Genomic DNA, 72,089 nt, shown 5'->3' on the forward strand with positions numbered 1-72,089 from the left:
CCCACCAGAGGTTCTCAATCGGATTTAAGTCTGGTGACTGCGATGGCCACTGCAAAATGTTCCAGCCTTTCCTCTGCAACCATGCTCTAGTGGACTTGGAGGTATGCTTGGGATCATTGTCCTGTTGAAAGGTCCAACGTCTCCCAAGCCTCAGGTGTGTGACGGACTGCATCACATTTTCATCCAATATCTCCTGGTACTGAAGAGAATTCATGGTACCTTGTACACGCTGAAGCTTCCCTGTACCTGCAGAAGCAAAACAGCCCCAAAGCATAATTGACCCTCCGCCATGCTTCACAGTAGGCAAGGTGTTCTTTTCGTCATATGCCTTGTTCTTCCTCCTCCAAACATAGCGTTGATCCATGGGCCCAAACAGTTCTAATTTTGTTTCATCAGTCCACAGAACACTATCCCACAACTTTTGTGGTTTGCCCACATGACTTTTGGCATACTGCAGTCGACTCTTCTTATTCTTGGGAGACAGCAAGGGGGTGCGCCTGGGGGTTCTGGCATGGAGACCTTCATTACGCAGTGTGCGCCTTATTGTCTGAGCTGAAACTTCTATACCCACATCTGACAAATCTTTTTTCAGTTCCTCAGCAGTCACACGGGGACTTTTATCCACTCTACGCTTCAGGTAGCGCACAGCAGTCGAAGTCAGGATCTTCTTTCTTCCACGACCAGGTAGCATTTCAATAGTGCCCTTTGCCTTGAATTTGCGAATGATGCTTCCTATGGTGTCTCTTGGTATGTTTAACTTCTTTGCAATCTTCTTATAGCCATTGCCCTTCCTGTGAAGACAAATCACCTCTTCTCTTGTCTTCCTGGACCATTCTCTTGACTTCACCATGTTTGTAACCACACCAGTAAATGTCTAGAAGGAGCTGAGTATCACAGTCATTTTAAAGCTGCCTAATTGGTGCTTATTATGCTTGATTGGTGCTCGGTGACATCCACAGGTGTTTTCAATACCTGATTGAAAACACCAGAATTAACCTCTCTTCTTCAGAGTGGTAGTCTTTAAGGGGTTGAATAATTGTGGCAATGAAGAAACCACAAAATACACATTTACTACTGTGTTATATAAACAATTGATGTCAGTTTAGTTGCATTTGGTTCTTTAAAACGTCCTTGTAGGATTTCATTCTGAATACAATTCCAAATGTACACTATAGTCCCTAAACCCCTTTACAGCATTGGGGGTTGAATAATTTTAAACACAACTGTATGTATGTATATGTGTGACCATGAATGTATGGGGACCCAGCAACAAGTTCTAGAAGCGCCCCAGCACATATGTCTACTACCTCTTATACCACCTTATGGGTACAACAGTCTATTTTCTTCAAATGCCGGTTTTATAAACACTATTCCAGTAAAAAGAACTTCAGTATCAAGCTTTCCCCATCTTTACTCAGTTCCAAACGGAAAAGATAAGCGGAGAGAGGATGCGGGGAGGGGAAAGGAGGGGAGGCAAAAGAGAAGGTTGCGCGTTTATGTGATTTCAGCTACTATTATGAGAGAAAGAGTGACTGCATAGATAAATAAACAAATCAGAGGCTCCCTGCCATCATATATGATACTTTATGGGGGGTCCTTCTATTCAGTACATTAGTAATTTACAGTGTGAGTGTTGTTTTCCCCTATTCACTAAACTCTATACATTGTGTACCGGGTGACAGCACAGTGAACAAGACCAGATATTTTGTGAGCTCTCAGGCTGAGTGCTTATAGAATTCAGCCACTATTTAAGGGGCTGGCGGACTCCCCTCCGTGAGATATTTTAGGGGGTCTTTTCCATTCGGTACCACCGAGAATTACAGTGTAAATGTTGTTTTCCTCTATTTCCTAAACTTTTTAAATTCAATAAGTGTTTAAAAACGTAAAGACCAGAAGTGTTATTATTCCCTTTCCCTCCCCCCCCCCCCCCCCCTTAGGTGCAAAAGTGAAATAAGTCTATATATATATATATATATATATATATATATACTGTGTATATATATATATACTTTATTTAGTGACAAACATATTTATCTGATCTAAATCCTCTCTCTCCTTCTAGGCTCTAAAAAGAAGAAGAAGAAGAAAAAAATGCTACTTCTCATTTCATTACATGGTATACTCACCAAACTTCAAACATTCCTATAATCTCCCTGACACTCACCACTCAGCATTGCCTCTTCCATTATTCACTCCCCTCTTCTAAACACTCATGAGCTCTTTACTTACTTCTCTACTTGTACTTTCACATCCCATCACCAATACAAAAAAACACAACCATCCACCTATATCTATCTCTCCTTTCTAATCTTATTAGCTGTGACATATCACCATACCCAGGCCCCAACCACCTGTCCCACTCAGATTTAATTGCTTCTAAGCCTAAAAATTCAGCTAACCTCATAAATATCACATGCCTCCCACCACACACCAAACAACTTAAATGTGCCCAATTGAATGCACGCTCTGTTTGCAATAAATTAACATCCATCCATGATGTCTTCATCTCTCACAACTTCAACCTGCTGGCCATTACAGAAACCTGGCTCACACAATTAGACACGGCCTCGCCTGCAGCACTGTCAAATTGTGGTTTCCACTCACACCTCCAGGCCTGGTAACTGTAAAGGAGGTGGGGTTGGTCAATTACGGTTACAAGCTTTCACATACTCAGTTCTACCACCAGTTCCTTCACTCACATTTACATCATTTGAAGTACACTTCATTAGGGTTTTTTTTTTCTTTCTCTCTGCATGTGGCTGCTATCTATCACCCACATGGGCTTCCGAAATCTCAATTTTTGGAAGATTTCTCTGCCTAGGCTCCACCATTTCTTATCCTCTGACATCTCCACTATCATCCTGGGTGACTTCAATATTGCTATTGATAGTCCACCATCTTAACATGCTTCCAAACTCCTCTATCTAACCTCCTCTCTCGGGCCTCTCCCAGTGGTCTGACACCTCTACTCATGAGGAAGGCCACTGCCTTGACCTTGTTTTCATCAGGCTGTGCTCAGTCTCTGATTCTACCAACACTCCCTTCCCTCTCTCTGATCACAATCTCAGGTACTTATGTAGTATCTGGGCTGCCGATTTCTAAATCGGGTACATCGCATCGCATCGCATCGCATGCGACCATCGGATGCGATGCGATGCAATGCGATGACCCGATTTTTCCATAGGAATCAATGTTAAAATGGACTGAGTCCATTTTAACATGGAATTCAATGGGAAAAAGGGGTCCTTTTCATACCCCTACTATCCAAGTGGCCATGGAGTTGGATATAAACCTGTGGCGAGCGTAGCGAGCCACCGAGCCCGAAGCGTGGCGAGCGGACACAGAATACCGTCGCTTCGCTCGCCACGCTTCGGGCTCGGTGGCTCGCTACGCTCGCCACAGGTTTATATCCAACTCCATGCCCACTTGGATAGTAGGGGTATGAAAAGGACCCCTTTTTCCCATTGAATTCCATGTTAAAATGGACTCAGTCCATTTTAACATTGATTCCTATGGAAAAATTGGGTCATCGCATCCGATGGTCGCATGCGATGCGATGCGATATCGCATCGCATCGCATCTGATTGTATGCCTTAACTTAAGGCATACAATCAAAAAATCGGCAGCCCAGATACTACATAAGTACCCAATCTCATTACCCTCTCGCTCTCCTCCATTATCCCAAGCTCACTGACACAGAAATCATGCAAGCCTACAAACTCGCAGAAATACTAATGCTATTAATTTTCCACAACTTTCCACCACCCTGCAACAACAGCTCTCACTAATTTCTACATTTACCTCTCCTGACTCTGCTGTTTCCCACCTCTACCAGACTCTTGAAACAGCCCTTGATGAAGTGGCTCCAGCTACCCATTATACCCCACGTAGGCTTAGATGTCAACCGTGGCACTCCAAAACAACTACGAAACCAGTCACACAAAGTAGAACGCCAATGGCGTAAATCTCGTAATATGACTGATTTCCTCACATAGAAGACTACCACTCCTACTGCAATGCTTTGGACACTGCCAAACAAACATACTACCAATCTCTCATCTCTTCTCATGCCACCAACCCTAAGTGACTTTTTAACACATTTAAGTCTTTTCTGTACCCTCCCCCTCCACCGGCTACCATCAGTGCACAAGAACTTGCCTCCTACTTTAAAGGACAAGATTGATAACATCCGAGATGAAACTACCTTTCCTCTTGATCCTATACCTGCACAAGTCATTAAAACTCTATCTCCTGTGCTTATTCCAACCTTAACTAAAATATGCAATCTCTCTCTTGCTACTGGTACTTTTACATCACTGCTCAAACATGCAGTGGATTACTCCCATTCTGAAAAAAACACAATTCTGACCAAGCTACTGGAGAGACTTTTCTACTCTCGCCTCACAAACTTTCTTAACTCTCACACTCTATTAGACCCGCTTCAGTCAGGCTTTCGCTCTCAACACTCCACTGAGACAGCACTGACAAAAGTGGTGAATGATCTGGTAACTGCTAAGTCTAAAGGTCATTACTCACTACTTATTCTTCTAGATCTTTCTGCTGCATTTGACACTGTGGATCACAGTCTTCTTTTACAAACACTACACTCCCTAGGTCTTGATACAGCCCTTTCCTGGTTCACATCTTACCTATCTGATCGCTCTTTCAGTGTTCGCTTCTCTGACTCTACCTCCTCTTCACTACCTCGGTCAGTCGGAGTTCCGCAAGCCTTAGTCTTAGGTCCTCTGCTTTTCTCCATCTATACTTCCTCGCTTGGCAAACTAATCAGCTCTTTCGGATTTCAGTATCACTTATATGCGGATGATACTCAAATCTATCTATTAATCCCAGAGTTGTCACCAGTGGTTTTGGGCTGAGTCTCTGAATGTCTCTCTGCCATCTCATCTTGGATGTCTTCTCGCCAACTCAAACTCAATATTTCCAAAAAAGAAATACTTACATTGCCGCCAACTAAGAACAGTTACCATCCTGATATCTCCATCACTGTTGACAACTCGACAATCTACCCTACCCCACAAGCCCGTTGCTTAGGGGTCATCCTCGACTCTGACCTGTTCTTTCTTCCCCACATTCAATCTGTCTCCAAATCATGTTACATGCATCTAAAAAACATATCCAAAATATGACCGTATCTCACACAAGACACTACTAAATCTCTTATCCATTATATCCCACATTGATTATTGCAATACTCTCCTAACTGGTCTTCCCAAGAACAGACTCTCACCACTACAATCCTTTTTAAATGCTGCTGCTAGGCAGATCTTCCTTGCAAGACGCGCATCGTCTGCTGATCCGCTCTGCCAGTCCCTCCATTGGTTTCCTGTAGCTTACCGTATTCAATCTAAAACACTTCTACTACCATATAAATCTAATAACCATACTGCACCAGCATATATAGCTCTACTTATCACAAAATATCTCCCATCTCGACCACTCCGCTCTGCACAAGATCTGCATCTCTCTTCTGCACGGATCACTAGCTCCCATTCACTATTACAGGACTTTCATAGGGCTGCTCCCATCCTATGGAATGCCCTTCCACACACAATAAGACTCTCCATTAGCCTCCAAACTTTCAAGCGTTCCCTGAAAACTCGCCTCTTCAGGCAAGCCTATCATATTTAAGTTCCATACGCATAACCCTCTGAGGCACTTATGTATTTTATAGCTTCCCTTCTGGACTTGTAACTTGGTGGGACTGCTATGCTATTACTGATGTATGTCCTTGTGTTTCCCTCCTATATCCCTATAGATTGTAAGCTTGCAGCAGGGCTCTCCTACCTCCAAGTCTGTCTGTTGTTACCCAGTTTGTTTTATCACTACCATTGTAAAGCGCAACAGAATCTACTGCGCTATATAAGAAACTGTAAATAAATTCACCCGCTGCCGATATTGTTCAATAGTCTTATAGCTAGATTTTTTTTCTGGTAGATGGGGTGGGGGATAAGGGGCCCTGTCTGTCATCTGTCCCAGACCCTAACATTTCCGATGTCAGCCCTGATCTGTTGCATTCCAGTCATACCTCCTTCTCACTGAGATAGTACAATGCCAGGCCTCAACAAAGAGTTAAAGTCTTTAAAATAGAGAATTGTTAAGTGCAGCCAATAGTCCCCCCTCCACCTCCACCCCCACAGCCGTGTACTGTTGCAGTGTTCAGGCAGCGACCATTATCGATAGCATGTCGATAGCTGGGGGGCAATGTATGAATTGTCTGACACCTGCAGAGCACGTTCCTCCTCCTCTTTCATACATGAGGGATAACCGTTCCGATACCGCTTCTCCAATATATCAACCAGTCATACTATACATTTACCCATGTTTGGGACCCACTGGCTTAATCTGAACTCAAGTGTGCCAATTGACATGATGTATTTTTTAGTTGAGATGTGGAATAGAAGATATTCAAGATTTTGGGACTCAGATCTCCAAATATGTAAGAATTAGAATGTCAATTTACATTTCTCAGCACTGATATGATTTAATGTATTAAGTTATTATAATCCAAAAATATACATGATGATGATAAAACTTAATCTGTTTGAATGTCAAATGTACTAGTGCTAATGTCTAATCAGTTTCTATCCATAAATGAGTGATCAGTGGTAATAAAATAAATATACAGTATAAAAATTGTTTGCATTGTGTTGGACCACAGAGATTTCGGGGGGTATTCAAAATGCCGCCGCTATTTCCGACGGGGAAATAGCGGCAGCTCCCTATTCAATGCTGTCTTTAGCAACAGCATTGAAGTGGGATCACGGCAGAATGGGCCAGACTTTAGAAACTGTCAGGCTCGTTCTGCCGATAACGGCCATGGATTGTCGCGATCCCGGCCACAGATCAACAATCCACGGCTGTTTTCACGGCCATGCCCCCTTTGCGTCGATTGGCAGGCAGGTCATTGAATCCCGCCTGTCATTCAGCTGTGGGGCTGACCGCAAACAGGCCAGGATCAAGGCTGTCGGCAGGATCGACAGCTGTGATCCAAGATTGAATAGCCCCCTTAGTCTTTTGGTTTCTTATTAAGGTCTTAGTATTGTTATCAAAGAATATACTTTTTGTTTCAGGTAAGACCCTCCAAATTACAGTTCTAATTTTTGTACAGCTCCCTCATGAAAAGGAGTACCAGCTATATTGAATCAATCTGTAGCCTAATCTTTCTTAAGCTGGGAACACACCGATCAGCATTCTTTACAATATTGCCCAGTCGGACAAGTCAGAATGACAAAAATCAGAAAGTCATCCATTGTGTAAGCATTATGTTGCTGACCAGACCCTCTCCAGCGTTTCATCAGCGACACACTCCATTGCCTATACATGCAGTACAAAGGATGATAATGCTAACAAGAGCCATAAAGACCAATACCCCACTGCCACTCGTCGAGGCCGGAATCGGGTACTGTGTATGTACTTGCCGATGTTGTGTGGTTCACACATCATCCAATGTGTATCCAGCTTAAAATGAAGAAATGTGTGTGCATGGGTATACAATACAGGGCAGGTAATACTGTAAAACGTATTTAGTACCTGCTATCTATAACTGAGATAGCAGTTGTTCAAAGTAAAACCATGGTTATTTTCTTTGGGATCTAGGTTTTCCCTTAAGTACTATCTACAAATGAAGTAATCTTTCCTATTATGTAATCAAAGTTTCTTAAATATGCAGGGAAAAAATAGCGCTATGACATACAATTTCATCCACCTGATAAACGCTTTGCAAAAGGTTATAATTTGCCTTGTTAGGAGGTACAAATAAAAGATACATTCTCAAGGTGGTTACACCTTCAAACAACAACAATACACAACATGAAGGAATGAGTTGGCTACACAGTGTAGAGAATCAGGTTCACCTACTATCATTTGTATAATAGGATTGTCTGCATTATGAGATTATTCAGATGATTAGCACCAACATATCATCATGTATACCAGTGGTTCTCAACCTCAGTCCTCAAGGACCCCCAATAGTTCACGTTTTGCAGGTCTCCACACAGAATCACAGGTGAAATAATTATCTTCACGTGTGAGCTTTTAAAATGTCAGTAAATAATGAGTGCACCTGCCAGGTGACCTGGAAAATGTGCACCGTTGGAGGTACTTGAGGTACCGAGGTTGAGAACCACCGATGTATACCACCCTAAGTATCAGACTCTAAAATTCTGGCATGGTATAAAACCAATTCAGAATTATAAAACATTAAAATACATAGGTTACGTTCTTATACTGTCAAATTCCCTAGAAATCCGCTTCGTAACAAATATTCATGTACTACTATAATCACTAGGCTAACACTACTTGCTACCGATCTTTAACGCAATAAACGGATGAAACAAATATCAGTACTGAAAATGGAAGTTAAACAAAAATAGTCTTATCTTGCTTTCCTATAAGCAAAGCAAACAAAGTTACTTTTTCTTCTCACACACTATATTAGCTTTTGCACTTGATCATATCTTCCACTTAATAGGTATTGAAGATACCAGTAACGGTTTTCTGAGGTTTGGTTTATGCCTTTCATTATACAAGAGCAGCTCTTGCTTCGCTCAGCTGCGTTTATACAGTAGTTGCCTAGACAACATTGCTAGTGAGCCTCTTTATTATTACTGTACATATCTATTTATCTTGCCTTTATTTTAATGTACCAGTTTCCGACACAGATGTTTCACAGACTAAGTGTAAATTTGACTATTTTGATGCTAGTAAATATTAAGATAGTAAACATTAACATTATTTGCTATTTTCCAGTGGCCAACTGCATTAATTATTGTAAAAAAAATTAATTGGATGCAAATGTGTTGCAAGCTGATCATTGTATTTCCATTCTATTTAAATCTACTATAATCATTTTCAAAGTGGCGGGGAGTGATTTCTACAGAACATTGGTCCTGATTCAAAGGTGGACCCTTTGTTGAGGTTTGTGTGGTCAAGTACATTTTTCCTTTTATTGTACATGCATCTGAGTTGCACTGCGCATGCATTGTGATTGGTTATTAACAGCGATCACATTGAGAATTTGGACACAGTTTGATTGTCATTGTGGTAGGAAAAGGTGTGGCAATTCAGAATTGGTACCCCCACATATTTGAAACAGGGCCAGTGCACACCACAGGAGTGTGTGGGGGGGGGGGGGGGGAGTATATAAAAGGGGCTTTGCTACACAGCAGTCGTGTCCATTAGCCATGTTAAACCACCCAGTAGTGTCCATTAGCCATTACACAGCACCAAAGTATCCAAAACTGACATTTACATACTTTTCAACATTACCATTGCCTTCTCCGACTTAATTTGCTGTATAGGTTGTAGAATGTATGCATTATAATGGAGATGCACTCAGTTGCCCATATTCAATAGCATAGTGTATAAGGAACTTTTAGAATTTTGTTTGTTAACAATGTTATCTTACAAGAAATTATTTTCAACATGTACTGGTGCCTATAAATATTTAAGACTATACATTAATGCATTGTTAGACCAATATTTTTTATTTTACTGTAAAAGAAAATCTCAATATAAAATGATTAGTGTGAATTACAGCAATTATTAATTGAGGTGCTCAAAGAATAAAAATAGATATCTCAAACAGACCTGGAACATATGACGTTAAAGGAACTCAGTAGACAATCTAACTTGTAATGCTACAAATTAAAAGAGGGGACAAAGAACATAAGAGCATATGCCTGTATGGGGCAAAGAAATCAGGTGAAGAGTGGCAAGTGGCCAAATCGGACCTGTGCACATCAGATCAGAGTCGGATCTGCTGCAGGTCTGACCTCCAACTCAGTCCCCCTCCCAGCATCAGGGAATGACAGCATGCAATCATATTGCCCAAGAAAGTCCCAGGCGGCTCAAGGGGGAATCAGCTGGCCATACACTGCTGCAACTACTCGCAGTACTGTATGACCATCTGTACTAGTGATTCCCAACCATTTATGTATCCCTTGGTTAGGCTTTTCATTTAGTACCCCCTCCTTTCAATTTGAAAAATCCACAGTACTTATGAGTAGAGGGAGTTGTACGCATGTCCTTATATTAAGGAGTAGCAGAGCAGTATTGTGCAGTCAGGAATCAGTTCCCTCTGTATCTGGCTGTGTACTAACTCCGGGGTGCTCACTAACATCTGTAGTATTAATGCCAGTGCTTACTCCATCTGTGTCAGTCCGGGGCAGATGATCACTGATTTCTGAGGGCAGAGTGATTTGCAGGGCAAAAGCATGAGGAGACTCTGATGATGCTGCAGACAGAACCATAAGTAACGCGACATAATCAGTATCCGTGGCAATGGGAGATTTCTTACACCATCAGGAAACTTTTACCACCATTACCAATATTTTTAAGTACCACAAGTAACCCAAACTATTTTGTGTGATGCCTTGGGGTGGTTAACTTTTGCTGGCCTTAGGGAGTCCCATGCTCTGATCTTGAACGTTTTTGTTAGTGACCCACCAGATTTTTCTGTAATTATATTTATTAGCAGAGTTTATTATTATAATGTGCACATGCATTTGCTCATGCATTTTGTGAAATTACAAGTCTTATCCAAGGAGATTAATAATTTCCCAATCATCGGTGGGTAACCGAAACGAACCCACAGTTGGCTAATCCTGTAATACAATGAACAAGTATCGTTCAGATCTGTAGATGAAAACCATTCTAAAGGAGTATCTTTATGGGCATGAACTAGCAGGACAACAGCTGAAAAATAGTTGGATCATTTGATTTTATTAGCAAATGTTTCCAATTGTCCTGATGATCGTTTATCTGATTTTATGCTGCAAAGTGTAGCGCTCACCCATACATCTTGCAGTCAATGGAGATGTGACTTGTCACACCATCATTCTGCCCCACATCTGTTCAATCCGATCTGCTAAACAGGATATATGAAGGTTCCTTGCTGATCAAGCTACGTATGCCTAGTTGGATAAACAAGTACATCAGAAAGGTCTACTGTTGTGTCTTGTGTCAAAACCAAATGTATTTTCCTTATTGTAAACCACCAGCAAGCAAGATTACATAAAAGATAAGAAATTAAAAGGAAAACCGACAAAATAAAATAAAATTCTGAAATGATTTTATTATAATCATACTCTATACAATTCATTGGCCAGCTTATTTCCCCTACTGGCATTATTTTTACAATAGAGAAACAGTGTTCATGCACTAAATCAATGATCTGAAATCCAGTAATAGTTCTAAACTTTTTCAACAAGTTTACAATCATATAAAGAACATTGACAGCAACTATCACAGTCATCTGATAATTGTAGATCTGCACAGTAAGGATATCCACATATGTAAATTTGCCATAACTATTGAAAAGTGTTAAAGCTACATTTAAAATGCACATTCTTCATAAAGAAAATAAGTCATGTTTAACTATACAGGTTTCAAAGAGAACATAATGCAGCTATTTTTGCATCACGTAACACAATTATAAATTATTCCTGAAACTATCTTAGGGAAAACAAAGCAGCCAGAAAGTGTTACCTATTTTGACTACCAATCAATATTAAAGCAGAAAAGGTTATCGTCTAAGTTTCCCCTTATAGAACAACCTCCAGAGTTCTAACAAGCCTGTGCAAGTAGACAGATTAAATAAGTTATTACTAACCTATAATACATTAAAAAGAAAATAAAAAAGGAGCTAATAAGAATTTCATGTTAATGTGTGTTTAACTAAACTACAACTGGTAAAATCCATGTATTTTCCTTGAAATGCCTAACAAATGGCACAAATTATTTCCAATTTGAATGTGTGTTTAAAGAAATTATTTTGTATAGAGAACTCTACCATATATTGAGTAAAAGCTTTCAAAGTTAGAAGGGGGTAAATTATTTTATTTAAGTAGTTTTCAGTTGGTCATATGGCTCTTTAGTCAAAGAATCACTGTAGGAGCACACAGAAAGAAATCTTACCAATTATTTGCAGTGAGTAAGGGAAAAATAAAACCTATTCTAAAACAAGCATTACATTAGATCACAAAAAAAAACACCTTTAAACATTGACAAAAAGTAGAATAAAATTTAAATTGCGTACTAAACAGATCAGTTTGCACAGTACCTTTCCATTTGCAAAATTTGCAGCCTACGTATGCACCCCTTTCACACCGCACAAATAACCCAGGTCGACATGCGGTGTGAAAGGGCCATGTCGAATATCCTGGTTCCAGCAACCCGGCAATCCAAACCGAGATAAAAGTGTTATTTACGGGTTGGAGCCAGGTTGCTGGTCAGTGTGAACCGGTAACACAGATACAGCAACCAGGGTCATGTTCACTTATATGGAGGAGGCAGCAGCGTCACCTCTGTGCTGTTCCTCCCCCACCCACCCACCCAATGTGCCACCACCCTGCCCCACCACCCTGGATGACGTCAGTGAACCAGCAATAAAACCGGTCTCTGTGAGCAGCAAACAGTGCAAATGAGAGGTCGCTCTCAGGATGGACTAATGTCCAATACCAAACTGGCATTTGCGATGTGAAAAGGGTAATATATAGGCATTTAGAATTATGTGTCAATTTTGCAGCCAAACAAAATTTTCACACAGCATCATAGTAACACTATATTTTAGATCTAGGCAAGGCTTAGTGGAGGCAATAAATGATAAATTTACCCTAAGCAACAATTGTTATTCTTATTACTACTCCCAAGTACAATTTGCAACCAGTTTCTCCCAACTCCAGAGTCCTCGAGGAGCGCATTTTTTTAAATAGATCACCTCAACATTACAAAGAGAAGTAACTATTGCCATCCATAAATCTTAAAATGTATCAGCCAGTAAGGAATATACCAGTACACCAACACGGAAATCTGGCAAATTTATAGCTACTGGAAGACTGGAGCAGTGAAATATAGATCTAGATATTCTAAAGCTGGGTACACATAAGGCAATAAATGTTAAAGATATGCACAAAAACAATAATTTAGGGCATATTGGGTAATGTGTATGCATTATATTGTTAATGATGCATGCTCCAGCAGATCTTGAATGACCCCCGCCGTTGCCTGAACATGCAGTGAAATCCTGACTAGATAATCAACGACAGTAAGTTCCTGGATGTGGCCACTGAACAACATAATTAACAATATGTTTAAAGTTTGTTGGTGAAGGCTTCCCAGTGTCATCATAGGCTGAGACCATAAGAGCCCGCAATATTCACATTCACTTTACCTTGTATCATTAACGATATTGTTTAATGGGCCTGATTCTGACCAGTTCACTGATCTGCAATGTTGCAGACGATTGCGAGTAGGCAACGCTGCCCAGGACAGAGAGGAAACCCGCCCTGTAAATCTGCTAATGAATTGCAAAATTATCGCAGATCGCTATCCACTTGCAAATCCATATGCAATTTATAAACCATGAAATGATGTTTCTAGTCTGTGCAAACATGACTGTCTGACCCTACCGGTCATCTGCGACACAAAGATTGATCGAGGCCGGCGCTGACATCAAAGACCCTCCCTTAAAACACCTGGGCACGTCTGTGTTTTTTCAGATACTCCCTTAAAACAGCAGGTGTCCACTCACTTAAGTCGGCTTCCATAAGCAAGTTCTGTCGCTATTCACCCCCATGTATGTTTGCAATGAACCGTATCAACCAATGTGTTTGGTTAGGGAGTTCCAGCCAGTTCAAGGGAAACTTTTAACAATGTCGCTCATGAACGATATTGTCTAATGCAGGTATGTCCAAACTGTGGCCCTCCAGCTTTTGTGAAACTACACATCCCACCATGCCTTGCCATAGTTCTAACATTCTATAATAGGAAAACTGTGGCAAGGAATGGAGGGCCATAGTTTGGACATGTATGGTCTAATGCAGCGGTTCTCAAACTGTGGGTCCTGACCACAAAGTTGGTCCCGACCTACTCAGCATGGGGTCGCGACTCCATGTTGCTGGCCATCAGGCTGATGACTTTTCTAATCTCAGCAGCGATTCAAGGAGTCTAAAATAACAGACAATTAAACAGATTTTTCAGACTCCTCCATCATTTTGTGCCTCCACAATGCTGCCATGTATGTGCTGTCTGCTGACTACACGTGATGTGATGACCTTCTGCAATAACTTGCTGGGGTCCTATAATTATTTTTATTATCTGATGGGGTCCCGGAGCAAAATAGTTTGAGAACTCCTGGTCTAATGTGTACCCAGCTTAAAGGCCTATTGTATTCAAAAATGCCGAAACTAAACACTCACAGAAATGAAAGTTTAATTAACATATTTCAATATATATTTTATATTGATATCTGAAGAATTATGTAAATTACATTACAATGAACACATCTGCCAATGTACTAATTACATTAATAAACTTTTTAAACATGTTTTTTTTTTTTTTTTTTAAACTGCTGCAATCTCAAAGTTGGTATGTTTTTTGTTTTTCTTTTAATTTAGAGAAAGTGTAAAACAGGTTTCACAAATCTGAAGAATCTACATGTAGGAGCAAGGCTTTCCTTAAAACCTATAGAGCTTTAAATTCAACTGGAAGACATATATGTTTGAACATTTTCAGTGCTTGATCCTTAGAAAAAATGGTAACCAAACCCAAATCCTATCCATTCTGTCCACATACATAATGGAACAGTTGTGAATGTTTTTTTTATAACTTTTCTACCAAAGTCCCAGATCTGAAACACTATGTGTTATTCACACTGCACATGGTTGCTGTGTCGGTGCTTGAAGACCTTCTTGCACCGGAATGTAGCTCTCCCTTTACTGTACACAGGACCTGGGATGAATGACTTGGGTTAGCTGCTTACACTCCTTTCCATATAAAACCCTGCTAGGGACCTGTGAATATCCTGGGATATTGTGTGTGTTCTTGTGCAAAAAGTATGAAAGGGGTATATACTCTGTCTGTGGGGAATATACTTGTCGTAGTAATATCCAACTTTGTAAAATGTCAATCATTAATAAACATTTCAAAACGAAAAAGGGTGAAGAAAAATATTTGTCTTTACAGTTACTATATCATTATTTTATTTTTTTTAAACAAACATACTTGGGATTGCAGCTGTGAGAAAAAAAAAGCAAATGAACTTTTAGAAGCTCTTGCATGTATTACATTAAAAAAGTCAAATTCTAGCAATGCTATGTAAAAATACATATTTGCTTCCAAAACAGGTTGAGTCTTTCATATTGAAAATGCTTGGGTACAGAAGTATTTTGCATTTGTCTGTATTTTGTAATATTTGCATATCATAATGATATATCTTGGGGATGGGAAAAGGTCTAAGGACAAAACATTATTTTGAATAATTTTGTGTATGAGACAACGTTGGTTTACACTTAACCATCAGACTACAAAGCTTTCACTATCTCAGTCACAAACAAAAAATTAGGTTCTCTTTAATTTTGGATATAAGTTTTTCAGAAATGGGAACCTCATTATGTGCTAAATTGTAAAGCCAATTTAAAACATAACAGTGTACATTAGAAATGCAGTCAATAAATAAGGTAAGTTTTGTGAAACACATAGTTCACAGCTAAAATAAAAACAAGCAAGCATCTCATTAAGAGAACATATTAGTTTCCACATACTACAAGCATGAAAAATTTACATTATTTAAAAATTCAAGTACTGTTCAGGGTCCTCTTGTCAAGCAATATAACCAGGATTCCATTACATTAAGGGGCAGAAAAAAGCTCTTTATCCTCCAGGAATATCTGGTATATGAAGTCAATTATTTTTGACTTTCTATTCACAGTCAGTCATTTCAGGCAATTGTTTGGGCCAACATTTATAAAGATCATTGTTTATAAAGTGATTGGTGGCTATGAGATAAGTTGCTTACATGAAATTAGGTCTATGCTTAAAAAAGTCAACGTTAACATTTACAAACAAACAGACATGTTAAATCTACAGGTGAGGAGGAAACAAAAAAGGAAAAAGAGGTAACAGCGCTACAATAAGGTTGCTAAAACTAAATTTAAAAACATTCAGCTGGGTATTTGCTGTTTAAATATAACAATTTGAAAAAAGCATTTCCTAACAATGACATTTTTTTAAAAAAATCTACCACACTTATTAGTAGGTATAGGGTTTTCTCAAGACACCTGTGTTTTTGACCTGGTATTTCTTTTTTTTACCTGCTGGTCCACAGGGGAAATTGTATTTGTTTTGTGATTCTTTTTATGCTGTTCTAAATCTTTCTTTTTTGCAAAAGCTTTACTACACATATTACACTTAATCAGTGAAAAGTTTTTGGTAACTTTAACTTCAATGCCAGCATCACCCACATCACACTTTTTGCTGGAAGATGAGGAAGGACTTTTAAGTTTAAGTTTGTCTTTTTGGTGCCCTTTTTTTGAAACCTTTTCCAAAATAGTTTCAATTGGCTTTTTTATAGCTCTACTTTCCAAGTTTGCTGTAATTTTTATCAGAGCACGTTGTGACTTTTTATGTACTACGGTTATGTGCCTGATTACATCACGCTTTCGACGAGTATCATACGAGCAAAGAGGACATCTGTAGAACTTTACAAAGATGCAATTTCCATCAGTATGCAGCTCAATATGTTTTACCAGATTCTGTTTAGATGTAAACTGTCTCTTGCAGAGTTTACAGTAAAGCTGCTTAAAGTCAAAGCCGGCTGACAATTTAGGCTTCTTACGCTTCCTTTTGCCATCAGCAGGTGAGGAACCAACTTTAGGAGAATGCCCTTCGGTTTTCACTTTACTCTTCGGTGCAGTTGTACTCTTTTTTTCAGGAGTGTGATTTGTTCCCTTTGTTTCACTCTGGGGAGAGCTTGTAGAAGAATTTGGTGAAGAGGATGCACCATTTGGGCCTTCAGCTTTTATTTTGAGCTTTTTATCTGAGGTACGGACATGGTTTTGCCCTTTATTAGCTTTGACAGGTGTTCCACATAGACTTGTTTTGTGTACGATTTGCACATGTTTTTCGAGTAGCAAGTAGGAGGTATATCGTCTTTTACAAAATGGGCAGTTACACAAAGACTTTGCTGAAGGTTTTGGTGTACGAGGAAGAGTCTTAAGTTTTTTGGGGGGAGTTACTATTTCAGGACTAGAATTTTTCTCAGATTTGACATTGTTCTCTGGAGTTACAGAGTCTCTTCTCATTCCTTTATGAACTTCATCAATATGTCTCCTTGTATTTGCTTTTGTAGCAAATGATTTGTTGCATATGTTGCAGCTTGTCCCTGATGTTGCATGGATCATACTAGCATGCCTTTTGGAAGACAAGTGTTTATTTCTATGTACCTCAATGAATTTCTTTATATCCTCTAACTTTTTCTTGTGCACTTTTTTAATGTGCCGGCGTATGCTCCTCCTACAATTAAAATCCTTTTTGCAAACTCTACATGAAAATGGATTGCTATTAGTAGCTCTCTTTAAAGATCTTGCCACAAGATTGGAAGTAGGTGTATGGGCGACATTTTGGGAGCTATCAGTAGTCTCATTTTTAACATTCTCAGGTGACTGTTCTACAGTTTCTGCCATCAAAGAGGACTGGGGAGCAGAAACAGATTCTTCTTTTTCCAGGTAAACCTTTTCAGTCATGCTGTTTACATCAATGTTTACATCACTAACTGGCTTCACAATCTGAAAAACAGCATTTGGATTTGTTTGGATAGATTCTAATTGTATGACAAATTCTGACTGGTTTGTTCTTGGATATATTACTTCCAGTAAATCTTTTATTGCTTGGTTTTGTTTAGAATTTTCATTGGAAGGATCTATAGGTAAAAAAAAAAAAATACATATATATTATTTAAAAAAATTGTAAAATGCAAATTCAGTAGATTATATATAAATATATACACACATACACACACACATACATTCTATTGATATTGCTGATGAGAGATCTGCTAAAAAGTGCAATCCAAGCAACTATGCAACAACAAGATACAAAGGAGGTGCATTAGTAATCAGAAAAACAAAATCATTACTTCAGGAAATTTAGCTAAAACACACCCATCATGCGGTTCTAGGTGGTTATAATGGCATTCCTGCTCAACAATCCCTTTCCATTAAGTAGTGAGCAATAAGCTAGTTTTCTGTATCCTATTAACACATTTGTTTCCCAAGTAAAGGAAGTAGTAGTTCAGACTGAAATTGCTCTATTTTAGCCAGTTATAACCACATTTTTATCTAACACCTCAGATGCTCAAAAAAACCTACGATTATTGATGCATGTGTGGATCTAAAGCAGTGGTTCTCAGGACCCCACACAGTTTACATTTTCCAGGTCACCCTACAGGTGCACTCATTACTGACTTGACACATTTGAAAGGATCCATAGGTGGAGCTTATTATTTCACTTAATAATGTCAGGAAACATGCAAAACATGCATTTTGTAGGGTCCTGAGGACCGACTTTGAGAATCTGTCTTAATATGTGTAGACACAAAAGTATGGCCACTGTACTGAAGTGACAGGTGATAAAATGTGGACATCATGAACCATACACTACTGGTCAAAAGTTTTAGATCACTTCACATTTTCCAGTTTTTATTAAAAAATAGGCAGCTTAAAGTATTCTGAAATGAAAGCATAGAACAAAAACATTGAAGAATAAAAAAAGAAATCATAGAATCATTTCAACAAAATGTAACCTAAAAATTCTGGCTAATTGAATAAGGTCTTTTTGCAGATATAACTGCTACAAACACTTGTGGTATATTTCTACAATGGCAAAAGTAAATTTTGTCCAGAAAGATCTCCCAAACACTACTGCATTATAAGTGGAGTTGCTTTCACCCTTCTCCCAAACCAACTTCGCAGGGTTTAAATGTGGAGTCTGCGCTGACCATTCGAAGATATGACCCTACACTCTTGTTCTTTTCCACCAAAGGCAGATCTGACATAGCCTGGATGTAGGATTTGAGTCAAGTTGTTGTAGGATGAACATGTGACCAAGTAGGCATAGAAGAGAATATATGGCATGACACTGAAAAATTCTGTGGTAGCCTTTTTGTTTTATGGTGCCAGTCCCAGCAGATTGCAGACTCTAAACCCGAAAAAAAGTATCAGACCATTAACTCACTGCTCCATGTTGACAATTGGTGTCACAGGCGTTCATTTCTAAGAACGGCTTATAAAGCAATCACATCTCAGAGTTTAAGCTTGAAATTTTACTACAAACATGGAACCATCCTTTTGCTTACTCGATGGCATACAAAAATCATGCTTTATGAACAAAAAGATTTCAAATTGATTCATCTGTCCATAAGACCTTCCCAGGCTTCAGAAGTTTACTGGTCGTGCTTCATGGCCCAGGCAATGCTTTCATTGCTGAAGAACAGCTGTTCTCAAGATAATAGTTAATCCCGCAAAACTGAAATATTTTTTGTTTTAGAAAAGAACCATAGCAAGAAACTAGGCACTAATAAAAAGTTAATAATGTTGTATGTCATTTTGAAACAATTAAAAATTAATAGTGGTTGTTACGATAGCTACAAAATCTCTAGGGGGGACATAATATTCCACGATCTACCACAACAAATCACACCACTGAGGGGATCGGAATTTATATAGGAAAATTGGAATGTCAGAATGAAAAACTTTAGCAGAGGACGCTTCAGAAGTACAGCAATATTAAAGTTGTAAAAAAATAGATCGTAATAGATTCTTTGCATGCGTGACTATACAGTACAGTATAGGTATAATAAATAACTACAATTGCATAAAAAAAACTGATAGTATCACACCAATAAATATATTTATTTATACTTAATTAGCTAAACTGATACACCATTTAATATTTTAATATACAGTATATACAGTAAATAATGGCTTGATAGATAAAAACAGATATTTTAGCCAACTGAACAATGCATTATAGAAAAAAAAAAAGGTACTTGTGTAGTTTCAAGGCGGCAGTTATGTAGCTAGCGTAGCGTCCCTGTCAAAATCAGCAGTGTTACCGTGGGCAGCGTAGTGTTCCCGCCGCCACAGCCGTTGGGCTATGCTAACAGCGTAGCTTAAGTTGCCGCGGTGAAACTACACAAGTAGTCAGTCAGGTGTCCCTGTTAGTATCAGCATCGTGTTCCCGCCCGTTCGCGGGTTCGCGCAGTTAGCGTAGTCAGCCTGCGCTTATTACACTGTGTGGAACCATTGACCATTTTAACCTGCCTGACATGACAGGTATGAATGTGTTCCTGAAACACCCCCACTATCCACGCTAGCCCGAAGCATGGCGATCGCAGCGAGCAGCGCAAGGGGACACGTTACGCGTCCTCCCAATCTGTTCATGTGGATTCTATAAAGCGTGGCGAGTGCACGCGGAATACATGTGAAGTAATCAGTGTCCCCTTGCTGCACTCGCCACACTTTGGGCTCTGTGGCTCGCCACACTTTAAAAAATCCACTCCACGCCGACGTGGATAGGGGGTATGAACATGTCGGGAGGACGCGTAACACATCCGCTCGCCACGCTTCTGGCTGGCGTGGATAGTGAGGGTTTGAAATGGAGGCATTTGCCTGTATGTAGCATGGAGCACTAGCAAATGCCTCCTTTAATGTGCAGTAGACGTACTTGCAGCCGCACCCCACTTTGTGCAGGAGATGAACGCGCTATCGGACCCCTAATCCTGTTGGCAGGGTTTCATACCCTGCCAGCGGAGAGGGGATCATGCGTGCGCTGGCTCTGTGTGAGAGGCGCTCAGTAGGCTTGCCAGGGATGCCGGGGACAGAGCTGCAGCTCCCATGGACAGTACGGTGACTACGCAGGGCTGCCGCGGAAAGACTACGCTTATTACGCTAGGCAGCCGTTGGGCTACGCAGACAACGTAGCTTAGGCTGCCGCCGTGAAACTACACAAGTAAGGCAGCCGCTGGGCTACGCTAATAACGTAGCTTCAAACGTAGCGTAAGCTGCCACTGTGAAACTACACAAGTACTAAAAAAACTTTTTAAAATAACAAATTTGATACAATAGAATTGAATAGTATATCTGGCCTTATCTGGATAGATACAACTACTCATTTATTACAAGAAAATTCTCTAGGTAAATTGAATCCTTTAAATGTGCCTCATACTTGATGTGAGGAGACTATCAAAGGGTTATCTTGATCGAGTAGTAGTGTTCATTCTAGCACCCGCTACCTGTGAAAACCCATGTAGTTCCTGTTCCTTGCCTGGGGTGTCACGGTCTGCTGTGGTGTTTTTAGCACAGGTCTGGTTTGCATATCAGTGCTGATATACAGACCACACTATGCTTGAAGCACTACAGCAGACAGCGACACCCCAGGCAGGGAAGAGGAACTGCATGAGTTTTCACAGGTAGCGGGTTCTAGAATGAACACTAGAGTAGTGTATATAGCAGGTAGGTAATGCAATTCAAAAAGCGATCTTTAATTTTTAGATCTATTTATAAAGATTGAATTGTGCTCTTTTTCTTATTAAACATAAAAAAGTAAAAAAGTTTAATTCAGATGTGTCCTTGTACACCTAGAGTCAATATGCAAGTTTTCCACCATGCCAGTGTAATTCTGCTAGCATCATACATCTCAGCTGCAATATGATGGGACTAGAATGAAACTGCTGGTTAATTTAATATGTGACATTGATTTGCTGTGTACAAATGAGTCTGTATACAATGCACAATGGAACTCCAGATGCTAACTGAGTCTTACAGGATCGGATGCAAAAAAGTACATATATTTCATGCATTTTACGAAGTTATAATTAGATAGCAATAGTTACAATGTACACAATAGCCCACTTTGTAGCAATAAACCCCATACACATACTTCAAAAACGAAAAGAGGAAATAAGGGATCGTTGGAAGTCAAGAAAGATATATTTTTTTCCTTTAAACACAGGTAATAAAAAAAACATGCGGAATGTACGAATCATTACATAAAAAAATAAAATCAACCTTCTATTTGGTGGAAAATTATATATTAATTATACTGTATATTAAATAACTCAACGGCTTAATACAGTGAGTAAAGCAACGCAAATTTTTTTGTAAACCCTTAGCAGCTTACCAATGAATTTGTGCCATTTCAGTTTATTCACTGGACTTGAATTTCTTAAACTTCAAAATAAAAACTGAAAAAAATGGGGGCCTTCTAAAACCATTAAGAAGAAGTGTGTGCAACAGTTACAAAAAAATATTTGTGTAAAACAAAAAGTGGCACACTGTCCATTCACTAGTACATCTCTATGTAAACTTGTTGAGTACCAAATATTGTTATTTGTCAATATTGTCATTGATAAGAATTTTTTTTTCCCCAAGCGCCATATGCAGGCCCTAAAAGAAATGTACAGGCAGTAAAGTTTATTTCGTTTAAATGCTTAATAAGCTTAGCAGTATGTTAGCACAAATAAAACAAAAACAACGGCTCGAAATTTACCTTCATCCTCGCTGTACTTTGATAGACAGTAAAACTGCTTATGTGTGATGAGGTTGGGTAGTCCTCTGAAAAGACTGCGGCAGGATTTGCATTCAAATATGGTGTTTACCTCTTTTAACAACATCAGTTTAAGCTGTTTAGTACCTATACAGGAAAAAAAGGAATGGATTATATGAGAACAATGTATATAGCAAACATTCAAGACTAAGTAGATTCGATTTTTGGATCTAATGAGTTAATTAAACTTTACCTTCATATGAGGTTTTTCATAAACTACTTTAAAATTTTAGATTTTAGTACAAATTCTACTTCATCGCCAATTTTGATGACCACCACAGGACTCTAATTTGAGTAAGTGGTGTTGGCAGTGGAAGGCATGTGTGTTAGAGTAAAACAGACCTGTCCCTAAGCAGAGCTGATCATGTTTCACCATGTGTCTTCAGACACTTTTGCTCAAATTGCATCAAATAGCCCATCTTGGGCGATTCGGCCTCGCTGAGCATCTTTCTTGCGAACATAATGTGAAGCTTATTTGGATTAACTAAAACATCTGAGTTTGGGCTTCCGATTCCAGTTTATGGCAGCACCCACGGGAGCGTCATCTCACCCCGCCACCTAAAATCCACTATAGGCGACATAAAAAGGTTGTACCCCCCCACCTCGCACTGCCATGGACAAATTTATGACAGACGCTCCCCCCCCCCCCCCCTCCCCTCCCTGCAGCCAGACAGGAGAAGCGTAGGGATCATTAATCATAATGAGTACAAATTCATCAAAATTGAACACCCGAAAATACCTACGTTTTATTGTGTACCTAAGATACACAAAAACTCAACCCACCCACCAGGCCGTCCTATTGTCTCCGGAATCAATTCAATTTTATCAAATCTTTCAGTTTTCTTGGACTCATTTCTTCAACCTATAGTTTGCACCCAACCCAGTTATCTTAAAGACACTATCCACATTCTTCAAATTATAGAAAACCTGGAATGGAAAGACAACTATATTCTCTGTACCAGTGATGTCACCTCCTTATATACATCCATCACAAAGAAGGCTGTGAACATACCCGTCACTACCTCACAAAAACCACTTTAGCAAATAACAAGATTCATCATGGAAGGAATTCAATTCATTTTGCAACATAATTATTTTTGGGACAGCGACACATTTTATATTTAGACCTGCGGGACCGCAATGGGGACCCCCTTCGCCCCTTCTTACGCTAATCTATTTGTCTCCAAATGAGAGGAGGACTTCATATGGCCCAAAAATGCATACCGGAAAAACATAATTGTATGGAAAAGATATATTGACGACGTCATCTTCGTCTGGGGGGCTCAGAAACCGAACTGGGAGAATTCTGCAACTACCTTAACACCAACTCACTTAACCCCCAATTCACCACAGTAAAGAAAAAAATAATTTTCTTAGATCTGGAAATCAGCATTGAAGAAGGGACCATTATCACAAAAACATACACCAAACCAGTGGATGGTAATAATATTCTTCCAGTCCAAAGCAACCACACAGAAACTGGGTCAAAAACATTCCTCTAGGCCAATACAAAAGATTGCGTAGGAACTGTACAAACGACAACACCTTTCTAGAACAGAGTGAAAAGATGACACAGAACTTCCGTGAGAAGGGGTATAAAGAAGAAACACTACGTGACCAATTAACAACTGTTACTAATCGAAACCATCAAGAAACCATCAAATATAAAAATAAACAACAGGCTGCAACTGAGAACATCACCTTCATTACCCAATTCAATAGTAATCATATTTTTGAAGATATCCTAAAAAAGAACTGGTCTATTTTACACCTAGACGAAGACCTTAAACCATTACTGTCCAATAAACCTAGAATAATCTACAAAAAAAACCTCCGTCAGGAACTTGTTACAAGTTTCATCAAACCCTCTTCTGTAAAACAAGAAAGATTAAAAAAAGGCTTCCACTGTTGTCTGAATTGTAAAGCTTGTAAGAATCAAAAGAATACTTCAACCAAAACTGTAACCACTTTCTCATCCCAAGTCACAAAAAAAGAATACAATATCAAAGAATACATCTCCTGCGACTCAGAAGGAGTTATAGATCTTTTAAGTTGCCCTTGTGATCAACAATACATTGGCCAAAGGCAATTAAAAATTAGGTTCTCAGAACATGTTTATAATATTAAAAGAGGCCTCACTACCCATAGTTTATCTAATCATTTTTTACTAAAACATAACAAAAATCCTTCTGGCTTACGCTGCACTGGAATAAAAAAAGTAGCCCGACACTGGAGAGGCGGTGATTTCATTAAGTTACTAAAACAAACAGAGACAAAATGGATCTACAAATTGCAGACTTTAATGCCCAAAGGAATGAACATTGATTTTGAACTTTTAGTGCATTTTTATAAATTTATATTCCCTTTTTTATTCAATAACATTTTTATCAACACTCTCTCTTTCTTTTTCTCTTTCTTTTCTATTTTTTATAAAAACACCTTGTTATCTTTTATAAGACACTTGTCAAAAAAATTGCCTACAATAGACAGTGGGCTTCACCATGCGGTTCCCACCGCTTTTTTTTATCCATTTCCTGTTTTTTCAATCAAGTTTTTTCGAAATAAAAAACCAGAAGAAATGCCTGAACAGCCATTCTTGAAAAAGTGCTATGCAAGCACGAAACGCGTTGAAAGGCTTGTCCGTGGATCACCTCCGTGCCTCAAGCTTCCCCAGCAAGTGTCCTCCGTCCATCAGGAACAAAAGCAGCCTCTCGCTGTATCGAGTGACGTCACCCGGCAGACGGAGTGAAGACAAGCAGCAATTACACAGCTGCAGCACGCCGTTCTCCGTGTCCTGCATCTCGCTTGTTTAGAGGTAGGGTGAGCACAGTTACCACGGACATTACACATTAGCTCAAAAGAGCTGTAAACAGTTTTTGCTCACATTTTGCTTTTCAGGTGTTTTTCCACACTTTTAAACTATCTTTTTCTCCTTCTTAAACCATATTAGCGCTCATTTCCCCCCTTTTATATTGACTAATTTTATTGAGCAGCTTTTTTTCTTTTTCATAAGTTTTAGCGCAGTATACCCCAAACTTCTGTCGTGCTGAAGCCAACATGGTAATGGATGCCGGACCACACGCCGCCACAGCACTAGAGAAATCAGCCGATAAAACATTGGATGCTACACATAAGGTCCCCTGCTCAACTGAGACTTATGGGGAAATAGTGGAGGCGATTGCGATTAAGAGTACCATGGCCTCCCTACTGCAGTAAGCTGTATCTGATATTACTGGCAAGCTAAAAGCATGCTGCACTGCACAAAATTGATAGCATTCTGTTAAAGACCTGACCACTGAACACTTTCATATTTGCAACAAATTAGACGATATTCAAAATAGATCAAGGAGGAACATCAGACTAGTAGGCCTTCCTGAATCTATCAAAGGGCAATCATTAGCTCATTTCACGAGTAATACTCTGCCGACAATCCTGGGAATTGAGTAGAAATGCAGAGACATTGTGATAGAATGAGCACAGAGTGGGCCCTAACCCCTCACCCAATAAGCCCAGGCCTTGAGTCACACTGTTGAAATGCCTTAACTTTCTCCACAAACATGCCATCTGGTCAGTTTCTTGTTGACTAATAGATATACAATGGGAAGGACACAAACTTCATTTTTCAGGACTATTTGGTGGAACTCATTAAAAGCCCGTTAAGATTTTTCCCCTCATTCGCTCCTGCATGTTATCAGAGGGCCGCAAGTTTGGCTTAGTATACCCAGCAAGATTAAGGATCTACAACTGCCCCCCCCCCCCCATCAGGATTTCCTCTCTCCTGTCAACGCAGTGGCTTATCTTAAGGAATAATCTAGGGTACAGGATCGTGACCAAGACATAAGTGACCCAGCACACTCACCAACCTCTAACCCCCCCCCCCACCCCCCTCCTCTGGGATTTCCCTATGAATGACTGCCTTGCACTACCCTCTATCTACTCGCCTCACTGGAAATTAATTGACTGGTCAAGTCAAGTCTGATAGCTCTGTTCACTCCCTTCACTGCTTTTTCTGCCTCATGACTCCAACTGGTTGTAACAACATCTCTATGGCCCTTTGCCTTAACTTGATTGACCCCCTAATTTGTTCAGCTCCAAACAGAGAACTCCAGTGTGCGGAAACGTAATTTCCCAACATGTAACTTGACTGAGTGATATGTCTTGCAATATATCTCATTACCACTACCCCTGCACTACAGGATGCGTTTCATGAAGGACTACCCGCTGAAGAAACACATTCTTTGCTGAACATATCATTTCTGCTATAATGCAATGTGATGTTTAGAGATACCTTCTCTACCTTGTAGTTGCATATGTTTAACCACACATGTTGATACTCCTAATAGCTTCTATTTTTCATTATCTCATGATTGCTAATGTGATGATTTACTTACTGTTAAATGATGTGTTCTCTATTGCAAAATAACCTACATAGATACCCCTTTAAGGTTTGATGGGTGGTGGGGTGGGAGGAGCCTTATTGATGTCTCCTCTTTCCATACCCCATCTCTCTGTGTTCTTGGATTCTCTCCAGGATGTCGGTCTATCTAAGTCTTAGCAATAACCAGAAGTAAGCTGCCTTGACACACTTAAACCCAACTTTGGATTATAGAACAGCTAGTCTTAGCACTCCTACACAATGTACTTGCTTGTTCTCCCCGTTTGTCTCTTTCCTCCTCTTGTCTCTCCTCCCCCCCTAGGTTCATGTTTAATGTACCACTTTGCCCTCTTAAATCGCTATGACCATCTTGAAAATTGTCTCCTGTAACATAAGTGGCATCAATTCCCCTACGAAAAGACGAAAAACTCTCCTGTGTCTGGAAAAACAAGTTATCCACTTAGCGTGCCTACTGGAAACACATTTAACCCCTCAGAAATTTTAAAACTTAAAATGTTAGACTGGAAAGTTTTATATTCTAGCCCTTACAACACTAAAGCACGTGGCATTGTCACTCTTATTAAATCTTCTATTCCTCACAAAGTTACTGACGTGATTAAAGACCCAGAGGGCCGTTACCTTATTATCTCTCACCAGACGTATGTTATGTGTAATGCCCCTAATAAATATACAAAATAATTTTTTTGAGAAACGGATTACACTTATTACACTTAATCTCTGTGGAGATTTCAATCTTGAATCCTCCAATCTAATAAACCGGTCTTCAACTAGTAAATCCCCTCCCTTCCAAAACTGGGAATTCCGGCATTCTCTGAACTCCTACAAATTCAAGATGTCTGGAGACCCCTACAATGAACAGAAAGAGAATACACATGTCGACCTTTGGACCCTGTCCATTAGTGGTTCACCATATGACCATAGACATTGTAGATCTAAAATACCATAACCTCTCCCACAACCCTGGTCATTTGCAGGGTCGGAGACACGGAGTTTGAACTCTGGATTGACCCTTTCACACAAAAAAGGACCTGGGAATTTCATTTTCTCTGTGAATGGGGTATAACATTATTCAGCATGTGTCATACTGTTATGCTTATTAGAGGCTTATATACATAGGGGGTGATACATATGTGGCTCATCTGTGTCCTCCGGGCCAGCAGCAGTATCTTTTTAGGAGCCAGAAATGCTGGCGGTGTCACAGTACAGGAGCACCATATTGGATTCCACCCTGCGCTTCTGCTGTCCTGGTGCGAATGGTCTGATGGGAGTGCCCAGAGATAGCAACTTGTCCATAGAAGAGGAGCACTGGGGAATGAGACCTCACCTTGTGGAGGTCGTGAGAAAAGGTTCTAAGAGGGGCTGTCCAGGAGCTGAACAGTGACGCTGCTCGTGGTATTTGAGCTATTGCAGCCATGGATGTTTTAATAAATTGCTGCCAAGATACAGATGAGTCTACATACATCTAGCCACCTTTCATGTTAAACCCCCTTTTAGTCATGCCACTTGGTAGCGCAGGGCATACGGAATGAAACATTACAGGGCTTTCCAAGAAAATAGAGCAGCAGTCGTACAAATAATATAGACACACCACACATCATTTTAAATCAGCAGAAGCTGATAAGAGGCCATTTAATGGGGAAAAAAATTGCAAAAAAAGACTGGTGCTACAGAGTCACACAGAGCCCATATGTAATGCATAACGCGACTTGTATCCACTTACATCTATCGTCCATGCGATACACCTGTAATCCTCATTTTTATTCAGCACACTGATAATTTTGTTCTGAGGAAACAATGGAGTTGGGGAGTGCTTTTTTCTGCCATGTGCTTATCAGGCTTGTATCAAATTATTGAGCCTAGACCGCATATTCATTTTACTGCTTCAGTGATAACCAACCCAAGTTATTGCACTGGTTTCTTATGCTAAATGGGAGGTGCAGTTTTATGTGCCAAAGCATTGCTGTAATAAAAGTAGTCACAGGCAGGAGAGAGTGCTGTGAAATTACCTCTGTGTTTAGATTATGAAACAAGTACAGAAGAATACTAGGGAATCATGACTTTTTTTTTTAAAGCATGTTCTATTTAATAAATCAATGTTATTTTATACTTCATTCATGAAAAAAAAAAAAAGGACCAAAACTTCAATATATTTAATGAGTGACAGTAAAGTAAATGTATTATGAGTTATTATCTATGAACTTTGCACAACCATAGCAGAATCTGTGATAAGTATTAATATAGAGGACTCCCTAGCTTTCAGCTATCCCATATATCCCATCTTGTTCACTATTATCACTAATTCCACTGAATGAGTGCTGTGTGGGAGAGAATTTCTATCTGTGGAAGACTACTTAAGTTTGTTCTGATAGGGAGTATACAGTACCAACCAAATAAGCAGTATTTACAGTATAAAACATTGCTGTGAGAAATGCCAGCGCCACACACAGCGACTGTTCTTTTTTTGGGTGCAATATTTAACTAAATGAAAAACAGGTGTGAGCTGCCTTGCGCTATGCAGCAGCTAATAGAATCTCTGGGTGTCCACCCAAGGGCACCCAAAACAAAACCTCACAAGTGGGATTTTACAATACAGATTACAAAAAATGAGATATATCAGCGCTGGAGGTCTCCTGGGGATATGATGCCGCAATTCTTTATGCTGGATGCACGTTATAACAATTGCTTCATCCCTCTCCTGCAGAGAACTCCGTGCAGAAACTCACATATAGTTTCTGGATGTGGATACTCCTAGTTGTTCAGAAAACATTCAGCTCACAATGTAAAGAGGCAGAACTTACATTATAGTTCAGCCCCGCATGCACTAAAAGGTTTCTTTATCCACTGCTAGACACGTAATCAGACAGCTTGTAAGGTGAATCAAATCAGACACTTACATTAAATTACGTTCTCGCGTTCCTTTGATACGCCAGACAGACTGTTCCTCCTTCACAAAGGATTTATTAACACAGCAAATCACAGCAAACAAAGATAAAAGGTTAAAAAGTTCTGTAGCCGGGAGCCGGAGCGTGCCGCTGACGGGGATCAGGTGAGTTGTGCTGCAGACACAAGTGAGCCGTCCTCTCGTAGCTTTGCGGTTCTGTAGCAGCCAGGTCCCGGCTTGATTGAAGCTACTCTGCCGGGACCTGGCTGCTACAGAACCGCAAAGCTACGAGAGGACGGCTCACTTGTGTCTGCAGCACAACTCACCTGATCCCCGTCAGCGGCACGCTCCGGCTCCCGGCTACAGAACTTTTTAACCTTTTATCTTTGTTTGCTGTGATTTGCTGTGTTAATAAATCCTTTGTGAAGGAGGAACAGTCTGTCTGGCGTATCAAAGAAACCTTTTGAGGAACGCGAGAACGTAATTTAATGTAAGTGTCTGATTTGATTCACCTTACAAGCTGTCTGATTACGTGTCTAGCAGTGGATAAAGAAACCTTTTAGTGCATGCGGGGCTGAACTATAATGTAAGTTCTGCCTCTTTACATTGTGAGCTGAATGTTTTCTGAACAACTAGGAGTATCCACATCCAGAAACTATATGTGAGTTTCTGCACGGAGTTCTCTGCAGGAGAGGGATGAAGCAATTGTTAGAACGTGCATCCAGCATAAAGAATTGCGGCATCATATCCCCAGGAGACCTCCAGCGCTGATATATCTCATTTTTTGTAAGCAATATTTAACTAAACTTCAATTAATTGACTTGGCTGTATTTGTATTTATTTACACTAAAAGAACAGTCGCTGTGAGCGATGCTGGCATTTTTAGCGGATATTTTGAGGATAGCTCACAGCAACGTTGGCACGCAAAGAGTTAATAACGATAGATCAGTTAACATAAGTGAAAAAATACCCTGTATACAGCAAAAAATAAGCAATTCAAAATGATCTGCTCTTATGTTACCTTCACAATTCAACCAGAGGAATAAAAGCCAAAACAAAATAAGTGAATAGAACATACCAGATTTAAAACATTCTATAATTTGAAGTATGCCAGATTTTGAAGTGGAAACAGGTTGCTGCAACATAGATGGATCTCCAGGCTCCACTGTTGTTTCTGTAACGATCAAGATAAGAATTACACATAGGACATTTCATATAAAAAAAATATATATATATATATATATATATATATATATATATATATATATACACACACTATGCACATCACATTGTTAATATAAGTAAAATCCAAAGGTTTTTTTAAAGTTTTGCTTTTCTAAAACAAACCATATTAGACTGAACAACTTCCAATATTTTAAGTAAATAATAAACTAGGGAACTTGTTTCCTAGCAGGGCGCCCAGATTTCCTAAGTACGCTAACATAGTGAAATCGCATTGCACGGCTTTTTGTGGCGTGAGATGTGAGATGCGATGTCAGTAGTTAATATGGTAAAACACCACCACTCTCCACGTCCCCATGAAGCGGGGGATGGTGGAATGCAACCTCTGACCTTTTCATACCCCCACTATCCACATCGGCATGGAGTTGATTTTATATAGTGTGGCGAGCGCAGCGAACCACCGAGCCCAAAGCGAGGGGAGCCCCCAGAGGGGACGCGGAATACATGTAAAATAATCCGCGTACGCTCGCCACGCTTCGGGCTCGGTGGCTCGCGCACTATATAAAATCAACTCCACGCCGACATGGATAGTGGGGGTATGAAAAGGTTGGAGGACGCATTCCGCCGCCGCTCGCAACGCTTCGGGGTGACGTGGAGAGTGGTGGTGCTTTACCAGATGAACTACTGAGATCACATCTCACGCCACAAAAAAGGGCCATGCGATGCGATTTAACTCAGGGTGCAGTGAATAAATTAACTAAATTAACTACTGAGATCGCAAATAGCTTAGTGGGCGCCCTGCTAGGAAACAAGTACCTAAACTAGTAAAAAAATAAATTAAAGTGTATATGGTCTCCTGATCAACATTGACGGGAGTTAGACGCACGCGGTAGATCGACAAACATGAGGTTTGGTTCGTACAAGTGGACAATGAGTTAGATTATAACAGTGTGCCGAGCATAGTGAGAGACTGTGCCCAAAGCATGGAGAGCACAGTGAGCCATGCGAGGGAACAATGTGCACATATACAGTGTCTATGGAGACCCCTGTGAAATTTGGCAGCAAAACAAATGAAAGCCTCTTTTCCACGTGGTGACTGTTGACCTTGTGTGCTTTGAACTACTGCTTGGTTCTAATTCCCAACATTGTTGATGGAGATGTAGTCAACTATCTTTAGGCATCCAACTAGATGCCTTGGACAAGAGTGGTTGATCCCATAGCTATCTACACAGCGTCTAAATGACTATCCCATAACCCAACAAAAGTGCCATACAACAGTGTTCTTTACAAGCTATATCTCTAAAGTGGACATCTGACAAAATTCCCAAGAAGCCCATCACTGTGAGGAGGCCAAATACGGAGGTTTCTTTAAACACTAAGGACAGCATCAGACTGGAGAGCAGATCGCCCCCAGTATAAAAGAAAGAGTGTGGTTAATGGCTGGAAAAGTGAAGAAAGTGGACTTCCTGCCACCATACATGTTTCAGGATCCACGTATAATTTGTTACTGGGCCTTCTGTGTTGCCAGCAAATGGGACAGCACTACTTTGGCTAGGCAGCAAGTGAAGCTGGAAATCTGTGTATAAATAACAAGTGGAAATTATCTGTGTAGCTCTGCCAGCTCTGTCCCACCAGCAAGGTTAGCATTGGGTGTAAAATTAGGCTGTATCTTCCCAACTAATAACGGTTACCTATCATGAGTTATAAACTGAGAAATCAACAAATGTTTTCTAGAAAAAATAAAATAAAATCAAGCATGAACATGACAAGAGGGACAAAGATTTACATTAACATTTGCAGGCAAGGCTAATTCGTTTTATGAATCACAGTCCGTTTCGCATGAAGAAGGTTTCCCTATTCAATTGGCAACACGATTAATTGCCAGCAAAAATTCCTGTACTGAAAAATGGACTTAAGTGTGGAAACCCACTAATTCCAAGTAAACTGCATAATCAATGTTTTTTTCCAGATATTGTGGCTTTCTATGCAGATTTTATCTTATAGCTCCATGTGCTGTGAGGTTCAGTCTGACTGAGTGGACTCTACACTGATTTAATACCTCTGGTGCAGGGAAATAGTTCCGGGGTTAATGGAATACCCCCCTATATATTGAATATCAGAAGCATACAGTAACTGCTCTAAAACGTTTCAGTGGTAGTAAGTAAAAGATAATGGAATAGTGTGTTAGAAGTATAAAAAATCTAGGACGACAAAATCCACAAACAAGGAAGTGACTTGGATGACTAGTCTTTGCAAAATACTTCATACAGAACTTTACTTGACCGTGAGCAAAGTACTGTAAGTTACGTGCTAATTAATGTTCAAATATACTTAAATGTGTTCATGAGGAAACTGGGTTGGGAGGCTTTGAACAATCAATTTCAATTAACTTGCAGAAAGATGCTTAGTAGGAGCTAAATACAATGGGCAGTATTCCAATGATGCTGTTTTGCCGCTTTTCACGGCGAATGTGTCCTATTTCCGTGCTCCCTGGTGAATTTTTTGACTGGAAAAGTCATTCACCCTATTCAACACTCAAAATTCGACGAAGGCGAACAGTGAAATCAGTAATTTTTTTCAGTGAAGGGGCATGCTATTTTTTATTCATGTGCGTGCTGCACATGAATATATATTAAAAAATATATATATTATTATAATTTTTTTTTACACATAATAGCCAGCAGGGGGCTGAGAGCCACTCATTACATATTCATATATTCACTGTTCCCGCTCATTACATATGCAGGAGCAGTGCAGCAGCTCCCTACCAGCGTCCCCTGCCAGCTCTCCTGGGGGGGGGGGGGGGGGGGCAGCCCCTGTGGCGTTGAATAGGGTGACAGGGAGGGCTGGCAGTGAATGCCCCAGCCCTCCGGAACGCGGCGAATGTGCAGCGAATCCTAAAAAGGATTCTCTGCACATGCCAAAAATCATCACTGAATACACCTGTAGTCAGCCCAAAAGTAGCCTCCTCAAAAAGTGTCTGTTGTAAGGGGGCAACCATTTTGTTATGGTCATTTTCAAGCAGCAGCAAGGAGGAGTGCCGGGACCCGGACTGCAGACAAGGAGATTTGCGGGGTCCTGGTGGCGGCATCACATTTGAGGGGTAAGGCAGGCTGCTGCTCCCGAGCAGTGCAGTGTAACAATAGCCCCACAGACCCTCGGCGCCCACCCTTAACTCAGCGCTTCCCCGTGACCACAGGGCCTGCGGGGCTATTGTTATGCCACTGAGGAGCGGGGGGACTGGAACTACAGGGGGGTAATGGAGGGCTCTGCCTGCCACTTAACATGAACATAAGCTCCATTTATTGTAGAGTCAAACCATAAAGCTGGTCATACATCTTCCTCTGAGTCGTTTGTATATCAGATGGGATTGCATTAGCAAGGAGCTCATAACTGCCATAAAAAATCTTAATCTGCAAATAGATGGGAATTGCAATCGTGCTTTCAGTGTTTGAATGACCTTAGCAAGTTCATTGCTTTCAGGGAGCATCAAACAAAACTGAAAACTAGAAGCTAATGAAGTTTTTAAACATCTACTTTCAAAGAACTGACTGGGTACTAGGTATGGCCATCGACCATCAATGATTTGAAATCGATCTGTTTATGGCCGATGTCGAATACTTTCACCATCGATGTGGGAGAACCAGATGGTTTCCCTACATTGATAGCAAAGGAAAACCAATGTTTCCTTTTTTTCCTTCAAGGTGCCGGGACACGGAGTATAGCCCCACCCCCAACATCCAGAAGTCCCGCCCCCGAGTTCTGATTGGCCCACGGGCCATTCAAAATATATTGGATGACCATCGATAGCTAAAACTATTGATGGTTATACATCATATAGTTTGCCACTATTGATGGCTGGGTGGAGAATCGCCATCAATGGTGTCTGCATCGATGGCCATCCCTACTGGGGTACACACTATGCAAGTAATGTAGCCAATCAGCTAATAATTGGCTTGTCTGCCCCCAAAAATGGCTGATGTGTAATCAGCAGCAGCACAGAATTTGAAGCTAATAAAAGGTCTTCAAACACCCCTGCAATGGTCAGATCACATGTGTGCTGCACAAGCTATATAATTTATGACTTCCTGATCCCATTTGTAGAGATATAAAAAATAAAAAACACACAATGGTCAAGAAATTGCTCAGTATGTATCTTTGTGCCTCCTCCTCCATGAGCTATTCGGTCTGTCGGATTGGAGAATTCATTAGATGAGCAGACTATTGGGTTGTGTGTAGCAAACTCCAGTCTCACTGAAAATTGCTTTTAGAAATGTCTCTTTGTATTCAGATAAAGAGAAAAAGAGAACTGACAAGGTAGAGGATTATTTCTACTACAGAAACTGAACAGGAAATCAGCTGTACTTGTAAATATATCCTGTTTACCAAGAACACAAATGATGGTAACTATTGCCTGTAAAAAAATGTAATACAGCTAAAACAACAAAACTTTAAAATGCAGAAAATTCTTCCATTTCTATGTATGAAATAAAGAAAGTAAAAAAAATTTTTTTTTTCTTTACATAAAGAGAACAAATAAAAATAAAGTGAGAGATACAGGTTGGCTCTCCCATATCCGAAATGCTTAGGATAAAAAGAAGCATTTTGTATTTTTACATATTTCTGAATATTTGCATACCGTAATGAGATAATTTTTTGTCATTGGACCCAAGTCTAAACAAAAAAGGGATTCGTGTAAGAACTTACCATTCAAATCCCTTTCTCAGAGTCCATCCTGGTGACACAGCTAAACATGGGATGTAAGAGGATATGCAAACGTCTGTGAGAGTCAGGCTCATCCCAGCATTCCTCAGTTCAACTTCCAGAGAACACTAGGATACATTACTCTGTACAACGCCTGAACATATTAATATGCCCAATCAATAATAACCATATAACATGAGATTTGAACATTAAACGGTATAAACTTACTGAGCGTAAGGGAGGGATCGCTGTGTCACCAGGATGGACTCAGAGAAAGGAATTCTTACAAAATCCCCTTTTCTCTTTCATCCATCCTGGTGACACAGCTAACCATGAGACGTTCAAGAGCTGGTCCTTTGGGAAGGCACACTCAGGTCCGCAAATCTCATTACAACTCGCGCAAATGAAGCGTCCTCCAACACAAACTCATGGAACATGTAGAATTTGGAAAAGGACCAGGTGGCAGCCCTGCATAACTGCTCCGCCATAGCCTCGTGACGCACAGCCCAAGAGGAAGCAACTGACCTAGTGGTATGGGCATTAATCCTGGAGGGAACTGGTCTGCCAACTTTAGTGTAGGCAAAGGCAATGACTGACCGTAACCACCTAACATTGGTCTGCTTAGAAGCTGGCCACCCTCTCTTATGCACGTCATACAGTACCAATAACAAATCCGTCTTACGAAAGTCCTTCACTCTGTACACATAAATGCGCAGCGCGTGAACCACATCCAATTTGTTCAGTTTTTCCCCATTTCTTGCCTCCTCTGGAGGACAAAACACTGGGAGCACAATCTCCTGATTCAAATGAATCTACCTTTAGCAGAAATTTTGGCATCGTTTGCAGAACAGCCCTATCCTCATGAAATACCAGAATAGGAGACTTGCAAGACAAAGCCCCCAATTCAGACACTTGCCTCACTGAGGCAATTGTCAATAGAAAAAAGTCAGTTTCCAGGAAAGGAATCTAAGGTCAGCCGACCCTTAAATGCTCAAATGGTGGTTTCTGCAGAACCGACAACATCAGTGATAGATCCCAGGGTGCCAATGGCTGTCTATATGGAGGCTTAATACGGATAACTCCTCGGTGGAAGGTCTGAACCTCCGGTAACAGAGCCACTCTCCTTTGAAAGAAGATAGACAAGGCAGATAGCTGCAATTTCAATTTCAAAGACTGCAAACTTAAAACAGCCAAAAAACAATCCTGGAGAAACTCCAGAAGCCTAGTGACTTTAAATCTAGAAGTGTGAACTCTCTGACGTTCACACCATCTATACAAGTCTCCCAGACTCTATGATAATTGCCCGTTGACACTGGTTTCTGGCACACTGAGCATAGTTCGGATAACTGCATCTGAGAAACCTTTCTTCTTCTTGAACAAGGAGGTCTCAAAAGCCAGGCCGTCAAATTGAGACGGTCTAGAAAAGGGCCTTGCTTGAGCATGTCTGGTCGAAGAGGAAGACGCCATGATGCTGTCGACAACCTCAGTATGTTGGAATATTAAGACCTCTTGGGCTAATCTGGAGCTATCAGAATGACCCTCGACCCCCGCATCCTCACTCTCGAGGACCCGAACGATCATGGGAAATGGTGGAAAGACATAAGCAAGACTGAAACCCCATGGAACCGCCATGGCATCCACTGCCTATGCTGTTGGATCCCTGGTTCATGAACAGAACATAATTCATATGGGAGACCCCTTCAGGAACTCCTCCGCCTGCAGAAGTGTCCTCCAAACTGCACGAAGCTCCAGTATATTGATCGGCAAAGTTATTTCCGAGCTGAGCCACTGCTCCCCAGCCCCTGAGACTGGCATCGATTGTGACTACCAACCAATCCCACGTCTGAAGGGAGCGACCCAATTGAAGGGATTCCAGATCTGTCCACCACATCAATGAATCACTCGTCTCGAGACAGGATAAGGGTTCCGGTTACATGAATTTCGGATTCCCTGACCAACTGGAGAGAATGTTCCATTGAAAGGGCCTCGAATGAAACCTTACATACTGTAGGGTCTCGAAAGTTGCCACCATCTTGCCCAGTAGTTTCAAACACTTCCATATCAAGGATTTGACTGGAGAATGGAAGCCACCAACAGACAAATGTCTTTGGCCTTTGATTCCAGAAGGAAAACACGATGTAGATGTGTATTCAGAACCACTCCCAAAAACTGTAGTCTCTGCGTGGGATTCAGATGAGACTTTGGGAGATTCAATATCCACCCATGTGCTTGTAAGAACCGTGATGCAACAGTCAGATGTTCCTGCAACTTCTCTGCTGACTCCACCTTGAACAAGAGAGCTGCTGCCATGACAGCCATCACCTTCGTGAACACTCTTGGTGCTGTGGCCAGCCTGAAAGGGAGGGCCTGAAATTGTCGATGAATATTGCCTATTGCGAAACGCAGCATAGACTGATTGCATGTGCCTATTGGCATAGAACGATAGGCATCCTGATTGTCCACCAATGCTAGGAATGCTCCTGGTTCCATGTTTAAGAGAACTGACCTTAGAGATTCCATCCTGAATTGATCCACACACAGATGAAGGTTCAACGACTTCAGGTTTAGGAAAGGTCTGAAAGATTTGTCTGGTTTGGGGACCAAGAAAATAATGGAATAAAATCCCTTCATCCTCTCCTCCCGAGGCACCAGAATCACAACACCTTTCTTGAGAAGTGACGTCACCGCCCCCAAAAGGGCTTTTCTCATGTGAGCTTCCCGTGGTAAAGGTGTCAGAAGAAATCTCCTTGGAGGGACTCCCCTGTGATCGATCCTGTAAACTTGGGAAACAACAGCGTGAACCCAAGGATCCTGAGTGGAGAGAACCCAAGAGTCCCGATACTGCAGGAGGAGACCCCCCCCCACAGGGAGCGGGAGGGTGGAGACCCCCAGAATGGGGAGCCTCCACCCCGTCACACTGAGGACTTATCCTCACCTTTGGCAGACTGCTCCTTTGCAAAGGCGCCAAAACGGGACTTGGGTGCCCTTCCTTTGCCAGAGGGTATTCTTCCTCTATTGGACACCCCCCCCCCCCCCCCCGAAAGGAGGATGAAAGGAAAGCACCAAAAACCTAGAAGCTCTGTGCTTAGTAGCCGTAGTGGGAAGAAATGTACTCTTTCCCCACGTGGCCTGTTTGATAAGGGATTCAAGTTCTGACCCATAAAGAAGTTCTCCCTTAAAAGCCAGTGCTTTCAGCGACTTCTTGGACTCGCTATCAGCTTCCCAAGCTTTAAGCCACAGAGCTCTCCTAGCCGTCACAGAAATTTCAGACACCTTGGACACCATTTTAACGCCCTCTTTGCCAACCTCACAAACCTATTCAGCCACACACTTTAACTTCTCTGCTAAAGCAAAGGCTTCTGTATAAGGCTGAAGCTTAGAACACAAGTTATCAGCTTAAACAATCATGGCCTTGGAGACCCAGGCTGATGCAATAACCGGGCGTGGGGTAAATCCAACCCCCTCAAACACAGCTTTCAGACAGCACTCAATCTTTTTTTCCACAGGGTCTTTCAAGGCAGCACCCCCTTGAACTGGTAAAGCCATGGTTTGACAACCGTGCAACAGGTGCATCTACCAGTGGAATCTTTTCCCACAATTTCACATGCTCTTCCGGCATGGGATATAAGTTGGCAAATCTCTTAGGTAACAAGCCTTTTATCAGGCGTCTTCCACGCCTCCCCAAGCAGGTCTTTCATGCCCTCATCTGAGGGAAAAGTAACCGGGTCTCTTTCTTAAAAACACACCCTGTTGTGGTACCTTATCAACCTCAGTAAGATTCAATGCCTGTTTAACTGCCAGTATCAAATATTCACTACCAGGCGCAGAGGACTGAAACTCCTCTCTCTGGTCCCAAAACATGTCTTCAGTACACTCCCCCTCTTCATCAGAGTCTAAATTAAGGAGAGGAGGTGTGGATAAAGGGTGCCTGGGAGTAACAACCTGCTCCATAAAAGTATTCATTTTGTGGACACTCTGTGCAGTGTCCTGCGTAGCCTGTTATAAGGCAGGGTCCCCTTGAGAGGGGGTAATGGATCCCACAAAAGGCTGTGAGGGTGAGAACAGTTTAGGGGACTAAACCAACTCATCCTTTTTTCTATTCAAAGCCTGTACCAAGGCAGTCATAGACCTAAATTTGTGTGGTAGTTATGGCTTTAGATAAACAAGCAGATTGATTTTGGAATGTGATGAGCTCTAATATAGCCACTGAAAGCAAGACAAACCCCAAGAAGTTTTTCAAGTACATAAATAGTAAGCGAAAAATTAATGAGAACATAGGCCCATTAACCGATATCAATGGTAAAAGTTTTATGGAAGATAAGGGTAAAGCAGAACTGTTAAATTGGTTATTCTCATCAGTGTTTACTAGAAGAGAGCAGACAGTTCAATGCACATGTACCACAAATGGGACGAACAAGTCGGATCTCAATATTGCTTTCACGACCGAGGAAATAATATTGAGGCTTGGCAAAATCAAAACAAACAAATCACCAGGGCCAGATGGGATTCATCCTAGGGTACTAATGGAATTAAGGAAGGAACTAGCAACCCCTCTATATTACATTTTTGACAATTCACTATCATCAGGTAAGGTACCAAAGGACTAGAGAATAGCAGAGGTAGTGCCAATATTCAGAAAAGGAAAAATGGATGACCCAGCTAATTACAGGCCTGTGAGCTTAACATCAATAGTGGGTAAAATATTTGAAGGATTTTTAAAGGATGGTATCAAGGAATATTTAGACCTTCACAGTTTACTCAGTATTAACCAGCATGGGTTCTTAAAAAATAGTTTGTGCCAAACAAATTTACTAGATTGTAATGACGAGGTTAGCAAAAATCTTGATAGTGGAAACAATGTAGATGTGGTCTTCCTAGATTTTGCTAAAGCTTTTGATACAGTACCACACAAGAGGTTGATAAATACAATGGAGGACATGGGGTTAGGGGCAAATGTCTGTAGATGGGTAGGGAACTGGCTGTGTAATAGAGAACAAAGAGTGGTTGTGAACAGTGCCGTATCAAATATGATACCAGTTCTAAGTGGAGTGCCACAGGGTTTGGTTCTAGGGCCCATTTTGATTTACATTTTTATTAATGATATTGGGATGGGGTTACTCGGCAATGTATCAATCTCTGCAGACGAAACAAAATTGAGCAGAGTTATTACATCAATAGAGGATGTCGACACGCTTCAAATTGATCTTGACAACCTAGATGAGTGGGCAAAAAAAATGGAAGATGAGGTTCAACGTGGACAAATGCAAGGTCATGCACCTTGGGAGACATAACCAGTGTGCTAGTTATAACCTAAGCAGGGAGGCATTGGGTAATTCAGTACTCGAAAAGGATCTAGGAGTCCAAATAGATAACAAACTGGGGTGTAGTGCTCAATGTCAAAGCAACAAAAAAGTCCTACATAATTCTAGCATGTTTTAAAAGGGGCATGGAAACCAGGGACTCAAAAGTAATTTTGCCACTGTACAAAGCATTGTTTAGACCTCACCTTGAATACGGAGTACAATTCTGGGCCCCACACTATAAAAAGGACATCATAGAATCAGAAAAAGTCCAAAGAGCAACAAAATTAATTAGGGGAATGGAGAATTTAAGCTATGAGGAGAGATTAAGCAATTTGAGACTATTTACATTAGAGAAAAGATGTTTAAGGGGGGACATGCCCAACATATACAAATATATCAGGGGCCAATATAAGGAACTGTCCAACACCCTTTTTACTGCTAAAAAATAATCTAGGACATGAGGGCACGAGTTTAGATTAGAAGAAAAAGGTTTTTGTTCCCTTAGTAGAAAAAAAGTCTTTACGGTCAGAGCAGTCAAACATTGGAACTCTCTTCCTGGAGAAGTTGTATCGGCAGACACAATAAATACATTTTAAAATAAGGTTGGATAAACCTTTATCGGTTAAAAACATCCATGGGTACAAATAAGAAACAATTTGTCTTAAAACATTTCTAAACATACTATACATCAAGGGATAAGCTATTAAAACCTAAGTTGAACTACTATGTAACTATGTAATATCAAAAAATGTTCTTAGCACACGGGAGAGAAAACTTTCAGCAGTAACAGAAATGGCTGCTACTAGTTGAGGACTAGATAGTACTCTAATTGATTTATGCAGTGATGGCATTCCTATGAAAAGGCATTATTTTTAAGATAGATAGATAGATAGATAGAAAAAACACTTGTATTGATTCAATATTATTCACCAATATTGATTCATACGAAGCTCTGAAAGAGCATTAGCCCCCACCAGTAACCAACAAAGCCATAAAGACTGATCAATGTCTAGTGCAATGGTTCCCAAACTTTCTTGAATCCCAGAGCCCTGGGAGTATCAACATTTTTCTCACAGCACCATCAGAAAAAAAAAAGTTTTATTGACAAACATGGACTTATGAATGGCAGCCACCAGCACTAGTTTTGCCTATCACTTTTGCGATAAATAATTAGATATGGTCCTGGACCACCAAACTGAAGCAACACTGCAAGAGCCTCTTGCCTAGGCACACAGTTTGGAAACTAACACTCTAGTGTGTTGGTACTAGATAGAACTTATTTAATATTGAAGTCACTAAAGTGCACCATATGTTGGGCCTAATTCAGACTTTATTGTACGGCTGTGAATTAGCAGGCCGGGGGATTATTGATAGACTGTGCATGCGTATGGCCATCCTGCAATCAAGTCCTGCTACTTTTTTGATCGCTTGCCATATGCAAGGTGATTGACTGAAAGCTGGCGTTCGGGGGGTGGTAACCTGCCATTTTCTGGCCCGATCAACCCGTTTCTAATCGCAGCCACCAAGTCCTGGGCTAATCGCAGACTGAACACACTGGAAAAATCATACGATGGTGAGCGACTTGCGCATGGATTGCAGCTTATAGCAATCCAGATACTTTTCGCAAGACATGCATATCAATTCGCAGGCTTGCATGGAGTGGATTGTCACTCTGGTAGGGTGAGTTATATCTGATTGCAGGGTTCTGCAAATTAGCAGCTGTGCAATCAGGTCTGAATTAGGCTCATTAATCCAACGAGAGAACCCATTAAAAGAAATGTGATTAGCATTCATGGCCATTTTTCCCATTCAATTACTGACAACCTACAAAAACCTACCATCAAACACAAGGAAAAAGAAAAAAGTATTTATGTTGCTCCTAGGCTGGGGATGTTGTCCTGAGCAGTTGACCTTTATTGCTTAATGTAAATTATACCAGACAAATAAGACCATAAATTAGATAGAACATAGAACATAATTGCGAGCTTGCAATCTAAATTCTACCACAATCAAATAGGACAGTGAGAGAAAACCAAAGCAAATATTTAGCGAACACAAACGCCACACAAGTGGACCCCTGGTCTGAATGGCAATGCTAACACAGGACACAGTATTACCAGTTTATAAATCAGATTCAGATCAGTATAACAGGAACAAGTTTACACAACTCATATTACTTACCAGACCACAATTTTATCCAAATACTAATTAACATTCTGGAGCTCATTTAACAAAATGATGCAATTATACAGTATATTATTAGTAGATGGTGTCATAAGGGACGGATGGGACTCTACTTCTTAATATAGCACAATGTGTATACTGAAAAGGGTGGAGTTGCCAAAAGCTATTACTTCATAAACTGTACACATTATCCAGATAATAAAAAAAGCACTCCATACATGCCTTTCTATACATTTCACATTCTAAAACTGATGTAACTTCTACCATCTACAAATAACATCAGTGAACACAAAAAGAGGTGTACCTGAAGCACAGGAGCCATGGTGAGTATGATCAGTCTGACAATACTTGTCCCTTAATGAGATTTTTTGTGTCGGCATGGTAGTTTCTTCTGTGTCCATTTCAGGTTTGCTCTGGTGAAAAAATGAAAACACTAAAAATGACAAATGTCCATTTCAAATTTTACCAACACAACAAATCTATAACTCAAACACACATGCGTTTTGTAGTCACATGCAAGGATGCAGTTAAACAATGAAAAACTTGCAGAATACCTTATTGCGCAAATAGTGTGTCTTCCGAGGTGTAATGTAATTTTTTTCCATGGTTTAATTTAAGGCAAATGCAGAATTACTAAACTTGCTGCGACAGACTGTAAGAGAAAAGTATATTTTATGCAGTCACCAAGAAACAGGAGTTCACTATTGCCAAGAGATGATCCAATGGGTTTAGCTGAAAGTATTGTCAAATACAAAGGTCTAAAGATTAGGTATTACTATGCTTTATGGTTCGTCTATAAAAGTGGAATATTTTCAGTGCATTCTAAGTAGAAAGGGAAACCAATATACTATCAAGTGTGGTCACCAGCAAGGATCTATTGATCTTATGCCGTGCAATGTACTCAGTCCATACAGCAGTGAAATATGCAAGATACGCGACCACTATACCAAAAGGAGAGCAAAGTAAACATTCCGCATGTGTTGTTGGTCACTCAATTTTATTACAAGGTTGTAAGTTAGAATAAGGATTGGCAAATGTAATAGAAAACATATACAAAAATTAAAAATACTGTTACATTGGAAAGTCAAGACAACTAGACAGCATCAAATTAGTGAAGATAAAAGGTCATACACGGTTATAGTTTTTCTAAAGGCGCAATCAGACCAGCTGTACACACATTGGTAGCCAATTCCACAGATGCCGTAGCCAATCAGGCATCGCACATAGCAAGCAAACTGCACAACAAATTATTCCAGTGTGCATTCATTTTCACTTCCAGGTTAGCCAATGATCTATCAATTTTATGGAAGGCATCAAACCAACTTGTTAACTGCAGTTGTTCTTTAGAACATGGAAATCAAAGCTAATTAATATAAAGATGATAATGGATCATAGCCACTAAGCCCAAAATATATAATAAAATGTAGATGTGAGCTGGCAATGGAAGGAAAACAGTTACTGTGTGAGATACAAATAAATTATCTAGTCTGGAAATCTCACTGTGACCAAAACTTACCCTAATGAAGGCTTTTTCCCAAATGCTCATCTAAAACCAAGTCTAGTCTTAAGGCCCCCATACATTAGTCCGACTTGTCCTAAGGACAAGTCGGACCTGATTTCCCCCTGCAGCTCGGGGGACACACGATTTGGCACTTGATGTGCCAAGTTTTGCAAATAATACATCGCATCCGATGTATCATTTGCAACTCCCGGGGAGCTGCAATGTGGAGCGAGCAGGGGGGCCGGGGACATCGAGGTGGCGGGCGGGGGATGCTGCAAGGCGGCTGGGGGGACGGACGCACGCCGCTTGTAGTGCGGACGCTGCGGGGGACACAGGCGGCAGTAACATAGAGCCGGGCGGGGGGAGCCGGGAGCTGTCAGTACTGGAAAAAAAAAAAAGCCCATACAATGAATGGGCAGCCTGTGATTGGCTGAGCGGTCTTTCAGCCAATTGCTGACAGGCTGAGAGAGCGCTCAGCCAATCACAGGCTGCCCATTCATTGTATGGGCTTTTTTTTTTTTTTTTCAGTGCTGACAGCTCCCGGCTCCCCCCGCCCGGCTCTATGTCACTGCCGCCTGTGTCCCCCGCAGCGTCCGCACTACTAGCTGCGTGTCCCCCCCCCCTACCCGGACGGAGCATGACAGCTCCCTGCTCCGGCTCCCCCTGCTGCCCCCCTCCCTCGCCGGCGTCTCCCGCCCCCCTCCCTCGCCGGCGTTCTCAGAGTCCCCACGGCTGCACATAAGATTTATCTTATGTGCAGCCGGTCCGACGTCCCGACTCTGACCCGATGCGCACGGGACCGCGCATCGGGTCGGACCGGGTGTCAAAACCTGCGATTTGGTCCGATTTCACTGCCCGATCCATCTGGATCGGGTGAAATCGGGGCCAAATCGCATAGTGTATGGCAGCCTTAAGATCTAAATGCAGCTATTTGGGGATTTTCTAAACTCTCCTACTCTTAACACTAAGGGCGGTATTCAATCTGGGATACCGTTTTCATTCTGTTCGACAGGAACTCGACAGTAGAAATTCAATGTTCCGACTGTTGAGTGTCGGAATGTCCAAGGTTTGTCGAAATTGGGTGTGAATTCGACAATCCGCGGCCGTTTCCAACAAAACAGATCTGACTTGTTTTAGTGTCAGATCTGCTTAGTCAGAAAATACATTCAATGCTGTCAGAAAAGGTTGACATGGCTAAGGTCGACAGGGCTGGAAGGTTAACACAAGCATTAGGTCGACATTCAAAAGGTCGACATGAGTTTTTCCCGTTTTTTTTTTTTTATAGCCGACAGGCGGTTTCTCATACCCTACCATCCACTAGAGCATGGAGGGAGAATATAAAGGTGTACTGAGCGCAGCAAGGCACCGTGCCCGAAGCATGGCGAGCAGACTCATAAGGTGTCCATGTCGGGACAAGAAAAGTGAAAAAACACTGTCGACCTAATGCTTGGACTGACCTATTTTAGTTGTCGACCTAAGCCCTGTTGACCCTTTGACCCATACCCCCATTAACACCTCAGATACTCACTTTGCTATCAAGGCCCTAAGAAGAATACTTTGGAAATCATTAGGCCATTGGAATTAGCGTAGTCCCCAAAACCCTTTAGTACTGTAGATGTAAAATGCATCAAGTGTTGAGAGGATACCCTGACCAGTGATGTTAGTCATTTATTCATTCATATGTACTCCCTCTCCTGCAAATGGGGGACAGTATTTAAAATATTTTCCCTGGGATACTGTTCTAATATCAACCTTTTACTACAAAGTGGAAAAATTTACTTAAAAAATGTCTAAAATCAACAATAAAGTGTGAAGTAAAGTCATGTCTAATTTATTAATTTCAAATGAAAAAGCTTAGGAGTTCTGTTTAACTAGGCAAAATATAAAAATACACAGGCGATACTACAGTAAAATTTGTGAATACACATTTTGAATAAATTGTTAGAACAATATACTAGAACTTCCCTTGTCCAGATAGAAATGTATCATATCATTTGTTGTGTACATTTATTCAGTGTCAAAAACATGTCAAAATAAATCCTTATCCTCAATAAATTGGTGTTTATTTCATTTCTTTGTCTCTTTGTTGTAAAAGGATTGAAGATTCAGGTAGTCTTTCCCATGCACTGCAAAGAAACTGGATTGTTTTTCAAAGGAGATATATAGAGGGGAAAAGTTCATTTCCAGGGTGGATATAATTTCTATTCTGATAACCTCCCTTTACTTGTATGTTTTTCTTTGTGGATGTAGAGTATTCACCCCCCCCCCCCCCCCCGTAAAAAATCCATAGAGAAAACCTGCCATTATTTTATGTTATTTTTGGGCAATTCAATAGACACATTTTCATAATAAACACACATGAAAGCAATGTGTTTTCGCTGAAAAGGGGGCTAGATCTGGAGAGAGGGGGGAGAGAGAGGGGGGGGGGGGGGGGGAGAGAGAGAGAGAGAGAGAGAGAGGGGGGGGGGGGGGGAGAGAGAGAGAGAGAGAGGGGGGGGGGAGAGAGAGAGAGAGAGAGAGAGGGGGGGGGGAGAGAGAGAGAGAGAGAGAGAGGGGGGGGAGAGAGAGAGAGAGAGAGAGAGAGGGGGGGGAGAGAGAGAGAGAGAGAGAGAGGGGGGGGAGAGAGAGAGAGAGAGAGAGAGGGGGGGAGGAGAGAGAGAGAGAGAGAGAGAAGAGAGAGAGAGAGAGAGAGAGAGAGAGAGAGAGAGAGAGAGAGAGAGAGAGAGAGAGAGAGAGAGAGAGAGAGAGAGAGAGAGAGAGAGAGAGATGCACCAAGCTTCAAAAAGTTATCGAGTGGACAGTAATAAACAAACAGCCGATTAGATCCTAACTGTTGGTGCATCTGGCCCAGTATGTTGATGCCATATGGTCCACATACATTTGGTTGACATGGTCAAAAAGTAGACAGCAATATGTCAACATGAAAATGTTGCAGAGAGATTTTCAGGGCTTTTTCCATCCTTTTTGGAGTTTTTCACACTTCACTCCCAATGTGTACTCCGACTGGGAGCAAAAAACCTGGCCTGAAGTATTGTGAGTGATGCAGTACACTAACATGTTCAGATGTCGACGTTGACACAAAGAAAAGGAAAAAATATGTTGACCTCTATGGGCAGTATTCAATGAGAAAAATTCTCCGTGTTTTATGGAGAATTTGTGCTTTGTTCGCCTTGGACGGAGCATTTTGCTCTCCAAAAGCGAGCAACCCTATTCAATGTGAAATGTTCTCCGTCTTTCTAAGTGATTTTCTCCGTGTCTCTCCGTGTAGCAATTCTCCATCTTTTGATGGGGAGCTGGAATGTGAACTTTTAAACTAAAAGGTTTTTTATTTTTAATTTTGGTGTCCAAAAAAATCAGGTTTTTTTTTCTGTGAAGGGGGCATGTTATTTTTATTCATGTGCTTATAGCACATGAATATATATTTAATTTAAAAAAAAAAAATTTAATTTTTTTTTTTTTACACAGTGCAGCCAGCAGGGAGCCGGAGCGCTCGAGCCGCTCATTAGATATTCATATATTCACTGCACCCGATCGTTAATATGCACGATCGGGTGCAGTGAATACTGGGTCCCCCGCTGGCTATAGGGGGGGCAGCCTGTGCTGCCTGGGTCCTGGGGAGCCACCTCCCCTCACATTCCTCTGGAGCAGCCAGGGAGACTTTAATCTCTCTGGCAGCTTCCGTCCCCCGGCTCCCTGAAAGCTCCCTGCCGCGGAGAATTTTCTCATTGAATACTGCCCTATATGTGACAGTATGGATGGTGTAATGGTAAGTAGAACTGCCTCACAGAACTGAGGTCATGGTTTTGATTCCCGCCATGGCCCTAAATGTGTGGAGTTTGTATATTCTCCCCATACTTGCGTGGGTTTCCTCCGGGTACTCCGGTTTCCTCCCACAATCCAAAAAAATACTGGTAGGTTAATTGGCTCCCAACAAAATAAGCCTGGAATGTCTGTGCGCGCACATGTGGTAGGGAATATAGATTGTAAGCTCCACTGGGGCAGGGACTCATGTGAATGTTCAAATATTCTCTGTGAAGCGCTATGGAATATGTGTGCGCTATATAAAAAACCGTAATAAATAAATTTAAAAAATAATAATGTGACAACCATGTGTATGTTGGCCTTTTGGGGTCGATTTAGACATTGGGTCAGATGCACTAAGCTTCAAAAGTGATAAAATGGAGAGTGATAAACAACCAATCAGCTCCTACCTGCCATGTCACAGACTATATTTGAAAAATGTCAGGCAGGAGCTGATTGGTTGGTGGTTTATCACTCTCTATTTTATCAATTTTGAAGCTTAGTGCATCTGGCTCACAGTCTTTGAGCTATAACTACATTCATCTGTCACTGTTTTGTGTTGCATCCATTTCAGAGTTGACTCCCTGAAGGCAGCATCATTTGGAGCACTGCGAGTGACATCTCAGCCCCATATCTGCACATGAGCAGTGTAGTTTCTGTGCATGCAAGGATCTAGAGAAATTATCAGGTTTACATATATCTGGGAATTTTCGGCTCAAATTCTTAAATGGAAGTGGTTCTAGCCACAACACAACATTAAGCCTACACCTAACATTGACATGTACTACCGACATTGGGACTATTTACAGTCACAATGAATGTCAACACTTTCAACTTCAGTCTATAATACTGAAATCTCACACACACACCATTCACCTTCCACACTCATCACCAATTATCTCTGACATCACTTGCTGGATGTTCTAGGACTATCTAAAAATTCAAAATGCCCAATAATGAGCCACCCAGGTGGCTTTTTTTTTTTTTCAACCTCTCTTTCAGGCCAATTTTAAATTAGGGCCAAAAAAAACATTGGGTGCCAAAAATGGTGATTTTTTAGGTTATCCGAATTGGATGCCCGAAAAAACCCCAACGAAACCACAGTTTAAAAAGCCCCATTTTTGTACACAAATAGGTCTGTTTTCAGTTGTTTTACTTTGCCTTCCAGAGGCAGGGTATGTATCAGCCTAAAGAGATACATTGCTCAGCCATATATTGCTGAGTAATATATTGCTCAGTTTCTCCTTTTCATCAGCGACCAGAGATGGTCGCTGATGAAAAGGAACCTCAGTCGGCAGTGCCGCAGAGGTAATCAGCTGGTCGCAGGAGCGATTAGAATGGGGCAGAAAACGGGAGCGCGCACCCGGCGATTTATCGCAAGGGCACACTCCAATCACTGACAATATGGTCGCCAGCGACCATATTTCCAGCGATTTCAGCCCCTATCGCCCCCGTGTGTACACAGCTTACAGGGATAATTGACTAGCCCTGTAGCGAGATAATTAGCTATGATCATTGATTGGGGGTAATAGAATACCCGCCTTACTGTTGCCAATGTCATTCTTCTGTCCTTCAAGTCTGAGGCCAGAGGGATCATCTTGACCTTCCCTCTCATTCAACCACATTCAAGCTATCTGCCATTACTGCTGCTTCTATCGCCACTAGAATACCCTTCTTTACCCAAGAGGTGAACCGAATTTTCATTCATTCTCAACTAGCCCTTGGGCTAGTTCAATCTTCTGCTGATATCTCACCGGATCATTGGCCAGTGTGTACCAGAGATATGTTTGTGAACTGCATCGTTCACAGAAATATAACGTTGATGGCCGATAGATCTAAAATACCACCCCTTCCCCTGCACCAGAGCTTGTGGTGATTGACAGCTAAATGCATTGCATTGGGCCAGTTGTGGGATCGAACTTTGTGTATATATACTGTTCGATCCATCATTTAAATATATATGCAGATCAATTGATCGGCAGAAATATCTAAATGTGTACCCAGCAAAAGTCCTGGATTTTGTAGGATTATAGTTAGGTGTATGATCAACCAATAACACCAATCAGGTGATAATGATCCCCGTATGGGCCACAATTAATGTTTTCCAGATCCAGTGATTTTTTGGCCAGATAAATGGTTTCTTACAATCTATTTGACTTGCCCACACATCACAGATTTATTTCAGTGATTGGCAGATTTTTCCCATCTAAAGATTGCATCTTCATATCTGGAAAGTGCCCATACATCACCTCAATCGATTGTCATTTCATATGTTACTTCTTTTCATAATGTAAATAGAAGACGACGAAATGGGAATTCCCCACACATGTAAAAAACAACCGCAGATAACACCAGATTATTAAACAAGTTTAAAAATCTGATTCAGCAATCGATTGGCGATCCCTATTAATTGTTGATTGGGATTGCCAAAAGGGGGAGCCCACACATTAAAGAATAATTGTGACAATCGTCTCCAGATCTGAGGATTGTCACAATTAATTGCTGATGTATGGGGCCCATTAGGTTGAAATACAATCACTGACAAATAGAAACAACTGTGTAGAAAACTGGGCAAGGAACAGCCAAACTCTGCTACATAGGTGAGGCTGTGGAAGACTGTTTCATGCCAGTCTATACACCATGTCACAAGTTAGTTTTACTGCATCTGCAAGGTCTCTCCCACACAAATAATTCACAGCAGATTGCGGTTTCAAGATTTGATATTAAAGCAGCACAAATAAACTGGCAATATTGACAACTGTAGATGCAGCGCTCAGCCAAGGAATCTCAGGCCCATGTACACCCATCTACTGTTTGGAGAAGTCTGGTCAGAAGTGGTCTTTATGGAAGAATTGCATCCAGAAGTCCATACTTTTGATCTGGAAACAAGGCTAGGGGACTCAAATATGCATGAACACATAGGAACTGGGGTGGAGAAAAATGGTAGCAGGAGCTAATGAACTGATGTGCCAAAAGTTGAAATATTTGGCTATAACAGAAGAGAGTTTGTCTGAAAAAAGGGCTGGAGAGAGGTGAAATAATGTCTGCAGGCAACATTAAAGCTTCATTGCATGTTTAGGGCTGTATTTCAGCCCACAGAGCCTTATCTCAACATTGAGTCTGTCCATGATTACAAAAATAGACAGAAGGAATTGATTAAGCACAAATCTACAAAACATCTGTGGTTAGGTCCCCAAGATGATTTAAACAACCTTCCTACCAAATTCTTTCAAAAAAGTGTATAAGTAAACCTAGACGATGCTGTTTTGAAGGCAAAGGGTGGTCACATAAATATTAATTTTATTAAAGGCTGGACAGGAGGTTTGAGCGGCTTTCAGCTCAAAGCCGCCCAGTGTGTATGGCACGGCGATGAGCGCTGCTGCGCGCAACATCGCCGGTAAAGCTGTTCATCTGCTGGTTATTCCAGCAGATGAGTGGCTTTCAGGATGGCTTTGCATTGCGCTCTGCTATGCAACGCCCCCCCTCCCCCCCCGGGGGAAAGCCACTCAGTTTGTATGCACTGAGCGGCTTTCCCCGCAGCGATTAATGCGGTCATCGCTGTCCATACACACTAGGCATAGTCGCCCAGTGTGTATGGACCTTTAGATTCATCTTTATTCATTCACTTTGCATTTTGACTGACCTGCACAAAGCCCTGACCTCAACGCCACATTGAGCACCTTTGGGATGAACTCAAATGGAGATTGCAGACCAAGCTTTGTCATTCAACATCAGTGCCTGATCTCAGAAATGCTCTACAGAATGAATTGGCACAAACTCCCACATAAACACTCTTGTACACATACTAAATTGTATGTAAAGCCTTCCAAGAGGAGTAGAAGCTGTTATAACTGCAAAATGGGGACCAAATCCATATTTGAGTATACGGAATGTTATTACAGACCCTGTTCGTGTATTGGAATTTGTTGCGCTATATAAGAAACTAAATAAGCTTATAATGATATTGATGAAAATATTAGCGCCAATATTGTGATTATTGGCAAATAACCCTATCACTATTTTGATCTGGTGAACATCCCATAGCCATTTTAGTGCTGGACACAGGAGCTGGTGGCATCTCATCACTGCTAGGCTACTCAGCCAGGAGGAATATACCATTGCAAGCAGAAGAACCTGGTATTGCACGAAGCCTTATCACTAATACATATACTATATTACATATACTATAATCTGTGCACACTGGCAACACTGAAGGTCCCCATACACTTATGGAGCTTCTCAGGAGCTTCCCAGGCGGCAGGATTACATGTACTATACTGCATGCGGTCCTTTAGCGTGTTGGTTTATCACATGTGCTCCCAGAGAACCTATGTGTAGCACTTGCTATATAGGGTCTCCAATGTGCATGGGAGCGCTGATCGAATCAGAGCACATCTAAAACATATGCGATTTGCCCAATTTCTCTGCTGGATGTGTCAAACTTGGATAAAATTAGGCATAATGCCCGGTACACACCAGGACGTTGGTGCTCATGAGTGGGTCACAGGAACGTACAACCCGCTCACGAGCTGACGGCGCCGCCGACCCGCCGCAAAAATGACCCCAATGTGATTGCGATCCGATCGCGACCCCCACCTACTACAATGGTCTTTTCTGAGATCCTACCTGCAGCAGGTAGGATCTCAGAAAAGACCAAATGACCCGCGGGGCCACGCATCGGATCAGATCAAAAGGTCAGCGAAATGGCTCAAAACACGGCCAATTTGCATTCAATCGATCGAGATCGTATCTAACTTGGCTCGTTTTGGGCAATATTTTCCTGGTGTGTACCCCACATAATTGAATGGCCAGCTTAAAACACCCACTATACATGCCCTATTAAGATAGTACTCTGAACATTAATGTTCATTATTGGCTGCAGTTACGTCATAACACAAGCAGGCTACATTGTAGGTGTATGTGCCATTACTGAGCTGCACCTGCTGTTATAATAAAAGTGGATATTGCACTCACTAACTATACAGATCTGGCTGTGGATGTGCTTTTACTAACTTTGGCAGCAGTAAGATCATTTGAGACGATTGCAGTGTTAACAGGTGCATTGCTACTGTATGTGAACTTGGAGAGCTCTCCCTTTAGCAAGCACTTGATACATGTAACATCTTACAAGGTCTAAAACAGTGTTGCCTTATCCCTTGTACAGTATATTATGGCAGGCCACATAAGGGTATAAATAATTGGGTACTTGTGAGTTATCTGGACGCCCGATTTTTTGATTGTATGCCTTAAGTTAAGGCATACAATCAGATGCGATGCGATGCGATATCGCATCGCATCGCATCGCATCGCATGCGATATCGGATGCGATGACCCGATTTTTCCATAGGAATCAATGTTAAAATGATTCCTATGGAAAAAGGGGTCCTTTTCATACCCCTACTATCCAAGTGGGCATGGAGTTGGATATAAACCTGTGGCGAGCGTAGCGAGCCACCGAGCCCGAAGCGTGGCGAGCGAAGCGAGCCCCGCGAGGGGACGGTATTCCGTGTCCCCTCGCGGGGCTCGCTACGCTCGCCACGCTTCGGGCTCGGTGGCTCGCTACGCTCGCCACAGGTTTATATCCAACTCCATGCCCACTTGGATAGTAGGGGTATGAAAAGGACCCCTTTTTCCCATTGAATTCCATGTTAAAATGGACTCAGTCCATTTTAACATTGATTCCTATGGAAAAATCGGGTCATCGCATCGCATCGCATCCGATGGTCGCATGCGATGCGATGCGATGTGCCCGATCCGACCCGATTTTCAAATCGGGCGTCCGGATAACTCACATGTACCAATAATTGGTATTGGTATTCGAACTCTCAATCTGAGGATTGTGCTAATATAATTTTCAGATATTTGGTACTTTTGCTGTTATTGTAGGTTTATTAAATATAAACCAATATTGCATCTTGTGGTGTAGTGTGTACAGCATATTCACCAGTAGATTCTTGCATAATATTTTAATAACAAAACTTTTACTATGGCTCTATAAAGTCACACACCACAGCCCATGTGCTGAACTTTTAGGCAGCAATAATAGGCCGACCGGTAGGTACTGGTTATTATCATCTTATAAATCTTATCATCCCAGCACTAGGAAGCTAGCAGGCCGGTGCTGCGGTAGCCATGCACAGAGTAGCTGTGGATGGAGCGCTCTGCATATGGCTGTATACAGTCCCTGGCCGTGCGCTCTCAGCCGCTCTCACCATTGCGCACAGAGGCGGCACACACAGAGCCGCAGCGCCCGGCTCCAGCAGCCCGCATCAGGGTGTACAAAGCAGGTGTGTGTCCCCCCCATCTCCTGCGCTACAGGCAGCAGCGATCGGTCGCAGCCACCCAGCACCTGCTGCGTCCCAATCCGCGTTCTCCTCTTGTGTGCGGGAAGTGGCACAGGCTGCATGGAACCCAGCCGGTGCCATCGCAGGCAAAGCCGCTGCTCTCCGGAGCCAGATGGCAGCAGGTGCAGGGTGACCGGCCCCCGGCTGAGCGGTGCAGGCATGAGAGGGGCCCGGGGCCACCGGCGGAGGAGCCGGGCGATCACTCAGACAACGAAGGCCAGGGAAGGCGAGCGCGCTGGGGCGCATCAGGCGCAGGACGCGGCGGTGGCGGAGAGGGCACAGGGACGGGAGGAGGCAGCGGGACATCGCACTTTCGCCGCAGCACGGGGATTACCTCAGGCTCTGCGGATGGACCTCGGAACATGGCTCAGACCGGTGCGCAACCAGGACAGCAGCCACCGACGCCGCGCTCTCACCGTGCGCAACGCCCCGCCAGCAGCAGCCCGACACTACTGCTGCCCGAGGAGGGAGGGGGAGGAGGAGACAGCGCGTCATCAGGCAGCGCCTGTGCAGGGGGCCAGGGCACTCCGATTATACACTAGGCGCACGGCACCGTGTCCCGCGTGAGGCTGCCGGTACCGGGGAGCACAGGGCGCCTCATCCGCCGGTTCCACGGAAAGGCGAGGGGGCGCGATTGACGAGGAGAATCCTCGCGGCGTCTCCTGTACGTACATAGCGCGCCCGTGCAAGCCTGCGGCGGGGAACCAGTGACAGCAGCCAGACAAGTCACCGGCTCCCGCTGCCTACAGCCGGCACTACGCGGCATCACAGACACGGGGACGCTGCTCTAACATGCACGAGGCAACTTCGTATTGTAGTCCATTACATAGGGGTCCAGGGCAGTCTACAGCTGTAGAGCGAGTCAGGGCGGACATTTGTGGGTAACAATAAAAAAAAAACAAAGAGAGACAATGAGGATTTAGGTATTTAGTTCATAAGATGCACAGAAAATATGCAGGTGGTTATTAGTGGCAGCATTGCCGCTTTCCTTTGTAAAGCTGGGTAGGTACTTATGTAATATTTGGGCTCCCGTTTTTCTTATGAGACCGCGTCCGCTCGCCACGCTTCGGGCACGGTGGCTCGCTGCGCTCGCCACACTATATAAAATCAGCTCCATGCGTAGTTGGATAGTAGGGGTATGAAAAAATGGGATGCATTTAACATGGGAGCCCAGATAATACATAAGTACCGCTGGGTATACACTGGGCATTGTCATTGACGATATCGGACATTTATGATCTGGGGTGGGATTCTCTAATAACCCCCGCTGCACATCGCCGGCATTCGCATTGTTAATAATCGCATATATGCAGTAACTTATGCGATTATTAACTCAAAGGCGATGACCGGCTGTGAGGGCTCCATTTCCTCCTCCCTGCACCCGGAAGCTGTGCAGAGAGGAGGAGGTCACTGGTCCCGGCAGCACAGCAGGAGGCTGCCCGGTGTTAATGGCGATTAAATATGACCAGAGAGACAATAAGTGAAAAGCGCAGGTTACGTAATAAGTCCGCAACCTGCGTACCCTTTATACCTAACTACATGCGAACAAAACGTAACGCAGCGTAGCGTACCTTTGACTGTATATTGTACACCAAGAACCAATACCTTAATAAGAGATTCCTTCGCAGTAATTTGTCTCTAATCTGCGAATATACCTTTAAGGACAGTGTCCGTAATATACCTTTATCGCTAAATGCGAATAACAGACACAAACCACAGTATAGAAGTAAGGAGATAAGAACTCCATAAAAAGGTTGCATTTAAGTCCCTAATGGACAAAAGGGGGGTTACAGGAATAGAAAATACAGGTTTAACAAGTGATACAATATGCTAACAATGAATACTAAACAGGCTCTGCTAAGTGGAAAGAATACAGATACAAGACACAACCAGCCAATCAATACAATAAGGATAAATACCGTTAATGCAACCGTTACCCGTCTCATTAAATATGCGAAGCGCAGTCCGGTCAGAGCTCACTATCGTTCAGGGCTGAACTATAGTCCGGTAGACAGTCAGGGAAAGGTAGATGTGCCGAAGAGACTTTGGCTGCTCTGGGTCGCCTATCTTATAGGGTCAGAAAGGGGAGGTCAAAGGCCGTTCTCATTGGTCAGAGGTCGTATGTCAGGTCAGCTGTGATTGGGGGGTAAGATGATCCACCTGGTTTGGCTAGGTCCAGGGGAGTGAACTTTAAGAGTCCTTTGTTTGGTGGTTTCGGCGTCAGCAGTGATAAGAACTGGTTTCATCTAGATTCCTTTGTTACATTCTTTCAACAGAAACTGTCCCTGGAATATGGATTATGTCCATAACTGTCGAGCCGTGTATATTGTGAAATATTCGCAATGACCGGAATACTACGCATAAGAAACGGAACGGAACGGTACTAAACATGATACAGACAGATGTATGCAGGGCTAACTAAGCTATGTGTGGCGTTCTAAACTTTAACTATATTTTATTTAGTGTCAGTATGTTATTATGAATTTATGTGTGATAGTATGGCTACTCTTCTGGTCCACTTTGTCACACATACTCGGGTATGGAAACTTTATTTGCGCAACTCTGCGAACCAAAATGGCGGCCATACTATCCTAAAATGGCGTGTGTGTAACTCGACTTCCATAGTCCACCCTTTAACAGTAAATATAAAACTGTTACATAAAAAAAAACATTTTACACGACAATACAGAAATTCATAATCCTAACAAAGAAATTGGGATCCATGAAATAAACATATAAGGGGAGTAAACCATCTGCTCTTGGCCGATCCAGGATCACGGATAAACGATGGGCCGCATTTATCGAACAATCTACTCAGGGTCACGAAGGATAATGTACAATTTTGGGATAAAAATAAAAACGGGTGGTTACAACATATACACGTTTTTCAGATATGGCATCCTTTGGTAGGTATTGTTTGTGACAACAGACCCTTGAACTCTTTGTTGTTTTTCTTTTTGGTATGCTTTTAAGTATGATGGTATTATCACTATCAAACATCCGGTCCTGGGTAATGTGTCAAGTTTATAGATTCTACCTTGACCTAAACTGGGACGGGTAACACACTCTCAGAACTCTGTATCGTCCGTCCAATGCCTGGCAGCAGTGCGGCGGCGGTATCCTTGATTTTGAAGATAAGAACGGATAGTGGGGGGGGGGGGCGAATAGGACCCACAACAATAGAGAAAACTGAGAAAGGAAAAGATTTTTGTTAGTGATCCTTCCAACCTGTTACCAGTGGGGTGTGTCACAGTCCCTTTTGTAGCTTGTACAGGTTGCTTGACCTTAGCTGCTCTCCAGTCCTCCCGAAATGGTGCCTCTTAGCGATTTCTTTCTTTCGCCCTCGAGTGTCAGGACCTTCTGGCTTTCTGTTCCTTTGGCAGTAGGACGAACGTACCCGAATCTCTCTCTCTGCGACTTTGTTATTGAGGTAGTGCTGGTCAACAAGATTTGGGGTGGTTCTTTCCAAAGGTCTATCAAGCAACCTGTATATGGCAAAGCAGGGGAAACAACAACATCTCCTGGTTCATGGTTATGACAGTTCACAACAGGTGTCAACAAAGTCCTTTTGCTGCAGTTTTCCAGGTGTGGATACATCACTTGCATTTGTGGTCTAGGATCTCCTTGTGGGATTACCATAACCTGTGGCTGCCCGCCATGCAATGTTTCGATGGGGACAAATGAGGTGGAGTTCTGTGAGTGATTCTACTACTACAAAAAGAGATTATGGGGTGTACCATCAGTCCCTGAAGGTTCACACATGACTTAAACCTTTCATATATATATTTGCTTACTCAAGGGTGCTTCTGGGCTGCCATATCTATACACACAAACGTCAACATATATATATATATATATATATATATATATATATAAAAAAAAAAAAATAAATAACTTAAATGCTTCTAGAGTGGACTGTACAAAGCCAATTTTGTATTACCTGCAGAGGATCCTGCTGGAGGAGGGATGTGGAGATGGCTCTGTGGGAACAGCCGTTGCAGTTTCTTTCCCCCAGACAAGTAAGGCATGATCCTGTCGTCTTACCTGTCTGTGGGCACACTAGTAATTTCGGACTAATTTTTTCCACATACCTTCCCTGTCAAGACAAGTCAGGCCATGGGCTATCTCTGTCCTGACAGTTTGGCATGTTCTCAGAGTCACTGGTTTTCCTTGTCCATCTTTCTATTCCTGTCCACATCCCTTCTCCTTCCAGACTGCTTCTCCTGCAGGGGACACAAATCTTGTATTTCTATGTGAATATACTGACATTTACAGGGGGAACACAAACATTATCCGCAGAGCGCATGGCTCACCCAGCTGCCTTGCCAGCATGTTCATTATCAAGTGACACTGAGTCCTCATCGAAGATGTGGGCTTTACACTTGATAACAGCCACTCTGTCCGGCAGCTGTGTGACTGTCAGAAATCTTTTAAACTTACAACGCTTGCGCCACTGGAGTGCCAGCTACTGAAACAAAACATCTGAGGCGCCATAGGGCCTAAGATCTTCTGTATTACCCCAACAAACATACTTGGAGTCGGCATGAATATTGGCTGTTTTTCTCTCTCAGCTCGCAGTACTACTAATGAGACTGCTGTTGCTGAGTGAGACGTCCAATGGGTTCAGCCTCTACTATGCCTTTTCCATCTATTACGGTATAGCCAGTGTACAATTTTTCCCTCTCGGTGTTGTGGAAAGAACGAGGGAGAGAAAAAAAAATTAATTACCTCTTCCAATGGGTTGTTACCACCCTTTGGGGGCATGCTGCAAAAGGTCTGATTCGAACATGTCATGCAATCATATTCGTCTCGGCTCCCACTAAACTCTACCATTCCAGCAACCTCAGCACCAATCCACCCTTTGTGCCTTTGGCGGGCACACCTGGTAAGAGTGTTGCTGGGTTTACAATATTACCCATTTTACTGGTAACATCAATGCAAGTTCCCATTTAGTGAACTTGGCTGATGAATATTTTTCACATGTTTAGGCAGAATTTTAGGAGTGTCCAGACTATATGAGGAGCATAAACAGTTAAAACACACCCCAACACCACATTCTCAGTTTTGTATACCGGTAGTGCTATGGCAACTACACTGTGTAGACAAGTATGAAGTGCTTAAGTAATAGGGTTTAATTGTACACTGCAGTACGACATTGGTCAGGCTGGCATCGCCAGGTTTCTTACGTCACTATATCTGTCGCCCCCTCAGCAGGTCTAATATTCTAAATCACATGGTCCCTTGTGTCAGTTTTACCCATGGCAAAAGGCTGTAATCAGGCCTGTTTCTTCTTCTTTACTATCCACATCTGTCTGTGAAGACATGGGTATTGTGATTGCACCTATTTATATGTAAATGCGTTTTACAACCCTTTTCATTCTTTGTAGAAGGGGGATGCTTGTGCATTACTTGGACTGCTTTTCACAAGATGGTGGCTGTGGTTGCCCTGGGTAACATTAGGAGCAATGCTCAAAGATACTGGGACTTTGTTCAAGATTTACTGGAAAAATATATATTTTGACTACTCGCTTTATGGGGTATTTCTCTGCTGGGAGTGCGACAGATCTTTCAAACTATTTTTCTATGATTTGTGGGTTTATGGTTACTAATGTGTCCCAGATTTCCCCCCCCCCCCTCTCCCTCTTTCTTGTTCAGGCGCAACCGCAATCCGTCCTGAGATACCTTATGTCCTGCCTCAGGAGGATACACCAGAAGTTGTCTATCGCCAACTGCTGGTGCTGTGGATGAGGAAAGGACATAACAATAGATCATTAACCCATTGTATTGGTATTTACCCATTTGTGGGCCGTAAGGACAGGGTGCGATCTTGCAAGACCCGGGGGAGGGGCTTGGTGGCTTTCTGAGGTTTCTGGAACAGAAAAGTAGGGAAAGGAGAAAAAAATTGGAAAAAGAGAGAGAAAAACTCAAAAAGGGTAGAAAATATTAATGACAGTAATGTGTACATTTATTTTCAACCGAAAATGTTTCTTTTATTTTGATGACACCAGGATTTAGCACTATGGGGGAATTGGCTCTCAACTATTTGGTTCTTACCCTTTTCAACTCCTGTTCTGATTTGTAAGCCCTCCCTTTCTTTCTGTTTCCCAGTGTGGTTGTGACTATGGGCTGTGTCTAGGGGTATTTAGTTAAAAGTTCTCTTTTGGGAACCTTGTTATTTCACTGGGTATTTTTCCAGCTCAACCTCAGATTTCAAATGGTGAAGCTGTAATTTGGGGCGCTATACTTTCTGTTTTTAACAGGGTTTCTATTGAAGCTATGGTTGCCATTGATCCTGTGTCCTTCCCATCTTTAGTTCAAAGGGAACTCGGTATTTGTGCTGTAGTTTTTAGCTACCTTAGATGGATTTGACTCTATGACAGTGGAATACAACATTAGCCTCTGAGGACTGTCCAGCATATCTTGCACTTCTTGTGTAAGATTTCTAGGAGTGTCCAGAAATACCCCATCAGGGGTGCAATAGATGACACATCCCATTTTACATAGTAAATCTCTACCCAGGAGGTTAGTCGGGGCCGCTGCAGCCAACAGAAAAGAGTGTTTGGTATGCAGAGGCCCGCTTGTAACATCTGCTGGTTTCGTCAGTGGGTAATGCTGTATTTTTCCTGTTACCCCAATTGCTGCTACTAATTGCTTGGCACAACCTAGATCAGGAGGGAATGTTGTTAACGGGTTTGATACAAAAAAAAAAACTTTATATTTAAACTATTCCACTTACCCATATCTGGGGCTCCTCCCTCAGATATTGTCTTATGTTACCTGGATGTGGGGTGTATGTGTGTCCTACTCCCTGTTTGCATATATGTGTCATGCTTAGGGCGGCGTTGGCTACTAGGTGGGGCTATGGCTATGTGTTGAGACCTACCTGTCTTCTCCCATTGTGTCTCCCAGTTACTTACATATGTGTTATGTTTCCTATGGTTACTTACCCTGCAATGTCTGGCTATGTGTCCATTGTTTCCACATTTGAAACATACTATTTGGTTTTGTCTTTCTGTCATAAATCGTTTGTCCAGATCAACAGCAGATTTCTTTAAAGTGTGTATTGACATCTGTCTGCAGTTGGGGTGAATGGTTTCTATGTTGGTTCTCAGATTTTCCCTAAGACCTTGTATCAGCACAGAGACAATCTCTCCCTTAAGATGTATGTTGTCCCTGGGGCTGGGGATACCAGAGTGTTTTGGCAACGCCTGTAAAGCACGGTTGAAATATCCGCTGGAGGACTCACCATCTTTCTGTGTGATGGTGAACCCTAGGGTATTTTCAACTGTCGCTGGGAAATATACACCCAATTGTATATTTATTAGGCGTATATTTTCCTGGTTGCCCTGTTCAGTTAAAATCTTATCGCCCTCCACACCACTGTCTCGAATGAACTTCTGGACATCTATGTGTGAAGGGAGGCAAGCTCTCAACATGTATCGCCAATCCTTATTGGTGGGCTCATCTGAATTTCCTCGCTCCCTTACAAATTTCTGACACTTTGCCAGATCTTTGCTGGGATCAGGGAAATTTTTGATGATTGAATGACGTTCCAATCGTGTCCATGTATTGTGCATGTCACTATCCTTTACAGGCATTACCTCATCCCCGTCTCCCCGTCCACAAGGAGGTTCCACTGTGTGCAGAGGGTGGATCTGTATCCCCCTGCACCATTGGACAACATCCCAGGAGCAACTATCTCTGTGTTGTGTTGTGTGTACTTACCTGTGTCTCCAATCGTGTACCTGGCATCAGCCATCTCCTCGACCAGAATGGCAGCAGCAGCTTGGGCTGTCTCAGCCTCTCTCTCCTTTCTGCTAGCTTCGCAAGGGATGGCTGATGTCAGGCATCTCCCTTCTGGATCTGTATCTTGCTTATAGGGGGTAAAACAGGGTACAAGTTAGCAATGGATACATTATTACTCATGTCTTTCTTATGAGTCATTAACCCCTTCGGCACATATGGGGGTGGGGGAGCTGATTCTATTGTGGCAGCGGTTGCATTTTTATTGTGGCTGATTGCGTCAAGTATTGCCAGACCTCTGGTTCCCCATTGTTCCTGTCCTTCCTTCTGCCACAATTTAAGAATATCTATATGCTTCACTCTCTCCTTGCGACTGGAGAGTAGGCATATTTCATCTTTTACTGCTGATAAGATTTCTGGATCGAAGCTACCAACGCTGGGAAATTCTAACTTGCTGCCTTGTGTCATTCTTCTCCATTTATTTTGGTAAACAACTGCGAGTTCACCGTGCTTCCTGCACATAATGAAAGCCGCCGACCCTTTGGGTCGACTAGATTCCTCCCTAACTGACTCGGTATCCCTGTGTGAACCGTTATTACCCATAATTACAGGAATAAACGTTCACAGCTAGCAGAAACCGGAGGGCCGTTTATCAGTGAGTCACTCCCAAATCACTCCTTCTCCACAAAATGGCACTATTCCGCAATCAAGCGTGAAGCCCACTATGCGAGGTAATGAACTCAATCACCAAGTCTTTCAACTAGTAGCGAACTGCTAGCCAACTTGCAAGGTGCGGCAGTTTTTCCAGGGCACAGCAAAACTTGTTTTTCCTGTACCCCCAAAAACTGGTATTTCTAAAGTAGCTGATCGGATCACTGGGTTCCGATTTAGCCTCTTGTACCCTCCCAGTGGATCAAAATAGGTAGTTCCACGGAAGGGGCAGTTCCTATGGGCACGTCGTCACGTGAACCCGGTCCTAACTGGACTGTCCTACACTGGCTACACTGCGCTTGAGTCGTGTCGTCACACACCCGTTCGCCTCAGTTATTTTTCACACTGGGCGCTGGTTACACCTTGGTCTTATGCATATATTTGAAATATTTCTGTACAGAAAATCTTCCCAGGCTGGTAGCTTTTCACTAGATACTTATGCAGGTATAAATCCCTTATAATACGCTATAGGAATCTATTAAAATAATGCTTGAGTTGCTTGCTTAATGAGAAAATGAACAAAAAGAAAAAAACTTATTTTCTCTTTATTTAATCACCACCTTATCCACAGTATATTGCTATACTGTTTAAATAAAGCTAGTGGTTCAATACTGTTCACCTTTGAGTTCCTATGTGTGCTGCATGTGCAGTACCAATGAACAGCCACGTGTATACATGCGCTGTTCACAGGCCGCCGATGAATCGGCCACCCACGTGTTCTATAGTATATTTGCAAGGTTGCACTCGGGTTTCGCTATACGCAGTAATTGCGCCTAAATGTGGAAAAAATCCCTTAACTCCGTCCGAAAGTTACGTATCAAGATGCAAAATAAATCCCGCACTTAATCCGTAAATCACGTACAAAGATGCGAAACTTTCCCGATATGGGCACGTGCGCGCGCACCTTGCGTAATATACAATAGACGCTTTACGTTACTGCAAAAGGCCCAGGGCTTGTCGCCACGTGGCGGAGTCTCTGGTTTTGCAGTAACTAACAATAAAAGTTATAGTTTTGCACAGAGGGGATCCTCTATGTACTATAATAAACACAGACTCCACGTGTGCGAACCTTATCGCACGTGGTACATATACTATAATGAACAAGCAACTCAAAACACTATACCCCGTTAAACTACTTGTGGCAGGCAGAAGTACAGTTTACTAAACACTTAATATATGTTTTAAAACACGTGGCTTTCACTTATTGTACTCCGGGTTCAGCGCTAGCACTTCCCGAACCCCGCACCGCCGCGGACTCGGCCTATCCAGCAATGGAAACAAATAAATACTTCCACCCTTTTGCTGGTATAGGTCGGGCCGCACGCCTGGTACTGAGTTCTGGACTGTGGAGCGGACGGACAAGCCCTCAATTGTTAATGGCGATTAAATATGACCAGAGAGACAATAAGTGAAAAGCGCAGGTTACGTAATAAGTCCGCAACCTGCGTACCCTTTATACCTAACTACATGCGAACAAAACGTAACGCAGCGTAGCGTACCTTTGACTGTATATTGTACACCAAGAACCAATACCTTAATAAGAGATTCCTTCGCAGTAATTTGTCTCTAATCTGCGAATATACCTTTAAGGACAGTGTCCGTAATATACCTTTATCGCTAAATGCGAATAACAGACACAAACCACAGTATAGAAGTAAGGAGATAAGAACTCCATAAAAAGGTTGTATTTAAGTCCCTAATGGACAAAAGGGGGGTTACAGGAATAGAAAATACAGGTTTAACAAGTGATACAATATGCTAACAATGAATACTAAACAGGCTCTGCTAAGTGGAAAGAATACAGATACAAGACACAACCAGCCAATCAATACAATAAGGATAAATACCGTTAATGCAACCGTTACCCGTCTCATTAAATATGCGAAGCGCAGTCCGGTCAGAGCTCACTATCGTTCAGGGCTGAACTATAGTCCGGTAGACAGTCAGGGAAAGGTAGATGTGCCGAAGAGACTTTGGCTGCTCTGGGTCGCCTATCTTATAGGGTCAGAAAGGGGAGGTCAAAGGCCGTTCTCATTGGTCAGAGGTCGTATGTCAGGTCAGCTGTGATTGGGGGGTAAGATGATCCACCTGGTTTGGCTAGGTCCAGGGGAGTGAACTTTAAGAGTCCTTTGTTTGGTGGTTTCGGCGTCAGCAGTGATAAGAACTGGTTTCATCTAGATTCCTTTGTTACATTCTTTCAACAGAAACTGTCCCTGGAATATGGATTATGTCCATAACTGTCGAGCCGTGTATATTGTGAAATATTCGCAATGACCGGAATACTACGCATAAGAAACGGAACGGAACGGTACTAAACATGATACAGACAGATGTATGCAGGGCTAACTAAGCTATGTGTGGCGTTCTAAACCTTTAACTATATTTTATTTAGTGTCAGTATGTTATTATGAATTTATGTGTGATAGTATGGCTACTCTTCTGGTCCACTTTGTCACACATACTCGGGTATGGAAACTTTATTTGCGCAACTCTGCGAACCAAAATGGCGGCCATACTATCCTAAAATGGCGTGTGTGTAACTCGACTTCCATACCGGACTCAGGTGAGGGGGATGCAGGGTGACGTGGGACGCGAAGGGAAGCACATAGGCTTCCATGGGGTTACGCTATCTAGAACTGGTGTAACCCCCGCAGCAAAGCCCCAGCGGTGGGGCTTTGCTGCATATGAAAATGCAGTAAAAATCCCGAAAACAGGGGGTTTACAGCATTTTTTGTTTGGAGCATCTCGCCCCCAGTGTGTACAGTCAATGAGGCAAATGTATGAAGTGTCGTTATGGGGGAGAAGGGTATCAGCACAAGTTATGTGCACTGATACCTTTTCCCCATGTATGAATCAGCCGGTATGCGCTAAATGACAGGCCCTGTCCATATCGGCTGTGCTATCTAAATGATGGCAAGAAGATATGCAGGGCAACTGTACGAACGATCCCATGCCGCTGTCCGCTTCAATAGCTACAGGGTGGCAAAGCCTTACCCCCACAACAGGGACAGTTCTCTGCTGTGGTGGGGGGGAGGAGACAGCGTGTCAGTGTTAGTAGATGCACTGTTTCCTCAAGGGGACATCTGCTTCGGCAGATAAGATGTTAATAAGTCTTCTCGATATCTTTTCCTGCTTCACCTCATTAATGAGGTGAATCAGGAAGTGTATAGCGGCGCAACATCTGCCACACCATCCTGTACTATCCGCTTGGCCACGGGATGCTAACGTCCCTCCTTGTCGTTTGTACGTCCAGCTCAATCTGACTATGGGCGGGATGTATTAAAATACATCGCCGCCAGCCCGCCGCGATGCCAGCGCATATGTACTAACATTTGCGGCTGACATCACGGTGCAGTAATGGAGACCCACCGCGATACCTGTACTGTGGTGTGCGGGGGTCTCCGTCATCTCCCATCTGCCTGCTTCCCCCCTTACACGGGGACAGCTAAGCAGACTGTCCCCGGCGCCTCCTCTTCCCCCCTGCAGCCGGAAGGATGTATTGCTGCTTTACTAGGGGGAGGAAGGGCTTACCTTCAGGGTCCAGGAGGACCTAGACCAGGTAAGCCAGGCGGAGAGGGCGGGTTTGCGGGGCAGGCGTCGGGCAGCGAAAAGAAGCCCATAGGCTTCTATAGGGTGGCAATACCCTACAATGCGGTATTGTGGCGTCGGCGTTTTAATACATAGGAAAATGCGGTAAAATGGGGGTTTTACTGCATTTTCCCCTTAGTACATCCCGCCCTATATCATCAGCGACTGCATATACAGTGGAATCGGTACATCTGTCAGACCACACTTAGGTCTACAGTCATTAGGTCGACCCCACTAGGTCGACTGGCAGGAAGGTCGAACTGACTTAAGGTCGACATGGGCCAAGGTCGACATGAGTTAAGGTCGAATTTGCATAAAGGTCGACATGAGGAAGGTCGACTGGTCATAAGGTCGACATGGGTTTTTCACAGTTTTTTGGCCCGAATGTCGACACAGTCGACATGGACACAGTTGGCAATGAGAATCGGACCCTCGCATTGCTCGCTTCACTCGCAATGCTTCGTGCACGGTGGCTCGCTTCGCTCGCCACAGCTTTAATAACCTCCTCCACACCCTAGTGGATGGTAGGGCATGAAATACCGCCTGTTGGCACATGTCAGCTAAAAGAACAGTGAAAAACCCATGTCGACCTTATGACCAGTCGACCTTCCTCATGTCGACCTTTATGCAAATTCGACCTTAAGTCATGTCGACCTTGGCCCATGTCGACCTTAAGTCAGGTCGACCTTCCTGTCAGTCGACCTAGTGGGGTCGACCTAATGACTGTAGACCTAAGTTCATTCTAATAGATGACCGCTTCCCTATACAGTGCAGGGAGCAGGTGCTGTCACTGACCGATATCGTAAATGATTTCTGCCAGTGTGTACAGTAAATTTCATTCGTCTAGTGTGTACCCAGCATCACAATCTCTAGAAATCTCCCAAGGATGGCACCCTGAAGTTGTTGTTAGGGACAGCTGCAGAGCAGTTACTAGATCACAAATGCAAGGCCATTTTAGGGGTCACTTCAATTTTCCATGATGATTTTGCAGGAGCACGTCATCACAGCAGCAGGCACACTTTACAGTGACCCGAACTTGCACAATAGTACTTACTACCCCATAGCAGTTTAGTGAAAATTCAGGCTGATTTCAGGTACCAGACCAGGTGCTGTTGCCAGTGTTAAAACACTGCGGCAGCAGCAAATCTCACCATTCACAAATAGGATTGATTTATAGACTCTGCCCCGGGCCACATAATTCTATGAGCATTTGAGCTGAGGCAGGCTGGTGCCTCCGGAGCTCTTTTGGAGGTATATAGAGAATGTTGTTCACATGCTCTGATTGTGAATTTCACACAATTGGAGCAGTCAGGTTGCATTCCCTACCTATATCCCAGCCTGCAGACAATAAATGACTGTCAGCTTGCTAATTGATGGATGGCTGAAGCTATCCACCAATCAAAGTGCTGGCAATCCATTCACTGTATGTGAACATGTGGAGATACTCGCTGCGCCCAGGAAAACATTGGGCAACCCTATGCGAACATAGGCGGCCAGTTCTCGGACCAGGAAGCCGCAAGTCTAACTCAGCTCAGACTGACTTAGATTTGCAAGCACTGCAGAGATCATTTGATGGTCGTGACCATTGAATGGTTTCGGGCCCGCATGCTGCAGTGAATTAATGTTTACGCAAATCATCCATTCGCAGTGCAGCAGTGATATTCGCTAGGGGGGGGGGGGGGGCTCTCATGCCCAACGGGTGACATTTTATGGCTCGGTAAGCAGCGAAGTACTGCTGCTTAGAGAGTCAACCAGAATCAGGCCCATGGTGCTATGGCTGTAGCCCTAGTACCCGTAGTACCAACAAGCACCTATTGTAGTATGAATGATCATGACTTGTGCTAGTTTCCTATAGAGGTGTCTACTGGGAGATTATTTTTATGTAACATCTTGCCACATCACATAGGGCAGGCTTTCCCAAACACGTTCCTCAAGGCACACCAACAGTGCAGGTTTTAGTGATATCCAGGTTTGAGCACAGGTGACTTAATTAGTGTCTGAGTGAATCTGATTAAACCATCTGTGCTGAAGCCTGGATATCACTAAAACCTGCACTGTTGGTGGGCCTTGAGGACCGAGGTTGGGAATCCCTGACATAGGGAATACCATTTAGCTCAACCACAATGCCTTTCTATGCTATGCCCCTTTCATAATTGACCAGCTGCCTATCTTGTCATGATGGGGTGAAACCATCGATGGTGTCATGCCATCAATGCTAGACACTGATGGCCATCCATATTTTCAGCATATACGCACCGTAAAGAAAAAGGCTTACTCACTGTACTCTGTCTGAGATGAATGTGCACATACAACACCATATGACAGCATGAGGCCTGGTGGTTTATACAAACCCACCTAAATACCCACAAAATAAACTGGAAACAGGAAGCTCCCTGCATTCCATTAGCAGGAAGGAGAATTCTCTGCATTCCACTCTAAGTATATGCATCAAGAAAATGATTCCAACCTCTAGAAACTCATTCAATAGCATTGTTGAATAATCCAATATGTATTCCAAGCAACATTAAACAAATAATCATAACAATGTCATCATCTATAATCACAGATAATGGATATCAGAGTTCATGGTATTGTCCATATATAATGCCAATAGGAGTCAGTACCATAAAAACATAATTCAATTACAAATATTAAAATAACAGCATATTAGGAGAAATTAATCACAGCATAAACGTAATGAAATTGGCAACTCACGCATATATGTATTAAATATGGAAGTGAAATGAGACATTTTCAGAACAAGACATAAGGTGCAAAAAAGTGCAGAAGAGAGTAGGTCAAAGAGGGACTAATGTTTCATGTCGGGAGTCCGACTCTTCCGCCATGTGTCCCAATTACTGGTGGCCACAGTGATCGTGCAATCTTAACTGTATGAGTGGAATATGCATATTCATAGTTGCCTACTTATTTGGTCTCTCCAACTAACCCCCCCTCAGAGCACTATGCAGTGCGGGCATGCCTATAAGGCGCAAATACAAAATCTTTAGGCTCTGGTTGGCCGACTAAAATATCCTATTTTCTAAAACTAAAAAGCAATCATTTTCTCAAGTGGTTTCACAAATTATTTTGGACTCTAGAAATTAATGCAAAAACTATTTTTTAAACCCAGCAGTTCCCCTTTTGTAGGAATCCACCTCCTCTCACCCGGCTTTCCTGCATTACTGCTGGTACATTGGATCCACTGGCACACAATATGGCTGGCCCCCAAGAGGAACCACAGGAGAGCTGCCCCACTCACAAGCCAAGCTGATGGGGAGAGAGGATAAGGGACAAAGGTGCAAACACAGCTTCCCTCTTGCAGAGGAGGGAGGGGATCCCTGCTACCATCACCTCTGGCTTCTGCGGCCCTGCATTCTGGTTCTATCGCTCCCCCACACGGGGGAGCGAAGTTTTGTTTCTGCGCAAGTGCATAATGATTTATGTGCATGTGCGGGTTCTCTTGGAAAATGGACTCGTAAACTTGCATAGTCACCGGCATGGAGCAGTAAGCACGTGGGGGATGTGCTTACTGAAATGCTGGAATGGAATGCTTTGGCGGGAAACCTGTAAATATAAGTCCGTCTCCACTGACTTATATTTGTGTGCCCTGGAGAAATCATTTGATGACCATTCGGAGACCATCGAATGATTTCTCCTGCTGCGGGCAAATGTGAGGGGATGCGGCGGGGCAGGCCCTCTGGGACTCGATAAGCTGTGAGCTTCGCAGTTTACGGAATCAACCAGAATCAGAGCCCAGATGTAATCAAGCCCGAGTTGGTTGGTGGTGTGGTTTATTGGTCGAAGCAGCAATCATTTACAAGAAAAAAAACCATACCTTGTAAATGACGGCCACTAAAAACATTGTTAGTTTAACCAGGAACCCTCACCTGTTGCCAACTCGGGCATCAATACAATCAGCCCCACTTCTCCCCATAACGGAGGTTCATACACTGTAATAAAACATAACTGTAAGGTGCCTATGTAGCAAGACAAACTGTCATGATTTAGGTATCACCACATGTGTAGGAAAGGGTTAACAGAGAAATCAACACAATTATCTTCTCCGTTAATACTTGACTTCTGCAACAATGCAATGTTGGGTACCAGCCATTGCTCTCCAAGAGCTAAACATATTGTACTACAGCAGCGGTTCTCAAACTGTGGGTCCTGACCCCAAAGTGGGTCCCGACCACCTCAGCATGGGGGTCACGACTCCATGTTGCTAATCATGAGGCTAATGTGTCTGTGGATGGGGGACAGGGGATAACTCAGTAAGTAAACACCCACTGCTTCCCTCTTCCAACCCGTCACCCTCTTACATCCCCCCATTACCCACTGCCTCCTTGTCACAAAAGTGGTCACTTAACTTAATTGACCACACGTGGTGGTCATTCAGTAGTAACTTGCTGGGGTCCTTTAATAATTTTTATTGTCTGATGGGGTCCCAGAGCAAAATAGTTTGAGCACCCCTGTACTACAGTATGTAGCAAGCGAAATAATGGAATACAATCCTTAAAAGCATACCTCATATATCACATTTGAAAGTGCCATTATATGAGAAAAAACTATTTCTTAGATGAAATCTATCTATAAAAATAAATCTATCTATAAAAATATACCTATGTGTTTGGCTGTGTCTATCTGTATAAAAATATCTCCTTGCTATTGTATGTTTTGGCAAGATGTTCTTAATAGTGTTCATCTCTGTTTAAAAATGTAAACGGTGTATTTCCAGCAGAGTATTAAGCCCTATTATGACATCGCTGGAATGCATTGGCCGTGCTTTGAAATGCACTGCCATCTTGCTTCCGGCAGACAGATCTAATTTCGGCTGGAACGCAAAGTGGACGGGTGCTGGAACGCACGGCCATCTTGTTTCCGGCGGAATACGGAAGCGCAATGACGGATACTAATTAATAGCGCTATATAAACTGGACATTGGCAGGGCAAGGGCACACAACTGAAGAAGGATCATCCCAGATCCGAAACGCGTTTAGCGTGCCTTGCCATTCATTTCTTTGTGTCACCCGGTTTGGACTTCGGGAACTCCTGGTTTTCGTGTATAGGCTGCATCAGTTTCCGGAGCTGGTCGGCTATAGTCACAGAATCCATCCCTCCTGCTGTGCCCTGGGTCTCATATATAAATATGCTTTGATTCTTCTACCATTTATAAGTGCACATCTTTATTAAACTTGTTGTTTTTAAACATTATGCACGATTTGCTGTTTCTGTTTTATTCCATATTCGGAGGACTGCAATATCCCTATTAAAAGACCCACTTTGGAGACTGTCCATATTTGAATACTGGACTTTGTACTGACAATTCCCTAAGTAGTACCTTTCTAGC

At 42.4% G+C, this 72,089-nt stretch overlaps 1 protein-coding gene and 1 long non-coding RNA gene across 4 annotated transcripts in view; one reads left to right on the plus strand and one right to left on the minus strand.

Annotated features, from left to right (window-relative positions):
* The window catches only part of LOC146074581 (uncharacterized), an 81,082-nt gene extending 78,973 nt beyond the window's left edge, over window positions 1-2,109 (plus strand). Inside the window, exon 3 of the long non-coding RNA XR_014473436.1 lies at window positions 2,063-2,109. This is a non-coding gene — a long non-coding RNA (uncharacterized LOC146074581). The remainder of the gene's footprint in view (window positions 1-2,062) is intronic.
* An 8,966-nt stretch (window positions 2,110-11,075) lies between these two features.
* On the minus strand, window positions 11,076-55,188 carry ZNF800 (zinc finger protein 800). Of its 3 annotated transcripts, XM_083182859.1 has the most exons (6): window positions 55,035-55,184; window positions 43,609-43,706; window positions 43,359-43,467; window positions 30,760-30,855; window positions 22,348-22,491; window positions 11,076-17,719 (listed from the first exon to the last, which is right to left on the minus strand). In XM_083182859.1, exons 2-6 carry the CDS (start codon window positions 43,657-43,659, stop codon window positions 16,071-16,073), a joined length of 2,049 nt encoding a protein of 682 aa, XP_083038985.1. In that variant the 5' UTR covers window positions 43,660-43,706; window positions 55,035-55,184; the 3' UTR covers window positions 11,076-16,070. The 3 variants fall into 3 exon arrangements, with proteins under 3 accessions (XP_083038985.1, XP_083038988.1, XP_083038987.1); XM_083182862.1 differs by lacking the exon at window positions 43,609-43,706 and having other exon boundaries at window positions 55,035-55,188; XM_083182861.1 differs by lacking the exon at window positions 55,035-55,184 and having other exon boundaries at window positions 43,609-44,903.
* Window positions 55,189-72,089: the final 16,901 nt, after the last annotated feature.

This window comes from Crinia signifera, chromosome 4 (assembly GCF_055691185.1).
Source record: "Crinia signifera chromosome 4, ASM5569118v1, whole genome shotgun sequence".
In the NCBI taxonomy this organism is placed as follows: domain Eukaryota; kingdom Metazoa; phylum Chordata; class Amphibia; order Anura; family Myobatrachidae; genus Crinia; species Crinia signifera.

Coding starts and splice junctions, on each gene's coding strand:
- ZNF800 (XM_083182859.1), bottom strand. CDS start 43,659: ATGGAAAAAAATTACATTACACCTCGGAAGACACACTATTTGCGCAAT. Junction 43,468..43,608: donor CACACTATTTGCGCAATAAG/GTATTCTGCAAG, acceptor TTTTTTCACCAG/AGCAAACCTGAAATGGACAC. Junction 30,856..43,358: donor CCATGGCTCCTGTGCTTCAG/GTACACCTCTTT, acceptor TGATCGTTACAG/AAACAACAGTGGAGCCTGGA.